The sequence below is a fragment of the Coffea arabica genome, chromosome 1e (genome assembly GCF_036785885.1).
Source record: "Coffea arabica cultivar ET-39 chromosome 1e, Coffea Arabica ET-39 HiFi, whole genome shotgun sequence".
Taxonomy (NCBI): Eukaryota; Viridiplantae; Streptophyta; class Magnoliopsida; order Gentianales; family Rubiaceae; genus Coffea; species Coffea arabica.
The window spans coordinates 41,896,961-41,959,611 of record NC_092311.1 but is presented as its reverse complement, the minus strand read 5'-3'; the positions used below and the strand labels follow the sequence as shown (position 1 = coordinate 41,959,611).

General features: G+C 35.3%; 6 protein-coding genes across 12 annotated transcripts; 4 read left to right on the top strand and 2 right to left on the bottom strand.

The window, feature by feature from the left end:
• Nucleotides 1-4,132: 4,132 nt before the first annotated feature.
• LOC113704111 (serrate RNA effector molecule-like) lies at nucleotides 4,133-16,299 on the top strand. Its single transcript, XM_027225781.2, has 12 exons — nucleotides 4,133-4,872; nucleotides 7,727-7,836; nucleotides 10,365-10,422; nucleotides 10,752-10,826; nucleotides 10,962-11,036; nucleotides 11,117-11,164; nucleotides 11,289-11,357; nucleotides 11,463-12,257; nucleotides 12,358-12,406; nucleotides 13,554-13,828; nucleotides 13,937-14,116; nucleotides 15,750-16,299. The coding sequence occupies exons 1-12, from the start codon at nucleotides 4,409-4,411 to the stop codon at nucleotides 15,811-15,813; spliced, it is 2,262 nt and encodes a 753-aa protein (XP_027081582.2). The 5' UTR covers nucleotides 4,133-4,408; the 3' UTR covers nucleotides 15,814-16,299.
• A 770-nt stretch (nucleotides 16,300-17,069) lies between these two features.
• Nucleotides 17,070-24,447, bottom strand: LOC113704093 (protein FAR1-RELATED SEQUENCE 3). Of its 4 annotated transcripts, none has more exons than XM_027225754.2 (6): nucleotides 24,040-24,447; nucleotides 21,369-23,651; nucleotides 21,182-21,271; nucleotides 20,900-21,049; nucleotides 18,006-18,122; nucleotides 17,070-17,441 (listed from the first exon to the last, which is right to left on the bottom strand). In XM_027225754.2, the coding sequence occupies exons 2-6, from the start codon at nucleotides 23,565-23,567 to the stop codon at nucleotides 17,397-17,399; spliced, it is 2,601 nt and encodes an 866-aa protein (XP_027081555.1). In that variant the 5' UTR covers nucleotides 23,568-23,651; nucleotides 24,040-24,447; the 3' UTR covers nucleotides 17,070-17,396. The 4 variants fall into 4 exon arrangements, with proteins under 4 accessions (XP_027081555.1, XP_027081562.1, XP_027081571.1 ...); XM_027225761.2 differs by having other exon boundaries at nucleotides 21,369-23,605; XM_027225770.2 differs by having other exon boundaries at nucleotides 21,369-23,527.
• Nucleotides 24,448-26,327: 1,880 nt separating this feature from the next.
• On the top strand, nucleotides 26,328-29,826 carry LOC113704077 ((+)-neomenthol dehydrogenase-like). 3 transcript variants are annotated; one of them, XM_027225727.2, is made up of 6 exons: nucleotides 26,328-26,603; nucleotides 28,065-28,145; nucleotides 28,245-28,488; nucleotides 28,641-28,718; nucleotides 28,796-28,981; nucleotides 29,079-29,826. In XM_027225727.2, exons 1-6 carry the CDS (start codon nucleotides 26,419-26,421, stop codon nucleotides 29,454-29,456), a joined length of 1,152 nt encoding a protein of 383 aa, XP_027081528.1. In that variant the 5' UTR covers nucleotides 26,328-26,418; the 3' UTR covers nucleotides 29,457-29,826. The 3 variants fall into 3 exon arrangements, with proteins under 3 accessions (XP_027081528.1, XP_027081535.1, XP_027081542.1); XM_027225734.2 differs by having other exon boundaries at nucleotides 26,334-26,603; nucleotides 28,076-28,145; XM_027225741.2 differs by having other exon boundaries at nucleotides 26,495-26,603; nucleotides 27,908-28,145.
• Nucleotides 29,827-32,154: 2,328 nt separating this feature from the next.
• On the bottom strand, nucleotides 32,155-39,580 carry LOC113704070 (uncharacterized). The gene is made up of 12 exons (XM_027225712.2): nucleotides 39,346-39,580; nucleotides 39,090-39,240; nucleotides 38,898-38,975; nucleotides 38,018-38,133; nucleotides 37,753-37,806; nucleotides 36,701-36,788; nucleotides 36,483-36,575; nucleotides 35,694-35,734; nucleotides 34,529-34,582; nucleotides 34,286-34,449; nucleotides 33,272-33,341; nucleotides 32,155-32,540 (listed from the first exon to the last, which is right to left on the bottom strand). The coding sequence occupies exons 1-12, from the start codon at nucleotides 39,439-39,441 to the stop codon at nucleotides 32,415-32,417; spliced, it is 1,131 nt and encodes a 376-aa protein (XP_027081513.1). The 5' UTR covers nucleotides 39,442-39,580; the 3' UTR covers nucleotides 32,155-32,414.
• Nucleotides 39,581-40,152: 572 nt separating this feature from the next.
• Nucleotides 40,153-48,308, top strand: LOC113704061 (uncharacterized). 2 transcript variants are annotated; one of them, XM_072056290.1, is made up of 12 exons: nucleotides 40,153-40,307; nucleotides 40,424-40,483; nucleotides 40,569-40,622; nucleotides 40,724-40,784; nucleotides 40,907-40,983; nucleotides 42,128-42,177; nucleotides 42,294-42,376; nucleotides 43,746-43,816; nucleotides 43,888-44,044; nucleotides 45,530-45,600; nucleotides 45,676-45,774; nucleotides 48,012-48,308. In XM_072056290.1, the coding sequence occupies exons 1-12, from the start codon at nucleotides 40,269-40,271 to the stop codon at nucleotides 48,081-48,083; spliced, it is 894 nt and encodes a 297-aa protein (XP_071912391.1). In that variant the 5' UTR covers nucleotides 40,153-40,268; the 3' UTR covers nucleotides 48,084-48,308. The 2 variants fall into 2 exon arrangements, with proteins under 2 accessions (XP_071912391.1, XP_027081503.1); XM_027225702.2 differs by having other exon boundaries at nucleotides 45,464-45,600.
• A 6,320-nt stretch (nucleotides 48,309-54,628) lies between these two features.
• LOC113704053 (non-specific lipid transfer protein GPI-anchored 4-like) lies at nucleotides 54,629-56,784 on the top strand. Its single transcript, XM_027225692.2, has 3 exons — nucleotides 54,629-55,148; nucleotides 55,339-55,416; nucleotides 56,448-56,784. The coding sequence occupies exons 1-3, from the start codon at nucleotides 54,731-54,733 to the stop codon at nucleotides 56,573-56,575; spliced, it is 624 nt and encodes a 207-aa protein (XP_027081493.1). The 5' UTR covers nucleotides 54,629-54,730; the 3' UTR covers nucleotides 56,576-56,784.
• Nucleotides 56,785-62,651: the final 5,867 nt, after the last annotated feature.

Here is a 62,651-nt window from a genome sequence, read left to right as displayed (position 1 = left end):
TATTACTCACTACTATTAATTAAATACTAATTTAATAGTTCTTCTGTACTATTAATCAAATAATTATTACTGATTGCTTTTAATTACTATTTACTATTTACTTGTAATCACTAATATTAGTATACTTACTATTATTTATTATTCACTAATCATAATTACTATTTAACTTTTGATTATTAATTACTATTGAATATTTGCATTAGTTGCTAAGTAGTATTATTGCTACTAGTATTAGTTACTATTACTTTTAATTACCAATTACTAGTACTATTAATTACTAATTACTAACTCAGTTTACATTTTACTATTGCTATTTACTATTACTATTTATTATTTACTATTATTATTACTAGTTAATTTTTACTATTTACTATTACTATTAATTACTAATTATCAACTCAATTTACATTTTACTATTGCTATTCGCCATTTACTATTACTATTTATTATTTACTATTATTATTACTATTTGATTTTTACTATTTACTATTACTATTGATTATTTACTATTGCTATTACTATTTATTATTACTATTGCTATTTACTATTACCATTTAATATTAGTATCACTACTACTATTTACTATTATTATTACTATTTACTATTTGTTAATAACGACACAATAATTCACATAAAAAGCAATTAATGATTGCATACAATCCATTATATAAAATAATTACTAATACTAATTACTGACGGAAAGTAACTTAATTGGATGACAAAGGTTGGCCTTCCCAAGATGCGCACTTCTTTAAAACTTCAAATCATTGACAAGAGAATTGCAACCCATTGCTTTAAAGTTTGGAAGACCTGTGAGATGAAACCACTGCTTTGACTACTTGAAAGAGACTGGCGAGAATAGACCACTGCTTTAGTTTGCCTCTACTTTGGAAAATAGTGCTGGCAACGTTACTTTGGCAAAACACTGGAGGAGAAAGACTTTAGGAATAAACTGTTTCTGCCTTTGCTTTATGAAAGACACTTGCGGAACCACTCTTAGAAGACATTGAATGAGAAAGGGGGGTTTGGGATTGAGAAACAGAGAAAATTGGTGTTCGAGACATTGATGAAATTGGGATATCTTTTATAGCAAAAATTCCTTGTTTGTATCGATGCTAAAATTACATCGTGTGTATTGAAAAAATCAAATCGATGATCTGAAGGCTAAAATTCATCATGCAGCTATCCAAAAATTGAAAAAAAAAAATCAGCCAAATTTAAAATCCGATCATTGATCGCACTTGATTAATGGCCAATCTTGTCTGTCGTATCCATTTTTGGATGTGGCAATTTCTGACACTATTTAAAATTTTTTTCTGTACGCTGATTTTCTAATTTGCTGCTACATAATTAAAAAAAAACAAAAATTCCATAAACTTAAAACCCGATTGTTGATCACATTTGATCAACGATCAATCATATTTCACCACATCCATTTTTGGATGTGGCAATGTTTGACAGGGGAGTTGGGAAAAAAAATTTTTAGGTTGATTTTGATATTTGCGATGAAAGAACTCGAAATTTTTTTTCCGCAACTATAAAACTCGACTGTTAATTACATTTGATCAATGGTCACTTATGTTTCGTCGCATTGACTTTTGGATGCGGCAATCTCTGACATGAAGAATTTTTTTTGTACGTCGTATTTTTAATTTGTGGCAACACAATTCAAAAAAGAAAAAAAATTCCACGACTTTAAACCACGTGATCAATGGTTACTTAGGTTTTGCTGCATCCATTTTTGAATGCGGTGCTCTGACACATCCAATCACTGGATGCATTTAAAAACATTTTTTCCTATACTGCGTCTAGTATTAAAAAAACAAAAAACAAAATGGATTTTTTGAACGCCAATTCTCTCAATTGCGGTGACTTATTTTAGAACCCACTTCTACAAAACACCACTTTTCTTATGTTTTGGTATATTAATAATATATCAAAAAATTCGCCATTAGAATGTGACAATATTTCAGGGTTTGAGAGGAGAAATTGATTGGATAAATAGTCTGTCCCTATTTGGAAAAGAGAAGATGGAAAAAATAGGTCCTTTATATTTGGGTCAACGCAATAATTAATTTGTCAAATATATTTGGGTCAACGCACGTGGTGAATCTTTAGCACATTCATGTTAAATTTTACCAGAAAAGGCATTGGAAGACAAAAAATATCAAAATTTTTATGTCAAAAACTAAAATTGCTCATTTTCATTCTAAGGAACTAGTGATGGATGAATTGTGCACGTTTTCCCACCCTTTTTTTTTGCCATTTAGCGAGAATGGGAACTAACATGTAAATGTGATTAGGTTTCGATCGAAATTCAGAAATACTACTATGATAGTATCATTAAAATTAGGCATATTTAACATATTTCGAATTTTGTTCGATGAATATGCATGATAAGTGACTAATTTACGGGCATGTTTGGAACCCGAGTTTTTGGTCAAATTTTTTAGCTACTAGTTTTTTTAACAACTTTAGTTACAGGAACCCAAAAAAACTTATCAAATTTTTTAATCTACACACTTCAAAATATCTAATATATAAAAAATTTCCTCTTTTCTTCTTCTTTCTCCCCCACTCCGATCCATCACACCTTCATCGCCGGCCACCATCTCTGCCGCTGCCTCCTGCGCTGGTCACCTATTCTGGCGCCGGCCTCCCTTTTTTTTTTTCCCTTTCCCTCTCCCCCTCTCCTAACCTCCCTTTCCCCCTTTGACCGATCTGCAACCCCTCTTTTGGTTATTTTTCTTTTTTTTCCTCTCCCTCCCCGGCCACCCTCCCATTTCCCCTAGCTGCGATCTGGTCACGCGATCACATTGGGCAAAGGGGTAGGGGGAAGGGAAGGAAAGTAGGAAAAGGGAGAAGGGGGGGGGAGAGTAGAGCTGTTAAATGAACCGAACTGTTCGGTAGCTCGGTTCGTTTCGACACGTTCGTGTTCGTGAAAGGCTCGTTCGAAATCTTAAACAAACCGAGTTCGAACGAATTTTTTTGTTCGACTAATAATCGAGCGACCACGAGCATGTTCCCGAGTTTTAACGAACGTTCGCGAACATGGACATAATTATCATTTGACAAATTTTAGGGTTAATTTTATGACTAGACTTTGATATTTGGAGGGTTTTATTTGTTATTTTTATGTCAATGTTAGTTATATAGTTAATGAATAATAAAATTTAGTCACTTAGTGCTTTAATTATTTTTTAGAATGATTAATGATTTGTATGGCATATTTAAGGCTTAAAATAATTTGGATTCGAGCATTTCGAGCATGTTCGCGAACGGCTTGTTTATGTTAAACGAGTCGAATACGAACTCGAATTCAAACATGAACTTTGCTTAATGAGCCGAATACGAATACAGGTTTGGAGTTCGAAAATTAACGAACGAACATGAACGTTGTTCGAATCACTTAACGAACAGAGCTCAAACATGAGTTACTCAACTTGATTCGATTCGTTTACAACTTTAGGGGAGAGGGAGATGGAGACGAGGGGGAGAGAAAAAGCAAAAAAAAAAAAAGAAAAGAAAAAACCATGGCTGCTGGTTCTCTGGCTTCAGGAGGAAGAGGGGGAGGGTGAAGGGGAGTAGAGGAGGAGAGGGGAGCAGTGAGAGAGAGGGAGAGGGAGAAGAGGGGAAGAGAAAAAGAAAAAAAAATTGGCTTGACCATGACTGCTAGTTCTTCAAAGCTGGAGGCAGAGGTGGCGGGGGGGAAGGGGAGGGGGAAGGAGAAGAAGAATAAGAGAGGAAAGAAAAGAAAAAGGAAAGAAAGAAAAAGAAAAAGAAAGAAAATAAGAAAGAAAAAAAAAAGGAAAAAAAAAATTTTTATCTTAAAATTTTTTTTCAAAACTCCTACAACGCATTATGGTAAAGTTTTAGATAAACTTTCAAAAAAACTCAGATTTCAAACGGGGCCTACATTTTATCCTTCACTGAGTCTATTCTATGCAAAGAAATAGTAAACAAATATCATTTGGGCCATAGAAAACTCACTAAAATCTAAAGCATAGAAAGAAATTGCATTCCACTCCAAACAATTGAGAAAATACATTCCCAATAAAATCCCAAAAATAGAGAGATTATTTTCTTTTGCACTCGCATCATTTATGGACTCTTTTCTTTCTCTTTGTTAGTACTATTTAATCTCTCCCTCGATCTTGAAAAACGAAAATTCCCCTCCCCCGCGCGGAAGGCTAAAAAGACCAAAAAAAATTTTTAAAAAAAAGAAGAGAAACTGGAAAACCCCAAAATCTCGATTGACTCACTGGCCCTGATACCCAATATCCCCTTCACCTTCACACCTCATCCCTCGCTCTCTCTCTTTCTCTCTCACACACTCACACACCTAACTTAGGGTTTCCAATCTCCACCACCACCACCGCCGCGGCAATCCATTCCACCGCCACTTCCCATGGCGGAAGTAATGAATGCTCCCGTCGACAACCTCGACCGCCGTCGTGACCGCAATAACAACAAAGAAGCAGCAAACACGAGCAAATCCCCCGAAGAGGGTGGCTCTTCGCCGCCTCCGCCTCCTCCTCCTCCGCCGCCGCAGGCGAGGAGGGGGAGAGATAGGGAGAGAGACTCGAGAGAGCGGCGAGATGACCGGGAATTTGATCGTCGTGGTAGGGATTATTATGATCGGAACCGTTCTTCTCCTCCTCCTCCTCCACCTAGAGAGAGGGATTACAACAAGCGAGGTCGACCTAGCCCTAGTCCTCCTCCTCCGCCGTATCGTGACCGGCGAGGAGGAGGGGGTCATTCGCCGCCTCCTCGAAGGTCTCCTCCATTTCCACCGTATAAGAGGTCCAGGAGAGATGATTATGATGGCAGACGTGGTAGCCCCAGAGGTGGTTTTGGACCTGGGGATCGAAGGTCAGTGCTGCAGTTTCTCCTTCTCCAAAAAATGCATTAAAAATGCTTTAATAACTGTGTAGTAGTAATGGTTAGCTGTTTGGGTTTTGTTGATGATGATTCGGAGTGGAGTGTTGGTGGCTGTGTCTCTCCCTGCATGTATTTGGGTGAAGTGTCTAGGCTGTTTTGGGTAAATTTCTGCAAAAACTAGGGGCGTTTTTGCTGCAAGGGCTTATAATTGAGATTATTATTTCATCATGGATTAAAAGGCTCCCTTTTAGTTTATCTATCATATTGCGAGTTGATATATATTTGTTCCTTACATTTTATTTGAATTTGCAACTGCAAGTTTCCGCCCTTGGTTCAGTAGTTTGATAGACAATGAGGTTTTGAACTAGTAAGTAGTGATACAGGATTCAATAATTAATGCCAAGGGCTGAGAGCATAGTATGATATTGCCTATAGTTAATGGGTCTCCTGCTATGTTACACGGACTCGCTGTTCACCCCAGATGCACTACGACATGGGTACGGGTACGGGTACAGGTACGGAATCTGTACTGATATGGTAACAAACTTTTGGATGCGTTGACTATTGTGAGATGTGCAAGATGTGATGTTGATGGCGGAGGAGGAGAGATGGACAAGAAGTCACATGAGATGGGAAGAGTGGAAGAGGAAGAAGGGTGGCTCTGCGGGGGAGAAAGAAAGAAGGAGAAAGCTGCTAGAGATTTGAATAAAAAATACTCACGACACCTGCTGTATTTTCATTGATGGTAAGAGCGTGGAAGAGGAAGAAGGGTGGCTCTATGGGCTGTTAATTCTCTTTCATTGGCGGATATGGGATTGTAGCCACGATGGCATCTAAGAGTAAGAGTGGCTTTGTTTTTGGAGAAGAGGTGCTCTGTTTTGATTCGTTTTTGATTCGTTTTAAATGCTCTATAAATGAGGTGAGGGCACTGCTGCATGAGGGATGAGGAATATAGGGTTTGACAATGATATTTATTTTGCAACTAAATCCCTATATTTTGACTTTAGTTATCATTTTCAACAAGTAACTTAATCTCTTGACAATTTTGCACTTTTTAATATAATTTCAGCCCCTCATACTTGAAAAATTTACCTTTCTAACCAAGGTTATGCTTCTTTTCAACCTAATTGCACATTTAATTGAAATTTTCTATTAAAATACACTTTATACATCATTGTGCATAAATTTTAGAATAATTTATTTCTAAAAATCTTATCCATCTATGAGTTTAAGGAGTGCACCACTGCACTCGTACCCGAAATTGGACACATATCTCCGGATCCTACAATTTTCAAATATGCGAATCTAACACTTAGACATGCACCCATATCCGGCCCCCGCACCCGAGTCCATGTAACATAGGTCTCCTGTACTGATAATGTTTTTCCACATTGTTTTGCCTTTGAGCTCTCAATATCCTGCTCTGAGAAGTAGAAGAAAATCTGAGTTTGATTAGTTTGGAGGAACTAGCAAGATGATAGGTGACGAATATGCATGTGGTGCTATGTGAGAGTCCAGTCTTCATCTTCAGTTCCTCCATGTGTTTTAGAATATGTGATAGCTGGAGAGACCGTTACTTTATCTTAGATAAAGGCTGAGAACAAGAATTATCTGAACATATTAAAGGGATATGGTTCTAAGGATGTTTAACTACTTGAGTTGTATAATAGTTGCGTGGGACAGCAGTCTCATCTGTAGGCTAGGTTTTTCCAATTTGTACCATATTGGTACTAAATCTGGTTTGAAACGTATAATTTGCTGATCAGGATCTTTGTAAATGTAAAATAGCTAAAACATGAATAAATTTTTTAAATCCTAAAATCAGGACCTGCGTGCTCCACTTCTTCAGTTAGACTGATTGAAAAAAGACCATTATTTATTTACCTGTAGTGCTAAATATCTACTCGATTTCTGAATGTTCTCTTTGGTTTAGTGTTTGTATAGATAAAGAAAAATGAAAATTTTAATGCTGGAGAACTAAGATAGGTCCTTTATGGTTTTGAGTAAATGAAATGATATTAAAGGGGTAATTGAATGATACTGTGTAAACAGCATCAGTTGGAGCAACAGCTATTGCTTAGAGATGGAGTGATGAGGTTCAACGAACTGAATTTGGGGTTTTGCTCAACAGTATCTTTTTGAGATTCAAATGTTTTAGAACTGGTGATCACTGCTGTACTGATGGATGGTTTGTGTGTTGTCTGTTTCAAATGCTCTTAAAGGCTCTTCCGTACTGTTTATTACATCCCATTACCCTTCTTAATGCTTTGTTCTATGTTTTCAGCATACTTCTTTTAGTTTTGTTAGTTGTAAGCTCCCTCCATTTGTTGAAGTGTGCACGTTCCTCTTCTAAGCTATATTAAGTTATTCACAAGAATTTTTTATTAATCTTAACTGATATTCTATATTCTATTAAACTACCTTTACTTTGTTTTGGTGTTCTTCCTTTATATTACACCTCCTAAAAACGATTGGCATCCCTGACTTATTGAAACTTTTTAGATAGCTTCATCTGAGAATTTACTGATGTGTGTCTTCCTTGCTACAAATCTTGTTGTCCTGGGAAAGCAGTTGGTTTCACAGTTTTAGAATTACAATTTTCTGTGTGGTGCCATTCTTCAGGATATGGACAATATTTGTTTAGTTCTTGTAATTAGCATTCTTGTTTGCATTCTGTTACTTTTTTAGGACATCTGGGGCAAGTTGTTTTTTGTATATTCTGTTTGAAAGAACTAATTTATGTTTTACTTCTTTTTCGCCTTAAGGGAACTCAATTTTTTGTGTTAGTTTAGTTGTGGTCTTTATATTATGTGGTGTTGTACTTATGTTGCTTCTGTTGATTCAGGTTTTATGATTACCAAGGTGGATACAACCGTGAAATGGGGGGCAGGCCTAACTATCCTGATGAAAGGCCTCATGGTCGATTCTTTGGCCGCTCAGCTGGTGGCAACCAAGGTGGTCCATCTGAAACACTGATTTTTATTTTCAGAAGGGCATCTTTCCAGTATGGCATTTTTTTCTTGCAACCTTAGACTTTGTTACTCTTTCGTCTACGAAGATCTTGTCTAAGTTATGTCTTTTGCTTTCGGTTCTATGGAAGGGCAATTTGGATTAACATTTTGAAACACTCCTGTTGGGCTTTTTAGTCATTTCATGTTCAAAAGTTGAAAATTTAGTGAATGGGCGATACCAGGGATGGATTATCGTTCTCCTTTGTCATTGTCCTTTATTGGGATTCAAATTTTGGAACACTACTTTTGGGCTCTTTAATCATTTCATGTTCAAAAAGCTCAGAATTGAGTGAATTAGGCAAGAACATGGGTGGATTGCCATTCTCTTTTATTTGTGATGTTGCTTTTAGTTGTGATGTTGATGAGAAAACTCATATGTCGAGATACAGAATTGTACGAATTTCCTTTCTTATGGAGAGTTTTGAAGCTGTTTGATGGACAGTAGACATCTGAAATTAATTGTTCTTTTTTTGGTATAACAACCATTTTACCTGCTTTATTTCTACATTTTCCATGTGCTGGTTTAGAGCCTGAATTATGCCATGGATGTGATATCACTTGCTAAGTTATGTCATTCTACATAGTAGAATAGCAGAGACATTAAGGGCCATTTCCCTGAGAAGTTAGAAGAATATGGGGTGGACATCTCTCAAAAGAGGTTGCAACAATTTAGAAAGCTGACTTGGTGATTCATTATCACAGCTCGCATGATTTGTACTGCATTAAAACATGTATCACTAGATTAGCATAGTGACCTCTAAGAGTCTTGTAAGTCTGAACTAGATCAGTTTGCTGGTAAGTAAATCACAAAATGGACGATTGGATACTCTCTAACTCTTGGGTCCAGGATTCTCATAAGAGGGAAAGAACCCCGAACAAGATCTCTTCTAGTAAGTTCCTTTTGTGTTAAATTTTGAAATGTTGCTAATATTCATATATGGTAATTGAACATGTATTATGACAATTAACCACCTGTTTGGTGTGCACTCTGGAATGACATGGGCAATGAGTATGAAAAGGTCCTCAATGGTAATAGGTTTTAGCATTTCTTTTTCATTTGTTTGGTAAATGTACTGCAATGGGTATCTACTGAATATTTTTATTTTTTTTTAATGTCTACTATTATTTTCCTTCTTTCTTCCTCAATTGTTCTTTCTTGCTTCCTAACGGGCTTGGATACCTCTTGCAACGCAAACTCACCATCACCACCAGTCTGTAGCTGCCTTATAACATCATGAACCCATACATCCCTAACTTCAAAGATTATTCTCAAGTTCTTGAAATTTTCTCCATCAGTTTTGGGAAAACAAAAATATCAATTGAAATTGAACAAATTATTTGTTTCAAATTTGTGCAAGTATGAAAACTCACCACCATTAGCACCGACTCCTACTCACAGAAATCAGTCCACAATGATTACACAACATCCCACCAACACTTACTCACTTTTAATTCAAGTTTCTAAAACCCTATATGAATTCTGTTAACAATAACCCAACTGAACAAGGAAAGAAGAAGAAGAAGAAGAAACCTCAACTGTCTCTCTAGCTTGCCTGTGGCTGATCCATTTTGGAGGGAGAACCAATGAATAGAGGAGGGGCAAGCCAAGTGGTAGAAATAAGTGGGGTAGTTGGTGCCTGGTGGTGATGACGAAGTCTGAGAGAGAGAGAGAGAGAGAATGAGAGAATGAGAGAATGGAGACAAAATTGGAGAATATCTTTTCCTATTTTTTTGGTCTTACAGTTAATAAGAGGCAAAAGTGCCCAAATTACTCAGGAATGATGATTGAAGGATTGTGGGTCTTCCATTATCATAGATTCATTTTCATGGTAGACTACCAAGCACTATCAATGACCATCATTTAATGGTGATAACCATTGCCTACCCCCAAAACCCTCCAACCAAATCTGTGTTAAATTATGATACTGGCCATGTTCTGCTTTTAGTGATACACTGTTGAAATTTAGACAAATTTTCTTTACTGGTTTGATTGAAAATGTTTTACTTCAAGTACAATCTGATAATACCCTCCCAAACTTGCTTAAGTTCGATTAAAGTGTTGAAATATCTATTTTTGAGAATTAGGAATTCTGTCTAGTCTATTGCTATTTCAAAATTGGATATCTTTTTTAAGAAATAACTTGAGGATTTATGTTGTTCAATACATTGCTGCTGTACGGATTAGGTAAAATGTGCAATTCCTATCTCAAACTCTAGTCTTCGGATAAACAGAAGTTAAAATCTGGTGGGGAACATTTTGTTACTTGTGCTGTATGCATTTCTCTGTTTGTATATTTGGTGATTATTTTGCCTTTCATCATCTTTTAGTCAGGATTTGTCTATCTTACACGGTGGGAAATTGGTCTTTTGAGTCGTGGGAGTGCAGAGTAAATTAGGAATTGAGATTTTCTTGATTTTGCACCTTTGATCTAGCATGTAAATGGTTTAATATTTGTCTGTCTATGTCTGCAGATTGGGATTCTGGCCACAGTGGTTTAGTCGATGGTTTTGGTGCAGGGAGCAATCAGAGGTACTCATTGAGTCATACTTCATATAGATGTTGAAATATGGTTTGAAAGAGATCCAATGCTACAATTTGTTTTATAATTTATAAGAGACACCGATTCCTTGTCTTTGTCTGTAGTGTTAGAAGAACAAGATTTGGTTGTTGAACATCCAGTATAATATGCTTCTACTATTTTGAACAAATTTTGGTGTCTATAATGTCTAAACTCAGTTCAAAATGTGTCATGGTGTTATTTATGTGAGAAAAAGAATTGAATTCTTTGTTGTAGTGCTAGTTATCATTTAATGAAAAGTTGGTTCAAATAGATTGTCACAAAAAGTTTTTTATTGCAGGGAAGGATTGATGTCTTATAAGCAGTTCATTCAGGAGCTGGAAGATGATATCTTACCGTCTGAAGCTGAGCGCAGGTTAGAGATGTTTCAATTCAGTTGGACCTTTGTTAGATAAATGTTTTTCTTTTCTCATCTGTGCTTCGCACCTAGCCTACCTATTTCTCATTTGTGCATTTAAAAGTCAATGGATGGCATGATTTCTTCATGTAGGTATCAAGAATACAAGTCAGAATATATATCGACCCAGAAGAGAACTTACTTTGATGCACATAAAGATGAGGAATGGTACATCCAGGCTTTTTGCTTGTTTTTTGCTGTTTGTGCTCTGCCACCTCTTGTTTCTGATGAGCCATTTTCCAATGTAGGTTAAAAGACAAGTATCATCCGACAAATTTGCTTTCTGTTATTGAAAGGTGTGTTCTTCTTTTATTGTTTGGGCATTGCTCATAAGGCTTTCAAATTTGAAAATATTTTCTGTGTTCAACCTTTTTGCCTCTATGGGAAATATTTACTATGTTCTTTGTTGTATTATTTTAGGAGGAATGAGGCTGCTCGAAAGCTGGCAAAAGACTTTTTGCTTGATTTGCAGAGTGGGACAGTGGATTTGTAAGATTTTCAATTCATTATATGGCCTATGTAATTTCAGATTATGCTTTTTGGTTTTTGTTAATTATAGAACATATGGACTTATTTTTTCTGTGCATGAATCAGAGGTCCTGCAGTTAATGCTTCATCCAGCAAACAGTCTAGTGACCCTAATTCTGAGGATGAAACAGATGCTGGCGGGAAAAGAAGACGGCCTGGAAGGGGGCCAGCTAAAGAGACTGATCTTCTTTCAGCTGCTCCGAAGGCTCACCCTGTTAGTTCTGAGCCCAGGAGGATGCAGATTGACATTGAACAAGCACAGGGACTTGTACGGAAACTTGATTCAGAAAAAGGTATCGAAGACAATTTATTATGTCGAGCTGATAATGAGAGGATGAACAGAGACAAGTCTCACGGTGGTTCGACTGGACCTGTCATTATCATACGGGGTTTAACTTCAGTCAAGGGCTTGGAGGGAATTGAGTTGCTAGATACACTTCTTACTTATCTATGGCGCATTCATGGAGTGGATTACTATGGAATGTCGGAAACCAATGAGGCTAAGGGTCTACGACATGTAAGAGTGGATGGAAAAAATCCTGATGTAACTAGCAATGGGGCTGAATGGGAAAAGAAATTGGACTTGCATTGGCAGGAGAGGCTGAAGGGACAGGATCCACTTGAAGTGATGACAGCAAAGGAGAAGATTGATGCAGCTGCTGTCGAAGCCCTAGACCCGTATGTCCGCAAAATTAGGGATGAGAAGTATGGGTGGAAGTATGGCTGTGGAGCCAAGGGTTGTACGAAGCTCTTCCATGCTGCTGAATTTGTCCATAAACATTTGAAATTGAAACATCCTGAACTTGTGATGGAGCTGACTTCTAAAGTCCGTGAAGATCTATACTTCCAGAATTACATGAAGTAAATAACTTTATGTTTTTTTGTCTCATTTTATTTTTCTTGACTATTATCAGTTGCTTTTGTGGTTTTTTCTTCTGATATGGACTTCCATGCATTGCAGTGATGAAAATGCTCCAGGCGGAACACCAATCATGCAGCCATCTATGCAGGTATGTTATGTAGAATAATTAACATAAATTCTTAGCCTGACAGTTTTTCTGTTATGCAGGCACGTGTATATAAGTAGGCATGTATCCGTAAGGGTATATAAGCATTAGTTTTTACCATCAAACATTATTTTCAGTTGAGTTTAGTTTTTTTTTTTTTTGGTGGGTGTAGTTTCTTGCTTTCTGTGTGTTTAAACCATTCAGGGAAAATTGTTTTTGTTTGATCACTCTGAGGATCCTAAGTAGTTAATCTAATTGTTAGATTTACTACATAAAGCCATTTGTTGGATTTAGTCCATTCTTCAAACCCCAAACCAAAATGAAAGGTGTAAACATAAGCTTCCTTTCTGACAAAGTGTTGAATTGAATTATCTCTGGTACTTGTAAGAAATGTGAGTTGCCAAGCATCTTGATGATAAGAGGATAAATAGGGAAAATCTTGGAATGGTTAGTCTACATGCTTGTCCTCTTCACCTCTTCACCAAGATTTTAGGATTGCTGGACTTAGTTTAGCAGGACTGATGGATATTACCAGTGGTTGTCACTTCAGTTCTTGTTAAAATTAATGGGAGCCAGCAAACTTTCAGCATGTATCCTACTCTGCCCAAAGTATGAAAAGAACTTGGTTTTGTCCACATTGGAGAAGAATTATTGGATTGGCTAGAAAATAGTTTGTAAAGGGATTGAATACCTATGTGTTTGGTTTTGGCGCTGACAATTAGAATATGAAAACTTCTATAATCTAAATTAAATTTTGGTTGCATATTTAGTATCCTTTGCATTTTCATCTTGACTTGGGAATTTGTATTTGGTTGTAATATGTTGTGCTAGGTGAAACACGAGTGTCATAGGTTTCTTTCCGTAGGGTTTACTGGGATCCTGTCATTGCTCTGGCTCTCCCCAAGTTTAACAATAATAGTAGAGTTTACCTTACAACTATATGAGACTTGGTTTTGTAACGTATCTTGTCCCATGATTTAGCATTCTTCATACCTTGTATCTTATTGCTGCTATCATTTGACTGTTGAACTCTGTCATTTCCTTTCATTTACCCAAATAAATCAGTTAATTTGGTACATCCACATTTTATGTTCATTGGGTGATAAGTACATGGTTCTTTATATTCAATCTTTAAATCTTTCTTTTGCAGAAGGAGAAGCCTCTACGGCGTAGGCCTGGACTGGATAATCGACTAAAAGATGAAAGAGGTGGCCGTAGAGAGCGTGAAAATCGAGCTAATGGTGAGCGATTTGACAGATCTGATAACCCTCAGCAAGTGGATTTCCAGTCTAATAATGATGGTGCAGCTGGTGGGAATCCTGATGAACCAATGTTTGATACTTTTGGTGGTCAAGGGATACCTGTTGCACCTTTTCCTTCAGATATACCACCTCCCCCTGTCCTGATGCCTGTCCCCGGTGCCGGGTAATTGAGCTTGTTGTGGATTTTGGTTTGATGAGAAACTGAGATGATAGTGGTTGTGGTTCTGATACCTTTTGTTCTCTTTTAACTTGTATGCTTGTGTGTTTGCAGTCCTTTAGGACCTTTTGTTCCTGCTCCTCCAGAAGTTGCAATGCGGATGTTGCGAGAGCAAGGAGGTCCTTCCCCTTTTGAAGGTGGTAGAAGTGGGAGGTCGGGGCCCCAGTTAGGTGGGCCAGCCCCGATAATTGCTATGCCTCCAGCATTTAGACAGGATCCTAGACGTCTACGAAGGCAAGTTTTCTTATGCAATTCCACTGATAATTACTGTTACATGGTTGCTAAAACTGTAAGCTTCATTCAGTTTCTACTCATGAATGAGTTAGGTGAGTTGATATAAGAATAAGAGACATATATATTGCTCATTTTATCCAGCATGTTCTGTAGAGTATGCATTTGAAATGGGATCTTTGTCTAATTCGTTATTCTTATATGTCCTGGCATATGCATGATTTCTTTGAATTTTTTTTTCTTTGAATGCTGATATTGCATTGAAAGGCTTTTTATTTTGTCAGCTAAGAGGATGTTCATAGTTCATTGTCGAGTATGTGGATCTTGTACCTTTTAAGAAACAGGGAGACACTTGTACACCAGAACACAAACACACTAACATATGCTTTCTCAAAGTGGAAAACTTTAGGTTTGGAACTAGGCTTAACAAAACTTCCTATTTCCCTGATGGACTTTAAAATTGGTGGCTTAAGAAAAAGGAAAGAATATGCTTATGATATAGGTGATCTTCATGTTATTGAAATGGTTCAACCTCTAACACATACTATTAAATGATGTACAAGTCTTTTAAATCTAAACTAGGAAATGTTGCTACGGTAATTGGAAAACTATTGGACATTCTAGTAGTACATTTCAGAGTACTGGAGAAGTTATTGAAGCTTGACTATAAATAACATTTCCGAGTACTGGAGAATTTATTGAAGCTTGACTATAAAGAACATGCCCAAGCTTGCCATCATTTTATCTGAATTTACAGCACAATAAGATGACCTTTTCCATTTCTGCAAACCCAAGTTTGTCCGGTACATTTTTGTCTTTAGTTGGCTTTCCTAGGACTCCTTACAGAAATTTTTGTATGTCTCAATTTTTGAAATGCTAAAAATAACAATATTAACACAGCATAAGAAAGTAATAGCTTGGTTGAATATAGCGAAAAAGGACATTGAATTTGGGAAGAAAAAGAGTAGGACCAAAGTATAGGTGTGCTGGCCTTACTGGAAAAAGTCCAATCAGAGGTTCCAGAAAATCTAATGTGCATTATAAAAAATCTCTCTAAAGCTTTCAATGTTATAGAACACTATTAGGTGGGAACTTAGAATTGTGGAGACTTTGCTTAATCCATGACTGGCTGGTCCCAGTATGTAATTCTGAAAGGGGCTATATTTGGTCTGCTATGTGCGACTCTGGAAACGTCACATTCTGTATTAAGGGATTCCTTTTTACCAAGCGTCCATAAATGTTCTACTGTAGTACTATACTGCTCTATTCTCTATTATCATACTTTCATCTTGCTGATGATGTTGGATGGTGACTGTAACTTTATGTTCACAATACAGTAAAGTTAATTTGGGGGATTTTTATCTGTGACTAGTATGAGCTCATATAAGGCCTGTCCTGGGTTGTCTTGTCTCTTTGATTTTTGTGACAAGAGAGATATTGAAGCTCTGGAATTTTCTTATCATCTCAATTTCTGTCAAAGATTTCTTTTTCTCATAAAATGTTGTTGACATACATCTTTATGCGCAAGTTTTGCCGGTTGCAAAACAATAGGAATTTTCACCAAACTAGCATTTTATATATTCCCTACCTGCTGAAGTGCCATGGCTGTACTGACCAAACTTGTACATTTGTGCAGCTACCAAGACCTTGATGCACCTGAAGATGAAGTGACTGTGATCGATTACCGGAGTTTGGCCTAAACCAGATGGCATAAAGACACATCGTTATTGCAGCTATTTAACGTGGCATTTTACTGTTAAACTCAAACTATCAGAAGCTGGGAATGTATTTGCTTGTTTAAACTGAAGGAAGGTTCCACCAGCGCTGGTGCTGCTCAGAGTTCACTTTGGTTCAGCTTATAATTGTGTCGTTTCTCAGTTTTCAGGGTCCATGAAGTTTGTCGTAGTGTAGAATTTTTTTCAGCTAATTGCGTGGAAATTTAAGCCGAATTGCTTTGTACGAATACAGTTTTAGTACTAAAGTAGTCTAGTTGGCAAATCTTAGGGCTGTATAATTTTTGGGACGCTGCGTTTGTGTACCTTTTTTATCTTCCTCTAGATTCCTTGTAGAGTTGGAAAAGTTCTATGTTTACTGAAAACTTCAATTATGATGTCATACAATCATACAATACAATTCATGATTTTTATTACTTCTGCAATAAACATCCAATTTTACTTGTTGAAGAATTGTGCCCTCAGGTTGGTGGTTTGCGCTTCGTTGCTCTTTCAGTTTTGTGCTACATTTCTTGTTCCTTTTCAGTTTATGCCTTTGCTGTTAGTCTGCTGTTTAGTTCTGTGCCAACAATTCTTGGAGGTTGTAAGTAAAATCCCAAATAATTGGGGCTTAATGAATAGACATCCTAAATTTGCGAGATGGTGCAATCCAAAAGACCAAAATATATACCTCGTGTGGTAAAGTAGTTTAATAATTGACAAAACAAATGCATTACAAGTTTAAACTATCTTTATTTTTTTTTGAACTTTGGAGTGTAGAGAATCTAGACATCCATCTTGCTCATGAGCAAATGCACATGAGTTTAATATTAATTAAGATCGATGCATTTCCACATTTAAGGTCATCACAAGTGGCTGTATGACATCGACAATTCACCTCTTATGACCAAATCAGGAAGAATATCCCAACATTACTTGATTCCAAAACAACTAGAGGAGCCCTAAAGCTATTCCTAGACCTAAATGGCAGTAATTCAGTAACAGTATCATTTCATAAATTTTTGGCTTCTATTGTTCATAGATTTTGACCATCTAATGTAACCCGCGATTAAATTTGACCATAAGAATAAAAAGGGTCAGAGAGAACACGCTACAGAATAGTCTAACTAAACAGCCAACATGGAGATAACATCACGGCAACAGAACAATCTTACATATGTTTATGCCTTTGTGAGCCATTATTCTGTCGACATTATGACTCAGATAAAAAGAGTAGAAGCATGTCAAACCTAAATGCAAAGCGCTAGCTATTTGATTATGTGCAAGAAAACAGGCCACAGCCCACTCATTTTCCTATAAAAATATCTAGCAGCATACACACTATTGTCAGCTGTACCATCGTTGAATTTATGCCATGTAATGCCTGAGAAAAGAATTCAGTCCTTGAACCTTGCTGTACAAATGTATAGAAGAAAATTCTTCTAGGGAAAGGCACGAAAGGCGAACTTACTTCATCTAGTGAAACAGACTCAATTGGGGGTTAACATTTAGTCAACACTTCTAATCTACAAAGGTGATATAATCACAAAGCTGGGTGGAACATGGAAAATTTATCTCCGCTGCTTTTTTGATGGAATTTGCTGTTGTGGCTCCACCTGTTGCAACCAAATTATTTGTGATCAGAATCAAAGTTTCCTTGTTCATTCGGCAAAGTACAATAAAGTGCAAAGTTATAGTCGTTCTTAAAGCCTACCAACATAACTTAAGAGGGAATTACAGATATGGTCACAAAGGATTATAGTTTTCTCAGTTTGATTCTTTGGTGTCTAACTTCAACACATAAAACCAAAATATTAGCAATCTGAGATTCCGGTTAGTTAGATTTCACTTCAAATGATTAACATTTCATTTCAACTTCACAAACATCTCACAGCAATTTGGACTAAAATAGACGGTTAATATTGGGCCTAAAGATTCACTTAACAAATCCTACTGATAAGACCCGAAAAGATACTGGGACAATCACCATCTGTTTCTCCATCTCATCCATGCTTCAAGTATACATCATATATATGTTTGTATGTGTGTATACATGTAAGTATGCATTTATGTACCATGGGGGAAAAAAATTACTAGATAACTTCAAAGCAAAACAGCATTCCAAAAGGTAAATAAATAAAAGAGATGAGCTTTCATTCAAACAGGTCAAAAAAGCTTACCGCACTCGAAAGCTGCTCACGGATATAGGCCATTGATCTCAACATAGCACCTAAAGTATCCCTCGACACTTGGAATTTCACCTCTGACTCTCCTGATGTTGTTTCGGTGTCTTGAAGCTGGAACAAAAATGTGAGAAAGATGTCTTCAGCAACAGAATAATCAGAAAGAAACAGAGAGTATAGAAGCTGCCACCAATTTCAAGGCTAAAGACTAAGATCACTTCATTTGTGGATGACCTTTCAGAAGAACCTTTTTTCTAGGAAGAAATTTCCTTAGAATTCAGTCTTTCTAAATTTACTATTCAAGCTAAAGGCCAAGTTCTCAAATATGGTCAAGCTTTATTAACTTCAGGAATTTCAGTGATTTAGAATTTCAAGCTCAGAGTAAAATTTATCTACATCTAAGTCAAGTCAATTATAACATTTATGACCATGATTCACCATTGTGGGTGATATGCAAAGTATAGCACATAAGAGTATCCAAAATTTGTGAAAAAATTACTAAAAATAGAAAATACCATAACAAGCACAATTATCAAATTAGATTTGGTGAATATCTACATTATCATATATATATATATATATATACTCACTAATATAGAAATAAAGTGACCCTGGTGTAACCATGGACCTATAGTATTAAAAGTAAGTAATTCTAGTAGCAAGAGCACCTTGTATTCCTACTGTCATTAACAAAGTAGCATTAAATAAAACACGAAATTTAGAGGTTAAGATGAATCTAGTCAGTAAGGATAAAATTGAAAGTAGGGAAAAGTGATAAAATTTAGAGGTTAAGATGAATCTAGTCAGTAAGGATAAAATAGAAACTAGGGAAAAGTGATTATGAAAAAATACCTACTTTACACTATAGTTTAAGGAACTTCTGGGGCAGGTTCATAATTTCAAAAAAATTGAGGGGAAACTTATAACTTTCTTTTCTTTTCTTCTTCCTCAACGTCACTTCTCATGCTATTACTATTGCTTCTTCTATTTGTTTTCTCCATAACCACCGCCAACCACCACAAAGGCCAGTTTTACTCTCTCTCTCTCTCTCTCACACACACACATACACCCACATTAACTCTTACACTAGAACTAATCTTCTCTCCTTTCTTCATCTCCTTGTTTCTCTCTTATATACATATGATTTTTTCCTTCTCATTTTCCTATGTTCATACTTCAAACTCTACCACAAATTAGGGAATCATTACTGTGCTTTATTTGATTTGTTGCTGAAAGAGACCCCGATTTTGATTTTTATGCAGTTAATGGTAGGCAGCTCCCAATCTGGTCCCATGTTAGCTGCAGCTTTTGCCCCTCTACAGCCATAAATTTTTTTTCTCCATTTTCGATGCAACTCAGTCCAACTCGCCGATTTCTCAATAATAAGCACTGCAACCACTACAACTTGTCCTATATAGCTGAGTCATCGTGAGTCGCCTCGGATATAGATAAATCTGCGAATCAGGGATCGGTATCATATCGATCCCCACTGTCCTGGTTATGTCTTGGCTGAGTCATTGCGGACTTGGCCGAGACGGCGAACCATATTTATGACCCAAGAACATAGTCCAATAACAATTTGAAATATTATCCAGTTTTAACTTCAGGTTAGCTTGAACTAATTTTGGCCTCCAAACCTTGTCTTATTTTTATATGCATGTGTCCTATACTCACACTCTCAAATAAATTCAACCTTAAACAATATATTCTTTCGCCTCAAACCTTATTGTTCATTCAAAATCTCAGTTTGCTCTTGATATACCTCATGTGCAATTACCATTTTCAATCAGTGAAATTTAGACCTCTTAGAAAATAAAATCCAAACAGAATCTCTTTGCAATCTAAGTTTAACTTAATACAAGAACTAGCCGGCTTATTCCTGCATTATACTGCATCTTTTCCTGTGGAATTCTTCCATCCAAGTCATGGGAGAAAAATAAATGAAATGTTTAACAAGATTTATGTGCCAGCAGACAAATGAAAATAAGTGCAACATACATCACACCAAAGGAAAAAATGTCCAACAAACGAGAACAATCAACTTGATGCAGGGCCATACAAAAGGACATACTCATAGAAAAGTAAAGGTAACATCTAACTTCGGATGAATTAAGTGGGGAAAAGGACTTCAATGGCTCCCAAGAATGCAGAGCTTCTAGATGTACCGTGATCAAATTGGTATATGCTAAAAAGTTGGCCATCTTCTTTTGGAAATAACTGAAATGACGAGAGTTCAAAGGAAGAAAACAAACAATGCATCCTTCTTGTTAAACAAAGATAGATTAAGGAGGAATTTTTTACTCCATTCTCCCACGCACAAGCCAATTGTCAGCAATTTGAGGCCTATCAACTATGCTGATTATAGACCAACCATCCAACAGTCTTGTCCTCCGGGGGGTGGGCAGGGTGTGCAAGAGAAAAAAGTTAAATTCAGATTTTTAATCCTAACAAACCCATACTCGGCCTGCTCACACGGCAAATTTGGTCCAGTAGTTAAAAAGCCCAAACTTTACCTGTCCACATCCAGGACGATCTGCTCATTGCCAAATCGCACATGTCAAATATGGGTTCAATTCCATAAAATAAACAGGAATAGCATCTATACTGGGTCTATGTATGTAACCATGGTGAATAAGGTGCTTAACATGAATTAAGCACAATTTATTTTCCTCTATTTTCTCCTAATCACGGTCTCAACTCTATTTCCACATGATGCAGTTTTAATTCTTCAGAAGAAAGGATGAGTAGGGAATAAAGACGGAAAGGGAGAAAAAACTGTAATGAATTAATGCAAATAGCATCAGAACGAAATAATAAAGTGAACTCTCTTATTGAAAAAGAATATACTAGACCACATTCAAAATCGGGTGGAAGGATAAACTGAAACACACCTTTAGGTTGATAACAGCAACCTTATTAGCAGGGGTATTAAGTTGCTCACTGATGTAGGCCATAGACCTCAACATCGGCTCTAGAGTGATCCGTGAGAGGTGAAACTTTACCTCTGATTCTCCGGATGGACTCCTGCTATAATCTTGTAACTGGCAACAAAGTTCAATTACCATTGAGAGCCTTTAGACTGATTCAGTAAATAAAGTCACCAGCAAAAACTTTAATAGCAAAAAACAGTTTATCAAATGTGAAACTATACAGAAAGATCTAAAAAAAAATACCTTCAAGTTTATTACAGCTACTCTATTTGCAGGTATTGAATTTTTATTCTCCATCACCCAAGTCATCGACTTAAGACAGGGAAGAACCATCTAAGTATAACACAAAATGTTAATATGTTATGCTTCTTGAACTTCACAAAACCAATGTCTTTGTACAATAGAAGTTTGATGGAAAGAGCTGAAGTACCGTATTTTCAGCAGGATTGTCCGCACGATGAAGAGAAACAGGTGCCATACGAGGAAGATTCACCTCAGCAGATTGGGTGCTAGCATCATTAAGGTTAAAACGTTGTATCATTTCATCTTGTCTTGGCCACAGCAAAGGGGTATCTGATGCTGATGTAGATGTTCCATGATCATCATAACCCACTCCAGTTACCTGTGAGCTGGGAGGTGCAACCTTGGCCACATTTTTCTTCAGAACACCAACTTTCTTCCCTACTTCTTTAAGAGCACTAAGCACAAAGTTATATGTCTCTGGAACTATAGCCCCATCCTCTGCGTATCTGATTGCTTCTTTACACAGATTGTTGTAACGGGATGTCAGTGACTCATGGCCATTTAACTCCCCACGATCATCAGATCCACTTCCAATTTTTGCATTTCTAGTCCAACGCTTCAAGATATAATGGGATGGCAACGTAAGTACATTTGTCACTGTAAAAACAGTCAAAACATGTCTACAAAGAATACCACAGTACTCGAACATCTGGCAACTGCAATTTGCTTTCATTTCTGGAACATTTAATGAGACAATATAGGCTTTATGGTCATCCTCAAATTTTGCAACTCTGTATGTGCTAATAGCCCCATCACCGTCAATCCTATTTGCAGTGTAGACAAATGTCTCAACTAATTCTTCTTGAAATTTTGTGAAAATTCTCCTGGTATAAAGATTTGCTGCTTGTTTCTCCATGGGTGATGGTGTCCTCAGAACTGGAGAGGTGCATATTGTATCGAAATCAGCTTCTACTTCCTTTTCAAATGAACTTTCTAAAGCTCTTTCATATTGCCTAAAGAACATAGGTAAGGTGGTCTGCTGGTTAACATAACCATCAAAAAATGAACTCTCAAATCCCTGATTGGGAGATATGACTGCAAAAAAAGAATCTCGAAAGTAAACTGGCACCCAGTGTCTGCGGATGTTATACAACAATTGAAGCCAATCATTTCCTTTTAGGTCATATTTATCAAGGATAGAATCCCAAGCTGATTCAAATTCCTCAATTGTCTGTGTCAAATTAATGCAATTATACAGTTCCATCTGAAAGTTGGGATGCATATGACATACAGGAGCCATCTTTTCTTGGCCTTCTCTTAAAACATCCCATTTATTAATACAATGTCGGGATTCTGGAAAGACATGAGCCACTGCTGCCTTCATAGCTTTATCCTGATCAGTAACTAGAGAAGCAGGGGCACGGTCATTCATGGCAGCAAGAAAGGTCTTAAACAGCCAAAGAAATGTAGCCTCGGATTCATCTAGAAGCAGCGCACAAGCAAATAGAATTGTCTGACCATGATGGTTCACTCCTGTAAATGGAGCAAATGGTACTTTACACTGGTTCACTCTGTAAGTTGTGTCCAGTCTGACAGCATCGCCAAAATGACTATATGCTGTTCTTGACCTTGCATCTGCCCAGAATACATTGGCCATGCGATTATCCTCATCGAGTTGTATTGCATAATAGAATCCAGGATTCTCAGCTTGCATTTTCTTAAAATAATCAAGCAGATTTTGAGCATCCCTTCCCAGTGTCCTTTTCTGATTAGGATATCTAGAGGTAGAAATCAAAGGTCCTGTATTCTTAATTGACTGATTTAGTTCCAGAGGAGCATATTTTCCATGGTTAACTTCAGCAGGAATACGGTTTGCGTCGACTGATACATACATGACACCTCTAGGAACACTTCCAAGTCCAGGGTAAGTTTCAACATTATGCTTCAGAGCACCTGCAAAATACCTGCGAGGCCTAATGTAATGCATCTTGCCGGAACTTGTGTTCGAGTGATTATGCTCCTTCACAAATTTGGTCACTACCCATTTGCCATGACCCTTTACTTCTACCCTAAGCATTGCTTCACAGCTATCACCACCTCTTCTTTTTAACCCATCTTTAGCACAAAGATACTCCCGGGCAACGATCCCATCAGACCTTGGGCGACCATACTGGTTAACGCGCATACTAAAACCCACCCGCCTAGCATAGGCATCATAGAATGCCCTAGCAGCCTCCTCTGAATCATATTCCAGACCCACATACGGCTCCACATCCCCATCCTCATTCAACTCTGCACTTTCATGGGGATCATCATCTCCATCATCTGTAACACTATCGTGCTGCCCTACAATTGCATCTTCTGCATCAATAACTTCAATATCCATACTAAAGCCACTTCAACAAACTTATGCTACATCCATCTCTACCACCATAACAACAAGCAAAGAATCATTAACATCATCTCGAATCTGCACAACATTTTCCTCACTTAAACAGTACTCATAGCAATAGAAACAACCTTGATTACATCTATCTTTCTCCTAAAATTGATCCCACTAATCAAAAGCACCAACAACACTATATTTTGTAAAATTACACAAAAATACTGAATAAAACGTGCAATTAGGAACTGATATTAATGACAACATCATTTCCACTTATTCACTAGATAATCATTAATCATAGCATTTCCTAAATTATAACCACCATAAGTCCAATTATTCAAGCCAAAAACTAAGGAACCAAGCATACAAGCAAACACGCTTAACAAGAATTAACGAAGCTGAAACTTTTACATCCACAGATGAATGAGAATGTTACAATTTAACCAAAATTTAATCAATAACAGAAGGAAACCTGCAATGATTCCAGAAGAGGAGGGAAAATGGATCCTTTGAGGGCAGGAAATTGGAATTTTGGGGAAACAAAGGGGGTGAGAATTGCGAAAAGTTTGTCAATTAGGGTTTATTTCACGAGCAAACGACGACGTTTGAATGGGGAGAAACATAATCGGCGACGTAACAAAGGTAAAAGGAGAGGAAGACTGAAGAGAAGGAGAGAGTGGGTGGGTGTCGCATGGATTCCCAAAGACCTAAAACGAACGGGAATTCTGAGCCGTTGGATTATGATCGCACGGTGCATATTGGGTGAGAACTAACCCCACTCGCGACGTGTACCGTTTATCAAGGTTCTGTGGAATGGGGATCGAATGTGGGCCCCACATCAAGCGAAGCATTTTGGTGCATCCCTTTCGCTGTTTTGCAGTTGCAGTTACATCATTTGTAATGGATGTGGTTTTTTTCAAATTCAGTAGACATAAATTTACAATTTTACCCTTTTCAATTTTATTAGTTCGGCATTGTCAATTGTCCAAGACTCCAAGTCCAACTATATATATAATTGTTCTCGACAAACCCAACACGAATTTGGGGCTTTTATATTTCGGAATTAAAATCACCAGTTATGATGGGGGGTTTGAGCATAAATCCGGCTTGTTTATTAAAAATTTTCGAAAAGATAACTCTGACGCCTCATTTTAAATGAAAGTGATCAAATGTATTACGAGGTGTTCAATCAGGTGTATAATTTTATCGTGTTTACAAGATATTTTGGTTAAAACTTCCAACAAAAAAATGAATTTGGATTATCACCTTGCATAAGCAAGCAGTATAATTAGAAGCACACACAGATGATTTTGGAACCATAAGTTTTTTTTTTTTTTTTTTACGATTTTTGATCTACCAAATAGTGTTCCAAATTTCGTTTACAGCTTCTGGATTACTATTATTTACAACATATTGAGTGCAATGCAAACTGGACAAAAAAGGGCAAAAAAAAAAAACTTTCCCCTTATGATTGTTATTCCAAACAAGATTGATTGGGATGGAAAGCATGGGCTTCTGGGCAAGCATTGCTCAAGTTTTGAACGGATCGATCATTGATCCCTTCCAAATGGAAATGGTTATTACTAATACTAATTCTGATGATGATTTTGTCAAAATAGGCTCAACAAATCTAGTCCAAACCTGCATTTGATTGCAGGTTTTTTACAAAACTAATATCTTAGGGCTTATGGATTCATCCGTGGTAGACTCTTTTGCTGCAAAAGTTGCAGACGTAACTTCTTCATCAATTAAATCTGCTACATGTTCTTCTTGAAAGAGACCTTCGAAGCATTGCCAAGATGTAATTTAAAACGCATATGAAATTCAAACACATTCCAATATAACAAAAAGTCTCAATTTATATGTAATTTTTTTAATGCCCACGACTTTATTTTTTCATAGGACGAGATTAATTTTCAAGGAAATGCAAAAGTTAGTTGAGTGTGGGCAAAAAATTTCAACATCTATTAAACTATTTTCTTCATCAACTTTTAACCATCACACTATTTTTAATCTCAAACAAACTACTCAACTAATTAATTGGTATAGCCGTAGTGTTTTGTCAGATTTTGTTCTTAATCTGTAACGTAAATTGAATATGCACAATTCACATGTCAAAATTTACGAGTGAATATGTCCATTCACTTTTTTCGACTCGAACCCGCTTGTTTCTTTCCCCTAACCCTATACCCAAATACATGCCTAATCTATGAAGATAATCGCGTTTATCTTGCAATTTAGTGTTTAGAAATACATTGCAATTCATCATTCCTTCTTTCTAAGCCAACCCAAAAAAAAAAAAAAAAAACTTAGCAGATGATAAAAATTCTGTATCACGTAGACTCAACAAGACAGACATGCATGGAAAAGTACGGTCTTACACTACATGATGATGTGAACATTAAAACCTCCTTAAAAATTTACAAATGTATACATTCTTTGGTGCTAGTTAGTAGTAACAAATTGAATATCATTGCAAATAAATTAAAAAAAAAAACTCAATTAGTTTTGGTGGTAGTTGGCACTTTAAAATTTGATTTACGAATAAACAAGAGTGTACAAATCCGATAAGCAAAAAATAATTATCATTCAACTATTATATTCACAAATCTCACAAAACGTCACATTTAACGTAGTAGTATTTTATTAAATTCCACATTAAAAAATTCTTATATTGACCACTACCTATGGTGTCAGTTTCCTCCATGAACAAGCGTATACTACTAGCTTAGATCTGTAGATTAAACTAGTTTTTGGCAATATTTTGTCCAATCCATCAACAATTAACACACTGATTGAGATTTGAAAAGTCGCATCAGTTCATTACATTTCTTTTTCTTTGTTCACATAAATGGCACAAAATCTTGGGCAAATTTCTAATGTTTGTTTCTCAAAGCAGCTGTCACTTCGTCCAACTACAACCGCTAAGACAGGAGAATCATCATCAGCTCCTATTTTTATCCAGCCGCCGCCCCATTCAAGCAGCACTAATATCTCTTCATTGCTTTCATTGCCATACTCCTCAATATCTCTCAGGTAAATCAATCTTCTTTCTTTTACGTTTATTTTTCGTTTAAAGATTCTTGAACTTGTGGGTTCCATTCGTTTTGCTTTTCTTGCTTCGTATCTTGATTCTTTTTAGGATTATATTGAGCTAAAGAAACTCAACTAGAAGCAGTCGTGAGCTCATGCATGAATATGATTCTTTTCTGGTCGAATCCTTGGGTACTGATACTGCTAGGTGGCTGCTATTTTTATGGGCATGGCTAGTAATATAGATGCAGCTCAACACAGAAAAGATTCAGAAGAAGAATTACTACTTATCTACTTGTAAAATTTCAATGCAAATATTGGTATCCACTCCATCTGATCTTCTACAAGAAAACAGGGAAAACAAAAAGAAGAAAAGAAGTAGAAGAGAGACAATTAATCCTGGTATTTCTAGCTATAGTTTATGAAGCATATATTAATGTTTAATTTACAAAATAATCTTTTTTCTAGTTCTGTGGAAACAAAGGCATTTTAAAAATAATGCCTTTAGGTACTACTCTACAATGCCTTTCTACAAAGGCATTTCTAGTTCTGGGGGAAATTCTACAATGCCTTTAGGTACTATACCATTAATTCAGGACTGGGGTAGGCGTGCTTGTGTTTTGTCTGGTTCCATTGCTTGTTGGAGTGCAATATTTGGTGTATAATCACATTATATTGTTGTACTTGGGTTCTGTGGAGTATATTGTTCATGTACACCCATTTTTTTTCCACTGATACAACAATAGAATGTAATTTACAGCAAATAATGAAGTACAACAATTGTAAGTACTTGCCCCAAGTCCATGGTTCAGTACATCTAAACCTTTTGTTTGGTACATGTATCTGACAGTTTGTAGCTAACATTATGATACCCTAAGGCATATCTACCACTAAATTCCTAAAAATCTTTCAGTAATGTAAAAACTTGCATGGAGTCACATAGGGAAGTTCTCTGGTTTTTCTATAATATAAAGTTAGGGTAAGAAAGGAACTGCAATAGTAAGCCAGAAATTCAATTGTATTCTTGCAGTTGTAAGGGAAATGCTTTGATTGAAATAATGTTTAAGAAGGTTTGTTGATCTTTTAGCTTTCTTATAACTAGCTTTTGGAAGGGTCTTCCATTCCTAGTATTAAAAAGAGAAGGTTAGTCTATAAGCGTCCTTTGTCTGTTATCCTTCATTAAGTTCAAATTCAAGTATGATAGAACAGTATGGAAAAGATAAATATTAGATGACATATGGTGAAACAGGAAAAGAAATACTACATTATACTTAAAAATAACTACTAGTATTCAAAAACCTTGACAGCAACAATGGAGGCGTTGATATCACAGACAACACAAGATCCGCCAATGATAGCAGCTTTATATGCTTGTATCCTGAGACATTTCCAAAGTTGCTTTTCGGATTGCCTTGTGCCGGTTATACCTTCCTGCTGACTATGAAGTGTTTTTCTTGTTACAAGTGGTAAAATAGAAACAGAGAAGCTCACCAGGATTCAAAGGGTTGGTGCAATGGCAGTTGATGATGTCGGTTCTCCTGTCAGGTAATTTCCTTTCATGAACAATTACAGTTCAGACACATGAACATATTGTTGAGAATTGTGGTTAACTGAGTTTTGTGTAATCTGCTGGAGATATTATAGGTATGCAGTTGTAACTGGAGCCAATAAGGGGATCGGCCTGGAGACTGTCCGGCAGCTTGCAACTGCAGGTGTAACTGTCATTTTAACAGCTAGGAATGAGAACAGGGGGAAGGAAGCCACTTCGAAGCTACACCAATCAGGTTTATCAAATGTAGTCTTCCATCAGCTTGATGTTCTGGAGACAGAGAGCATAAAATCATTGGCCAAATTCATAGAAACAGAATTTGGAAGACTTGACATTTTGGTAAGAATAATATTTTGCAGAATAATATAAAATAATGTGCTACCATTGATTGGACAACCTGAGTAGGATCTAGATTACAAGGAAATACGGATACAAAAACTTGTCAGTTTTGGGCTGTGTAGATTGACCAATTGGTCATTTGACATCCGCAGGTAAATAATGCAGGAGCTTCAGGAGTTGTAGTTGATGAAGATGGCCTACGGGCCTTAAACGTAGATCCTGCAAACTGGGTATGAATAGATTCCATCATGGGAGCTTTATTTTGGGCACCATCCACTGGACACTGTTTTAATAATTGTTAATGCAGCTAGCAGGGAAGGCTGTTAACGTTGTACAAGACGTTATCAAAACTACCTATGAGGCGGCAAAATTATGTCTGGATACTAACTACTATGGTGTTAAGAATGTAACTGAAGCTCTGCTTCCACTGGTACAACGTTCGACTTCAGGAGCAAGGATAGTTAATATTTCTTCCCTAAGGAGCGAACTGAAGGTAAGCAGATTACTACTACTTTAAATCTCAAAAGTAGATCTCCATGATAAATCTTTCACTAATGGTTTTCTACTTGTGAATCTTATTGTGAATGCAGAGGATTCCAGATGATCAAAGGAGAAAAGAACTTGGGGATATTGACACTCTAACAGAAGAGAAAATTAATGCAATTCTGCAACAATTTTTACACGACTTGAAGCATGATGCTCTTGAAGCCAATGGATGGCAAAAGATGCTACCAGCTTACAGCATATCAAAGGCCACACTTAACGCCTATACTAGAGTTCTAGCAAAGAAGTACCCTGATATGTGCATCAACTGTGTCCATCCTGGATTTGTAAAGACAGATATTAACTGGAACACGGGAATAATGACAGTGGAAGAAGGAGCTGCAGGCCCTGTAATGCTGGCTCTTCTACCTCAAGGAGGTCCTACTGGTAGTTACTTTGATACAACAAAGTTGGCAGAGTTTTGACTTAGCCCTTCATGATATGAATTCTAAGAACCACCCTATATGAGGCAAATTGTACCGAGTTTTAACCGGTTTTCAGTCACGCTGAAAACCATTCTATAATGAATTCTAAGAACCACCCTATATGAGGCGGATTTTGACCATGTTTGCAAAAGCCGAGAGCGTGAGAGTTTTGGTTTCTAACAGGCTAATATCCTTTCTTCAAAAGATAGGTTCTTTTGTTTTGGTTTGTGAGAGTTTTGTAATATGTGTTTTGTACCCTGAGTTTTTACTGGTTTTCAGTAACACTCAGCTTGAATTGTTACTGTTGGCCTCTTCATTCTGCGGCGTGTATTCATCTAGTCAATGCAATTATATTCAATGTCACAATAAACTTTGATTGTGGGACAAAAAAGACTACAGCAATTGTCATTTGAACTGTTAATTATTTACTTTGTTTCTAGCTCCAGTGATATAGTTCCATTACTCGGATATTTTCATGTTATCTGTATTACATCAAGGTGGAGAAATTATGTAGACAAAGCAAATTTTGGTCACTGGGCTACCTTATGAAGTCCCTTATCATTCTCATTTGTTTATCACGATTAGAGACGGTTTCAGTTGATGTTTAACAGGAACTGTAGGTGAACAAGACTGCAAAACTAAAGTTCGTCTGCGTGTCAAGACAGAATTCTAGTGGGAAAGTACTAACGAACCGTACCATGAGAGAGGGTTACAATGAAAGCCAAGGATCCGAACCTTGAAATCAAGAAAATCATTATTTGTCTCCTGGAGATTACCTTTTTCAAATTTAACTAGGGTCAGGACTGGGGTTGCAAACGAATAGGGTTGCAAACGAATCGAATCGCTCGCAAAGCTCAACTCGAACTCGAGCTGGTCAAATCGATCTCGAGTTCGAACTCGAGCTCAAAATATTAAACTCGGCTTGCGAGCTCGAATATATATATATATATATATATATATATATATATATATATATATATATATATATATTTTATTTTAATAGTAAAATTACATATATATCTAATATTTTTTTATTTATTAAGAAAAAATAATTACTTATTGTTTTTATTAGATTAATTTCCAGAAACTCAAGCTAACAAACTTCTCACGAGTCAGAAATTCGAGCTGCTCGCGAGCCAAAAATCGAGCTAAAGTTTGCGAGCCTTGTCAACTCGAGTTCGAGCCTAGCTTTTCCTTGATCAAGTTTAAGCTCGAGCTCAATTTTCTTGGCACGTCAAGCTCGAGCTCGAACTCGAGCCTACCTGTTATTAAGTCGAGCTCGATTCAGTAAGTCCAAATCTCGACTCGACTCGATTCGTTTGTAGTCCTGGTCTGAAATTCTTTAGTACAACTTCCCCCTATGTTAGTTGAATTCTGTTATGAAATGAATGTAGTCTCTGTTGTAGTTTTCTCTGTTAAAGAACTTAACTACTCTTATGAATCATAACAGAATTATGTTATGAATCATAACAGAATAAGTTATGATCTTGCTTTCACTATGTTAAACAAGTTCCCCAGTCCCCCAAGCAGAAAAGTTAATCAACCCTAGAATAATCCAATTGAATTTATAGGAATGTTCTGGTCTCCCTGGGAGTTTTTTCTACCAAATAACTCCCATCCTCCTCCTAACTGGGAAGAAAAATAAAGTAAGGAGAGTAACTACTGAAGGATACTAGCTCAGCCTTCAAAGAAATCAGAATGTTTCGACTGAGGGTTAAAGATCGGTTGGCATTCCGTTTGAGTTTAAGGAAGTAGCAAATTTGCATACAGACATAAACTTGATATGCTTATAATATTGCATGGATGACAGTCTAGAATAGAGATTTAAACGAATCAAACCACTCGTAGAGGTGTAAACGAATCAAACCGCTCATGAGCAGCTCAAATACGAGTTCGAGTCGAACTCAATCAATATCGAGCTCGAGTTCGACTCGAACTAGTCGAACTTGAGTTCAAAAATACTAAGGTTGATTATATATATATTTTTATTTTTTATTTTAATAGTAGAATTACATATATATTTCTAATATTTTATTATTTGTTAAAAAATTATTATTTTATTCATTTTAAAAAATAAAATAATTATTTTTTATTTTTAAAAAATAAAATATTTATTATTCATTATTTTTTAAGCTTGAGCTTGAGCTTCAAGTTTTGAACTCATCGATTTTGAGTTTGTGTTCGAGTTTTGTAAAATAGACTTGAGATTCGGCTCGATTAGGTCAAAATTCGACTTGATTCAGCTCGTTTGCACCCTTAATCTACAGTAACAAATTAAAAGTCAAGAACCAATTCATTATGTTTTACAATTCTATAACAGTACTGTACCATTGTTAACACCCGAGAAGGTTACTTAACTATGTATTCCTGTAATGCTACAAAAGTTAACTACATACAGCAGCAGAGATTTTATGCTCCATTTAATGGTGTGACACGTAACCTGAATAACTAGGAAGATTAGAGAAGGCTAAGAAATTAAAAGTTAATTAGTGAGGTGATCTGCATTATCCTTGCTTAATTAGAGTAGTAAATGACTTTATGCTCACATGTAAAAGCAGCTTAAAGAACTCACAAACAAAAGACATGAGGACCCAATGTGGTTGCTTACTGATGCAAAAGCTTTTATAGTTGATCCTTCCTATAAATTTCTGTACTTTGGCCACAATAAGGTAAAAGAACCAAAACCAAAAGATCTATATAGGCACCAAAGAAAGCACATGAAGTAGTTGAATAGTTTCATCATAATTGTGTAGCTGCACAAAAGTTCACCAAATTATGTGAACATCATATCAGCAGGAAGTTGAAGTGTAGTCAATGGAAATGGTGCTCAAAGTTCAGGCTGCTATATATCTGCACTGGAAGCTAAAGAGTTTCATCTCCAAATGGAAGTTCTAACTATCTGAAAATATATAGCAACGATACCTTGACCTTTAGCACATAAGACAACAAAATTTCCTATCAAGAAAATAGATCTTGAATATCAAGAATATCAGCAAGCACTCCTGCTGCAGTGGTGTCATTTCCTGCTCCAGCACCTTGAATAACCAATGGCTGTTCCCTGTAACAGCGACTATATATCTCCAACTGCAATTATAGGTTAATGGAAACTATCAAACTTTCCGTGAATTCTGAGAACAAAATGAAAAAGGAAAAAGCACCCTGGGGGGGGTGGGGAAGGGAGAGGTTTTATGAAAGAGAAGCTGTCTACAATGAAGAAGATGAAAATTGTGAAGAAAATGAGAATTAACGGGAGGAAGAGGAAAGGGACTAAAAATGCATGAGTAATTCTGATGGCAACCCTAATTTCACAATCAAGGATTCCTGCTTGTCAACCCAAGGATTTACCGTACAATCTATGAAACCAATATCCATTGACAAATTTAAACTAGATTCAGTAGTTATAAGAACCAAAAAGGGAGAGTAAGATTTGACGAAGAAGAGTCTATGGAGCATTTTGCACATAAGTGCACAAAATATGCACGTTTTAACTATGTCATGGATTTGTATTTATCACTATTGAACAAAGCAGTACCTTTTCCTTTTCCTACAGATGGAGGCTGAGATATACTTTCTTCTATGGAACAAAAATGGCATATCACAAAGAAAGTTTTCAGAAAGCTAAGTGATGAAAAGTTGAAACCAGTTTCTAGGGTAGGACTGCTACAGTCTAAAGTAGAGTGTCCATTTTACAGGAAACAAATCTATTTTCAAGCATAACTTCTGTAGATTTTGTCAAATGGAACTAAAGTAATTTTGAAATTAAGACAGAACAGAGTCAGTTAAGATCAACTGTCAAACTCGAAAAAATTGCTCACCAAATTGTCACTTCCTCTCAGTCTTCCTAATGGAGAATCTTTTTCAAGTTCTTGAATACCAACTTCACACCTACAGAAAATGGAATCCATTAATTGAACAGGAAATATAGACATGTACCTCTGGTAAGGATATCAAAAGTTTTACTCAAGCAGCTGTGCTCATGTATCTCTAACACCAGAAGATTGGTACTTGTAGAAACACATTCACAGATGCACACACCCTTAAAAAAAAGGGAAGTAAGGAAACAGATATGCAGGAAAGGGGCAGCAGAAAGACAGATTTGTAAAGAATCCATAAACATGGCTAAGATGGATGCGCCTTCATATGGGACAAACCGTTGATTCAGTGCTAGCAAAGAAAGGATGACGAATGCATTTCCTTTTTTTTGGGGGGTTGGAATAGGTTGGAAGTCATGTAGTTAGTGGTTCAATATCCTAAAAAGAAACTGATACTGTACCTCCTCCACTTTTACGAACACTGTAGGAAACTCATGTTCATATCTTATTGTCCAGCTAAAGGTGAGACGAACAGGATATAAAGAGGGTTAGAGTTTGAATATTAAGAACCATTCATTTGTTTACTTCTTTTAGCAAGGAACTAAGTAAAGAATAAATGGATGGAACTGAAAGTTATCTGCCTGAATTCAGGTATGCCAGAACTTAAATACCAGACAAACAAATGCCAACATACATTTGTCTATAAGTGGCAATGAAAAGAACTTGGAACAGCGTAAGAGGTTATTACTACACTTCAGGCCATCAGCCAACTAAAAAAATACAAACACCAGATCCTCTCCTCTAACAATGAACCAATTTAGTTAAGCGCTGTAATTATCACCAAAAAGAAAGATTGCATTTACTCTAAAATAAATCTTATTAAAAATATTCACCAAATTCTTTAGGAACTCTTACAGCCTTCAGAAAGGTGAAAATGTTTATGCTTATCAGCATGGCACAATATTTTCACAGTCTGTCAAGCTTCCAAATGCAAAACACAATTGGATAGAAGGGCACCTGTTGTTCTCTATCAAACAAACATAACGGAGAACCTTCCCCTTAGAAGAAGCTTTTGTGATCCTATCTTGAATGTCCTTGTCGAGCAAAGGAAGGCCATTCACCAAAAAGTCCTCCACAGGCAGCACATTAGGTGCCATTTCTAAGGGGAACAAGCTTTCAATCTGCAAAACTTTTCATTACAGTCAACATATACTGACTTCGTGAAATAAAATTAAAGAAATGTTTCTGCGATAAATTAACCTTGATGTTTTCCAAGCTAAGCCGATGACCAAGAAGTCGAGCAAGGATTAAACCCTGTTTCAGAGGTACAGAAAGATAATCAGTAAGTGCCATATTTCTTCAGGCTTGCTGAAATTTTCTAATTTGCCAACATATCCACCCAATGATTATCTTTAAAGCAATAATATTTCCACGATAAAAGTAGCCTTATCAGAAACAAACATGATAATACACTAACCCAGTTACAGACTCATTAGTTAAAGTAAGTCGCCTAATTGCAGAAACAACCAAGCTATTAGTTTAAGCTACTATTGTTTCAGACATAATTATGGAACAACATATCTTCCTGATGTTCCTGTATGTCAGCTTATTTTACAAAAAGATACGTGACATATTCTTTGCTTACCTTAGCTAATTAAACCAGAGTCAGATTACTAAAAGTACCTATAAATATGAATGTCGACTTATTTTGTCCCAAAATTCATGATTCGTGAATTTTTGGGGAAAATCTTATCTGTATCAAAAGTACAAACAAAATACTGAAACATCTTATTTGAATCAAGATCACCACACAGAATAACACAGCAGAGAAAGTTTCAAATCAGTAACCTGGAAAAGGAACTTTCTCAATCTAGTTGCAGTTGTATATCAGTATCCCGGCTGTAATTTTGGATATAATAACAAGCTTTTGCTGTTAATTTTTTTAAAACAAAAGAGACAACAAGAAGTTTTAAATACGATGTGCTCCTTGCTTCTACAATGTGTCCGAGGAGGAGCATTAGACAAAAGCATATGTTTCTAAAAAACTAAACAACTTGCACAAGAAGATTTCTTATGTTTTAACTTATCCTGTATAAACCAAATGTTGTAAATCCAAATCTAGCAAAGACCAAAGCTATCATCGAAATAGAACTTATATTAGACTTATCTCATTAAATAGAGGATTTATCAATAACAAAATCATAACGTGCTTATAAGGGCAGTTTGGAAAAACTGCTTCTTTTCTCACTGTCACTCAATATACAGCAATAAATGGCCAAACCCTTCTGTCTTTGTTCCACAAAGATACTCGAGGGAAAATATTCTATGCAATCCAAGAAATATCTTTTTGATGTGGAAGTTGTAAACTTCAGAGTATTTTCAATTTTGCAAGTAAACTACAACTAAATATTTTTTCTTTTTATACCTTCCTTGCAACATCCATTCCACTGAGATCATCTCGAGGATCTGCAAACAAATATAAAATCTAAAATGAAAATTGCTTCAAACTGACAAATTATATAAATGCTGACTAAAGGGACGACTATTCATTTTACTCTTTATGCTTTCAAAACAATTTAATAGCAGCACCAAAACCTCAAAGTGCGCATAATAACATCATTAACATGACTTTCTTTTCTTTTTTCCTTTTAAAATTTTGGATCAAGGGAGTAACCTGTGACTTCCCATGTATTTATTGTAGTTAATCCATTGGAGAAACAAAATCATATATTAAAATTAAACAAAAAATTGCACACAATCCTTTTAAGAGAAGGCAGTACTGAAACTGTTCTCCCAAATATCTGTCACAGATAACCTAAACGAAGAAAAAAGCAACCATAAAGGATGATGCTAGACAACTAAACAGAGTTGCAGCTATACAGCAGGCTTTTATATTGCTTAGAGAAAATCCCTTCCTTGACCACATAAAGCTGTGGAAATCAATAATGCACAATATTTTCAGAATTACTTCCAGAGGGCTGCCTTTGTTATCAAATGATCAGATCAAATGTATTCAGGAGTTATAGCATTATAGCCCACACCCAGGCTACTGAGCAAATACAATGCAACACAAGTTACAGATTCTCATGCTATAATACAATAACGGAGAATTCAGACTGCCCAACTGTTCAGTGTGATTATATCTGCAATTGCACTAGCATCAAGGATATTTGAGGTGAATTATAAAATTGACCTGATGAAGCTGTTTTATTACCTGGTTCAGTGTAGCCAAGGCTTTTTGCAGCATTTACAACCTTGCTAAATGGCTTTCCATTCTCAAGTTCAGACATTACATATCCAAGTGTACCTAGTCCATTGAAGAACATAGAATATTAAACCCAAATTCTGCATATTAAGAAGTTCTATAACTTGAATTTCATGCAAAATATGGGAAACAAAGAAACACATGAAGAGGAGGAAAAAGAATAGTACCACTCAAACTGCCAATAATGCAATGGATGGGATCTCCACAAGAAATCATACGATTTAATGATGCTATAACAGGAAGGCCAGCACCAACCTATTACGCAACAAGGACAATCATGTTTATTTCACCTCAGGAAATTCTAGACTATGGATAAGATTATTAACAATTTGTTGCTACAAAGAGCATATTCAGAATTCCTAAAGAAAACAAATTGATCATCAAAAGAAATATTTCACCGGGAAATCTCCATTTCTTTTTTCATTACATTCTTTTGCTGGGAAAGGGGGGAGGGGTTAGAAAAAATAGATTTCAGACCCCTTCTATAGTTCTATTCAATAGCAATGGCCTTTTCCTACTGACGGTCAATATCTTACTGTCACCGTTGGTGTTGCAAAGAATGAGGGTCAGAAATCTGAAATTTATTAGTGTTGCTTGTCTAGCTTATAAGGTTCAAGCTCATCTCTCCCATATCAAGTGTCAAAAGCTCTGCTATTGGTGATAACTAGAGGACTCAACAGTGAAAAAGTCTAAAGCTCACATCTTTTGTTTGCAATGCCTACATAACAATGAGGAACAATAATTGAAGTACATGACATTCAAATAACAAAGGAATGTAAAGTTGATAGGAACCAAAGAATGTTATTGCCACGCTGTTTCAAATTATCTACACCATATATGTTGATACTAACAAACATATAGATCCACTTCAAAAACTGATATTTGAACATCAAATATTGGAAGAATATACATTCCCATGAGGGAAAGCTCATAGACATGTCAAATTCGAACTTCAACCTTTTCAGGAAAATTCAACTGCTATCTTCTTGACTGGATCTAACTGATTTAATTAGCTGTTGAATTCCCCATGAGGGAAAGCTCATAGACATGTCAAATTCGAACTTCAATCTTTTCACCAGATAAAAAAAAAAGAAAAAGAAAATTCAACTGCTATTTTCTTGACTAGATCTGACAGATTTAAATAGCTGTTGAAACTTGTACCAAGATGTCCACTCTATGAAATAGACTCAATTGACATTAAGAATTAAGTTATACTTACAGTTGACTCGTGCCTGATGCGACGAGGGTGTGACACCAGCTTGTCATAGGCTTCCTGCAAACAGAGAGTTGATAAAGTTCAAACATACAATAGAGTTTGATGACTGAACAATTGGGCAAACTTTTACCATTCGCCAGTGTAATGGTGAAATACTATAAGATAACAATCTAAAAGCAATTACAGTATTAAAGCTCCAACAAATAGCAAACTCCACTTGTTTTGTTTTTCATATTCATTTATCTGAGGACATGAAATGGATACATACCAAAGAAGCAGTAAGTGGCTTCTTGTTGGCAAGCACCACACAACAACCCAAATCTGCCACCTGGTTTAGCACTTCAACAGTCTTGGAACTGGCAGAGCAATCAACAAATGCCAAACCTATCACCATCAGAAATTTTTTAGCTAGTTTCATGTATTGAGTGCTATAGACCAGGGAGGAAGAAGAATCTGTAAGCATTGATGCAATTCATCACTAAATTAAACTATTAGTGTGCTTCCATAACAGCAAGGCTAAAATGGACATAACAGCAGTTGTTGGTACGATCTCTAGAGTCAATTTGTAGAGGTATAGTATTCTGATTTTCATTAACATCAGGACTAAGCAACTAACAGTGAAACAACATGAATATACACCGCATCCAAATGGAAAGATGCAAAATTCTGAAAGTCAGAAAAGTGTTGCTTTTGTTGTATATCCGATCAGCATTAAACATGCCAATTAAAATAATGTTGGAAGACAGTATGTTCTGAATAAGAGCCCAAATTACCCAATAGATTTACCCAATGGGACAGTTTCCTTTTCAGACTTGATGATCTCAGTTTTAAACAACTCTGACATGTTTCTCAAGTACTAAAGAAGCTACCAAACACTAGAATACATTCCTTTTCTCATGTGCCCTGCTTGTAAGCATTTTAATTAATATACTGAATAACACTGGAAACATCCAACTCAAAAGGAATCTCATGAGAGTTAACTAAAAGGGCCAACCTACACCATTTTTAAAATACAGGGTTCATGTTACAGTTTCTTCTTTAACACAAATTTATTTGTCAAACTCACGAGGCATACAAAGCAGATAAATTATTAAACATAGTATCTCACATTCTGCACAAAGTACAATTATTAACAGCAAGAAACAAACCTGTTGATTTACCAAATCGATCAGCAATGTCAATGGCTTTTTTTACAACTTCCTGACCAGAAAACACTTGGCAATCACCTAAACAAAAATTTAAAGAAAGAAAAGCAACAGAATTCACCTTCTCATCATGTATACTTACCAAACTATCTATGATCAAAAACAATAAAGTAAAAAAGCCCACAACTTTATTACCAAAATTACTGAGTGAATGCAAAGATGATCCACTGGACTTAATCCTGCAAACTTCCATTAAAGATGCATCATCCAATTCTTTTGTGGAAACATCTGATGCTAAAACCAAAGAATTGCTGTCACAAACTCCCACTACTCTCAACCTTATGCCCTGCAAGTTTCAGCATTAGTCCACTTAAATATACTAAAAAAGATTCCATTTTATTTTTAACATTCGATTTTCATGCAGATATTTGCAATGGGATTGTTGATTGACCTGTTTGGAGTGAAGGAGCCGACAGGAAACAATGTGGTGGAGGAGTTGGCGGCCAACACCACCACAGCCCATCAGAAGCAATGGTATTTTCTTCATTTTCTGTGTGATTTCCTCTTCTTTTCCACTTTTTTTGATTGACACTGTCTTTCTTTGGGAACTTATTTATGGGTGTTGGCCTTTTGGGTTTTAGGCTGAGGTTAGACTATTGAGTTGCGCATACTCAGAAAAAAGAAGTGGGGGAAAGGTGAAGAGAAAGATAAAATGAAATGAGAGAAAGAATCAAAAAATGGTGGCGTGTAAGTGCAATTTGAGACTAGAAGCAGTATAGATATTTAATTATTTATATAAAAAGTTGTGTAAAAAGAATAAAAAAATGTTAAAAAGGGCATTTTCTTGGGAATTTTTCGCTCAAATAGAGACATATCATAAAATTCATCAATATAAAAAATGTTCTACTTTTCTTTTGTACACAAATAGGTTCTAAAAACATATACAGTCCTCTTAAATTAATTATTATCGATAAATTATTAAAAAAGATAAAAATAGATTTTATTTAAAGTGATTTAAAAAGTTACAAGTCTCTTTAAGTAATGAATGTTGTATTTATAATTTTTTTACTTAAAATAAGTTAAAAAATAATTTATTGATGCTATTTTTCAATTTCAAATCAACATAATGAACAATTATAAAGTAAGCAGTCTAGGTTATATATAATTTAATAAGTTTCAAAATATTTTTTTGAAAGAAAAATAAGTCCCACTTATATAAAAAAAAAGTCCAAAAATTTAATATAATGAGAAGTACAAGGGTTCATATACAATTAGAAACTTTACAGCGCCAACCTTTCTCAGCAGCAGACGGCCATAACTCAACTCCAGTGCCCCTCTTTCGATTCTTGCAGACGATCCTTGAGAAAATTGCAAATGGGTTACTCCAAAGACCAGCTGATAGCTCGTTTAAAGGTATCTTTTTACCAAAATTGTCTAATCTGCTTTATCTTTTTGTCTATTTTTCCTTAGTTTTTTTAGCTTAATCTAAAGTGCAAAGATTTTTCTTCGATTTTTTTTTTCTATTTTAGGAGCTTCAAATTGATTTTTACCAATATGAGCATCCAGTTGTATTGACAGTTGAAGAGCAGGTAAGTTTAAAATTCATAAAGAATCCCATTAATTTTCTTGCACTTTTAACATAAATTAAAGTGTTTTTTTTTTTGGTGGGCTTAGGCAAAATATGTAGGGCACTTGGATGGTGCACTGAGTAAAAATCTATTCTTGAAGGTATGATTTCAGAATCCCATTGTTAGTTTTGTTTGATATTTGGATTTATCTGGTCTACTTGTTAATTTTTAATTTCTTTTTGCATAATTTCCTAAGTGCAGGACAAGAAATCCAGGTTTTATATTGTTTCTGCACTGTCAAATACCAAAGTGGACATGAAAAGTATGGATTTGAAGTCATTCTTTTTATTTACTTTTAAATGTAGTAAGTTGTAGCATTATGTTTGTGTCGTTAACTTTTTTTAGCATTAATGGAAGTTGTTCATGTATGTTGGGACTGAGCAGTTTTATCACAGAGGCTTGGTCTAGGAAAAGGAGGGTTGAGGATGGCTCCTGAAGAAGCACTTGGAGAGATACTTCAGGTGGCAATGCCCTTTTAAGCTTTAGTTTGAAGTCATCCTCTTTGTTTTACTTGTGGTAGAAAATATTTCAATAATTGTTGAGAAGATTTGTGGTTGTAATGGATAGAAGTTTAAGATGAATTTAATTGTTCTTAGTAGTCATTTAGCGACATACATTTGTGTAAATGTGTAATTACTGATTGTTGTGTGTTCAGTGTATCATTATTTGTTTGGCATTCGCTGATACATGCATTGTTAAAGTTAAGCAAGACTTTTCATGAAGACAGTCTAGCATGGACTTGAGTATGATGGATATTCCTGATTTGGTTTTATTGAAGCTCTTGGAGAATTGCATGAGTGTGATTAAATGTTGTGTTGACAACATTCATACAGCTGTTCACAATGTGAGATAAGATAAAACAAACATGTAGGCTATTCTATATGTTTTTACTGTAGATGCCATGCATGTTTATCAAATCAACCAGCTGGGATCTATTACTGGTCTTAGACATTTGTAAAAGAAAGCAAATCAACAGCCTAGACTTGACCATATCTGTCAAATGTTTCTTGTTGTTACTGCTCGTGTTCAAGTATAAGGTTGATTGCACTTAAACATCTCCGTATTTATCTTGTTATAAATGGAACTATCCTGTGTTTATGCATTATCTGGTTTTCCTCGGTACCGGCTACACAATAAAGAGCAAATTCAGGATTATTGCACAATGATGTAGTTGTAAACTACAGATTGCTAAATCTCGTATACTGTTGCAGTTTTCGTCAACCTTTGGGTTATTCTACTCTTTCAGTCATCTTTCTCTTCTCCTTCTCCCTCATTTCTGTTTGCTTGCTTTTTGATTTTATTTATAATGGTAATATATCATATTTGACGTGGCCCTTTTTCCTGTATCTTGTGGATACTTCCATACAATTGTCAATAGATTCTGCATACTTGTTCTAATGTACTTTCTACAGTAAATAATTGGTGAATTGTGTGTGATATCTTTTCATCGTTTAAATCAACTCTTGAGCACCCATTTTGATATGTGAGGATTGATGTTTGTTAAACTTAAGCGGCTGGTTTAGAAAATATTTTTCCCCTTTCAACTTGTTTAAGTATTCTTTTAGCCAGTCCCTTATGGTATTTCTTGCTTTGTCTGCTTTTAAGGTACCTCGGGGTTGTGTTACTCCATTTGCACTTGTAAATGAATCGGCTAGGTACGTTTATTACTTTGCAGTTTGGTACCTACCCTCATTGGTTTAGTTACGGTATTCTCATTTTATGTGTGAAACTATGTTGTTCTAAGTTCTAACAGTGCTGTTTCATTGTGAAGGAGCGTTTCTCTATTGTTAGACCAAGGATTGAAAACCCAAGGGCACTGTTTCTTCCATCCACTATCTAATGATGTGACAATATGTAAGTGAACGGATTTTTTTACTGAAGCTTTACTTATCTTTTGCTTTTGTATCTGATTATAGATATCTACATATTATAAACCTCATGCTATAATCTAATCATGTAGTTCATGCTGTGGTATAAATTCTACTTTATGCAATTCTATAATCTCCTTGTGATTCTAAATCTTTAAAGATAACCTGCCTTCTACTCAATCCCCTTTTATCTTTCAGAACATAAGATATTCATCTAATGTCACCTCCCAGCTTTGGGGTAGTGGATAAACTTGCTTCATAAATTGATGGAGGAACAAATAAACATTGCTGACATAAGATGTTTGCTTTCAATGGCATTATCAATTGATCTATTATGAAAAGCTGAACTTAAAAATTTCATTAAATACTTGAAAATGATAGTACGCTTAAAGAATAAACACTTCAGTCTTATTGAAGATCACCTATATAATACGCTGAATTATTATCCTGAAAGTATTGCATAACCACCTGATATGTCCTTGAGAAACACATTTGGAACTTTTGTACAAGGGTATCTGGAGTACATTTGTTATCTGTTAAGTTATTGCGTAATCTGTTAAATAAGCGGCTCAATTAAAGATCTCATATTACATGAAGAATATCATATGGTCTTTGCGCTAGAAGAATATCATATGGTCTTTTGTTTTAATCTATGCATATGCTGTACTCTGAGTTGCATATGGACTTTTGTTTACGCGATCCTTATGTTGGCTCAAATTGTGTAGTATCTAATAATGATGGCAATTATATTGACCTCGAATAGAGTTTTAGTTTAGTTTTAGAAACTGTTCCTGTCCTTTTGAGGTTGCAGTATACTTTCATTGTATAAGTCGATAAGACCTACCTTGCCCACAACTGTCAAAGTGTGTCTAAGGTACCCTTAAAAATCAATTGATATTCTTAAGCACCAACCAGGAGAAAGAGTTGAAATCATTTACCTCTAGTGACATCTATTATAAATATCTTTCAAACTGGTTTGCTGTGTTTTTCTCAAAAGGAGTGTGGAGCATCCCGTGACTTTTTTAAAGTAGTGCTGGGAATTCCTTTTTTTTTTTTTTTTAATTTCCTCTGTGATTGGTAAAGTAATACTACTAGTTGGCTTTAGCCACATGCTTGGTTTTTCACAATCAGTTTAATAGTTGTTTAAGGTGTCCAGAAAAGTTCTCATTGGCTAGATGGAGCAATTGAAACTTAGCCCCTAGTGGCAATAGCTTAATTTGATTGAGTAATGTGTTTCCTGTGATATTAACCACTAGCATGAAAATTCTTCTGTGCCGTATCTGCTTTCTTGTATGCTATTTTTTTTGGGTTTAATAATGTTTTTTTATGTTATGTTGCTGCCTTGCTTCCTACAGCTCTTAATGCCCGAGATCTTGATAAGTTTCTGAATTCCATTGGAAAGCCGCCTGCCTATGTTGATCTGGAGGTAGTATTACACCAGTTCTTTGAGTGCATAATATTGCGAACTAGTTTGATTGAAATGGCTGTCCTTTGTAGGCTAATCCTCCTGTAGGAAAGGATCAACCTCCTGATCTAGCTGCTTTTGTTCCATCTGATGCAACTATCCTGCCAGATAATCTGGAGAAAACAGCTTCCTCTGTAGCTCCTGAAAAGAATCATATTAGTGTGGATGTCAAATCAAAAGTAGTTACAGGTACTATATTGGCAAGCCTTGCCATCTTATACTTGTGGTTAAAGCATTAAAACATTTTAAAGTATGCCCATGGTTTGGGCATCATGCTACATGCAAGGTTTCCTTGGGGCTTTTCTAAGACGAGTTTTGGACTCAATTTCCATATCTTATTACCATGCCACAATTCTTCTCATTTGGAATGAGCATCTTGTCAGATAGCCTTTAACTCCAATTGATAATATGTATATGACACTTGTGCTTGCTATGCCTAATAATAATATGGTGGGCTCAGGATGGATTGATCAACTGAGTTGCTGATTTTCCAGAGAACAGATTTCAATTTTCCATGTAGAATGCTAGTAAATTTGGTGTAGACTGTTTTCCGATTGTAGCTTTTATTGATTAAGGACCTGAACTTTGAATAACAGAGAGTGTCAACTTTCAAGAATAGTGGTTGTGTTGACTAGCGATAATTTGGCTTGGATATGCAAATACTGGTAAGAACAATGCAATGCAACCACATATATGACAGAAAACAACCTGATAAATATCTCAGTTAGGAGAAAATCTTGTGGTATACAGAGGAAGGGGGAAGATTCTTCACCCTAGTGGATTGCAACTCATTTACTTTTTTTTTTTTTTCAGTTAAGGTTGGTGGGGTAGAAGGGAGGGAAGTAGGAATATGTTATTGAGGTAGTAGAAACCATCTGACTTTTTTTTTTTTTTTTTTTGAAAAATTTTTGTGATCCTTTGTTTCTGATATTATCTTTGCACTTAATTTCCACACGAGGTCAACCAAACTTGGTGTGCTTAATCTTTCTCTCTTCAAAGGGAGGGAAACATGTTCTGATGGTTTACATGCCTCTAGCTTCTGTTCCATAATCCTGGTCATTATCAAATTTATGACATTGAGTGACTTGCACCTCTTTGTTTCTCGTCCTTGCTTCCCAATACCTTAAGCAGACCAAAAAGTCTGATAGAATGGCCCATTTTACTAAATACTTGAAAAACCTTGACCTATAGACTGCTGGGTCACAATAAAGGGCTGATCTAGAGCTTAATGATTAAATCATCTCATAATGTTATACTTAAAACTGCTAGAATTGTTACTAAGTAAGAGGACCATCTAGATCGCTGATGGATCATGGATGTCTCACTCAGAACCTAATGATTATATTTTTTTTAATACAAATTTTAATTTAGTGATCCAACATTTTTTCCCCCTCTATTGTGGCTCTGTTAAAAGTTGACTAGAAATTTGAAATGCCTCTCATCCTTCATTTCAAATGCGTGTCATTATGATATGCACATCATATTTTTATCTGTAATTACTGTTATTCTTCTGTTACTCTGGTCTGCATCGAAGTGCATATATTAAAAAATAAAGTTGCTGGACAAAAAGATGATTTAGTCATGATGTATTTCCCTATTGTATTATAGATAAACCAAATAAGCCACCAAATGGTCCAAAAAACGAGAAATCCACTAATGCCCCTGCTGTGTCAGCCTCCTTCAGTGATCCTGAAAAATTTGTGGAAGAAATTCTAGAGAAGACATCTCGCGTGGTTCTTTCAGAGGTAAAAGTATGTTTCATCTTCTAATAAATATCTGAAAAATGTATGTATCTCAAGCTGTTTAAATTATAAGCACAGATTAAGGGTGAGGCTATCAAGCAACATGGAGATCAACTTGGCTCTGTAGTATCGAACAGTATCAGGAGGCAGCTTACGGCGGAATTGAAGAACATTGCTGTGAGTACTTGTTTTCATATGATTCTCATTTACATAGCTTAAGCATTGTCTAGACTTCCTATGTCATCAACTCAATGAATTACAGCTTTTACATTATGACTGCACTGTCCATGTGTAAGCTTTGAATCTCACACCTCTTAGAACTAGTGATACAGAATAGTGAGGCCTTATTTAAGTTTCCCCTTGTCCTAAGCTCTTCAATCTGAAGACCTGTTCTTCCATTATGGCCCAATCCTAGAAGTAGTTGAGTTTCACTGCTGAATTTAAATTAATTTAGTTGCTTGTGTGGCCAGGGCTCTTCTGGTCAAATGCTAAATAGTGAAGCTATTTCTGTTAAGTTATTATAGTAAAATCAATAACCAGCCGGTAAAAAGTTTACCTCTGCCAAAAATGGACAATGGACAGGGAGTTCATTCAAGGAGGATGTTTAACTGAAATAATGTTCAGTTGCAGATTTGTTATGAAACCATCTCCTTTGAATAGTAATTGCTCACTTTGTTAAGAAATGAACTAAAGAAGCATTGCTGCATCAGCTAGTATTGCATGTGGTGTAATATTTTTGATTGCTGGCTCTGTACTTCAGTTTATCTTAGCGTATGAGTTACTGTAGCTTCCAATACATATGCATAGCATGCGTAAAACAGTTGTAAGAAATACTGGTTCATTTCAATCTAGGAGCAACTGAAGTGTAAATGAGACTATGACACATCTAGTGGCATAAGCTAATAGTGTCCATTTTTATAGTGGTAAAAGCGTAATATGAGTATCAATACCCCATTCAATTTAAACAAGTAGACATCATCATAAAAGCAAAGGTGCAAGTGGACTGCCAAAAAATAGAAAAATGACTATCTCTATAATGATCCACTCCTTAGGGGAGGGAGCTGGGGATTTAGCTGATGGGAAAATCAGCCTATGTATGGAGGCAGTATGTGTGGATCCCTATCTGCTCACTTTTGGGATTATAGTTTATGGGAACAATTGCAGCTCTAGTGGTGGCAAATATGCTGGCTAAAAGAGGCACTTTTTAGATGAGGTGATAGTGCAAATGGAAAAGAAAAATGGACAGAAAAAGGAAATAGAGGGTAGTGATTCTTGGGTGCTTCTTCTAATCTGGGGAAGATAGGGGTTCTTAAGATATTTCCTCTAGGGTAGTGATCCTTGCTGTTGCTCCTGCTCTAACCACTGAGACATGGTAGTGCACAAACAACCTGACAATGTGCAGCTGCTTGACCAATAAAAGCAGCCCAATTAGTTCCTATACTGACTAAGTGTTCACTCAATAAAGACATCTAGTCAGTTCTGATGTCCCTTTTTTATATCGTCTTATTTTAGATCTGCAACTCAACCCCTTAGGTTGGTTCATGGCAACCTCATGGTTATTGTAACCAAAAAAACTTGGAATGCAATCATATCTGGATGGGTTTCCAACTGCAGCTAGGTCTGGACATTGTGAATCAGCAGTCGTTAAGGAGTGCCTTCGAAACCAGAGAGGATAGACGGTTAAAGAAATTAGGCCGGTGATTACTTGCTATCTTTCTTTCTACTTAATAGAAGAATTGAGGCCTATAGGAAGTGATAAGATTGTTTTTGCAGATTTTAGATAGTAAATGAATGTTTCCATGATATATGGACGATGGTCTCAAGAGAGACTTTAATGCTTGGTTATCTTACAGAAGCAAATAACTGAAAAGAATGGTACCACAAGTTAGCAAATGATGTGTCAAAAGTTTTCCAATGTAATAAGGCTTTAAACTGCAGTACTTGCTTTGACAGCATTATGCTGCAGTTTCCTGGTATGCATGCATGTCATGTGATATCCATTGAAAGATTAATATCACTAGAAATGAAGTCAGAATATGATAAGAAGGTACCAGAAAAAATACAACTTTCATATGGGGCAAAGTTTATGAAATTGAAGTGTTAAAAAGAAAGCCAGAAGGACCTAAAAAAACATTAAAAAGCAAGTGGGTCACTGTTGCCCTTGGCTCATGTAGTTTTGTCAGTGTGTCATGTACTTGGGTATCACTAGATACTTAGCGCAACTGCTACCAGGTTCCTTTACTGTTCATTTGGTTGTTGATTAAACAATGATACTAAACTAATTCCATGATATTTCGGCAACAATTATAATGAATGTGGTTATACTTAACATGAAATCTGTTTGTTCTTTCTTGATTTTGTCAAATCTATTTGTCACTTTTCACTAATCGCTAGAGTGGCTTTATCTCTTGCAGACAATTTTCAAGAACACTGCTTACACAGAAGGTTTTCATGCTAGTAATCACCAGCAGCCGAAGCGATCATGAAACTTTCACATTCAACCAGGCATATATCAGAAAAGAGTATTTTAGATGAGAAAGTTAGACAAAACAGATCGCTAGTTAGCATTCTTCTCCTCTCATTGTTTTATGGACGCCAAATCATTGGAATAATTCTATTAAACAATGTAAATGGTGATCCTTTTCTGGAAACCCTTAACTTTCATACCGTTCCTATAATTGTGCTTCAATTCATTTTCTGACTTTCTACAACATTGCACAAAGAAAAAAAAAATGAAAATCTGCAGTCTAACTGATACACACGATTGTTCCTCTTTTGAGATGTTTCGTGCAGATTGCTTAACATTGCTAGTTGCCTAGAATGTGCATTTGCCTACTCTGCTTGCTGCATAACTATAGAAAGGTTGGTGATTTCCCTTCTGCATTGGTTGTTGATAATTTCCCTTGTGAATAATATAGAAGGTTCAAGGCAATCTTTTTCTTTCTTCTCACCATTACAAGCCAGCAAAAGTTGAAATTTGGCCTACACCCTGACTCCTAGGTTCATTTTACCATCAGTTGCTAAACCATTAAAACTCTTTTTTTGTTACACTGACTAATCATGAGATGGAATTCACATGGACACAGTTTCCCTTGGCATTGCAGAGCTCAGCTGGTGATGTGACATAAGTCTTTCCAACTTTACATGTAACTGAATTTAGGCAAGTCCCTATTTGCCGAAATGAATGACCATCTGGAACTAGATTCCTCTGTCATCCGTGAGAACCATGAATGCAACTTTCTGCCCACCTATTTTTGAACGTTCATTAGGCATTACATGTGACACACATCAGAATTTATTGTTCCTTTGACATGTGGACCAAAGGGCTTATCGTTTTCCTAATTTGAATTCAGCTTAATTCCAGCTTGCAACTTGGGCTTCACATATTGAAGCTACGTAACAAATAGTACGCCAATACAAGTTGGTTCAGTTGGCAACGATAGACCACTAATTAGATCTAATTTTTTGCTGACCAAATGACAACAGTGCTTGTCATAAAGGCTTGAAATGAGTAATCAACAAAAATATGATGTTTCATACAACTCTAAACGAGATTTCTGCCCAAGTTCAATTTGAACTTTGGTAACTGCTTTTTTATCAGTAATATACAAGTATAGAAGTATGCATACACTTGTGTTTGCAGTAAATGGACGTTTAGGCTTTGAATCAGATTACATATAAATGTTCTTATACGGTCGGAGAGATTGTAACTAAGAAGTCCTGGTTCAAAGCCTCAAAAAAAAAAAAAAAGGACCTCCCACCATACGGTATTTTTTCTTAAAAATGGAAAAGGACTAAACGAGTTGTGTACTTTCAATAAAAATCAGAAGGTCAGTTTGATGATCATCCAACACTCGGTTTAATTTTCAAGCAATTTGCAATTTGCAAATTTGCTCTAGCAAAGACACAAGATTCATTAGTAAGGATAGAAAGAACTTCTATGTTCAAATTGGTCATTAATCAGAAAGAAAAAGAAGGTGGTTGATAAAGACTAGCGAAATAGTACAGTGGATTTTGATGGAGCTAGCAAAGGTGGACTCAAAACCAATAAAAACAAAAAAAATTTCAAGCCTGAGTTTTGGCCAACTGGAAATAGTGGAAAAAGAACACAATGATTTTCAGTAATTTGTTTAGCAAAGTCAAACTACCTTTCATAACTTAATAAAATTCGCTATGCATTATTTAATGATTTCAGATTCAAACAAGATACGAAGAATTCCATTTTGTTAAGCCAGCTAATGATCTATAGTATACTTGAAGCTGAATATACCCCTGAGATCCAAATGAGTAGATTTGGCCCTCATGATTCATAAATCTCAAGTTATAAGTTGATTGCGTTTAAATTATTCTCCTCTTTAAGTAAACAAACGCAAACTTTTTTTTTTTTTTTTTTGAGATAGTGCTGAATAGTCTTTCATATAGGCGAGAATAGAAGTACAGAATACTAGTATAAAATTCACATATAAGGAGATAAATATTAAAAATATTTCTTTATGCAAGGTATGAAACTTCATTCAAACAAGTAACACCCACATGAGAAATCTTGTGAACAAACCTAAAGAACATAAGTTTCAAAAATATTAAAATTCATGAAAGTTGTGGACAAGCCCTCATGTGGACATGTTACATTTCCATCTCTAGAATGACAGCATTCCATTCTTCCATACCTGTAATATTAAATGCTATCCCAACAATCTTTAATGGAATCTATCAATCTCCAACTCATATCACCAATAAGAAAACTTTGTACAAACTTGTGGACAAATCCCTTGTGGACCACATTAATTGCCACATGGGTAAGCAGAGTAATCTTGTAGGCTAAAATTTGTGGTTTCTTCTCAGTTACAGACAAGTTGAAATCATGAAAGGATGAAATTGATGCATGATGTATACTTTTCAATGAAAGTGAATAAAGGGTTTTGCCAAATTCAATGAAAATGATGATGTATCTTCTAACCACTATAAAGCCTTTCTATCACGGGGGTGTAGAGTTAAATGTTCTGCGACTTGTTAAGCATCACGGGTGAATTTTACTGGAGAATTGGGCATTTTTTGAAATTTGAACTGCATTTTTGGGTGTTGATAGCCATGCAGGCGAAGCATTAATCTATCCTCGCAAATACATTAAAATGTGCATATATGCATACTTCTACTGGACAGTGTGTCACTTTGTAGTTTTGAGTACATAGGGAACGTATAAAAAGACATATACCACTAAATTATAACTTTCATGATCATCATGGGATGATTTTAAAGTTAGATCAGTTAAAATTTTAAGTTTATATATATATATGTATATAGAAAATTAAAAAAAATGGCAGTTATAAATCTCTTTTAAGGGTATGCGATTTTACAATTTTTGGACAAATTATCATTCTACATTTGATTGATTAACCTGAAATTTAAGAAATAAGTACATATAAGATGCCCGAGAATTAGAGGCCTCGGGTTCAAATTCTCTTGTCTCTATCCCGCTTCTTAAATCTCACCCTTTCCCTATTTAACAAAAGAAAATATTTGGTTTTTAAAAAAGATATCTAACTATATGACATCCAAAATTTCAACACATATGGAAACTATAAAGGGGTATAAGTATGGCATACTCATTTTTAGTAAATTTTTTATCACTTTGCCATTTGTCTATAAATATTTGTGTACGTCGATCCAATTCTTCCGTTTGAAAGGAAGTGTTGTCAAATTCTATAAAATGGTAAGCTCTTGAGGGAGGTAAGCCAGCAAAAGGGATTACAGAACATGATTAAAAATAAACTAGTTAAACCTTCATTCTTTACCTTACTAATTAGGTTGCTTGAGTATACATACAAGTAAAGGTGACTAAAGCGTTGGAGTAATTAACTAAAGTTAGAATTTTATTAGTACAGTTTGCGGCCGGGGTTTCTTAGTGCACATATGTGATACATCAATTATAGAGTCCTACTGCATGTTGGGAAAATCTTGTCTACTAATATAGGGATAACATTATTGTGTATACTAATTGAAGAGCATTTGACCCTACGCAGGACAAGCAATTATGTCTTATTAGGGGTTTAAACATGCAAGTTTAGAATGTGATTTGCATATCATTCTGGGATTTCTCCATAGTTATTCAATCGGAGGATGTTAAGTATGTGCTATTAATGACAAAGGTTCAAAAACCTATATGGCTATGAAACCCTTTCAAGTCCATTTCATTCCAAGCTATACAAGCTTTGCAATTTAGTAGTACCTATGGTTTTTTTTTTTTAATGTTCTTGAACTACGTTTCCTTGGGTATCCGAATCACATGGCCGAACAAAACAATAGCGTGTTTTTAGCCTCCTTTTAGTGGATTTAGTGTTTTAAAATGTGATGATATACATATAATTCTGTGATTTGCATATCAAGAAATATTATTCAATATAGTTAGAATGTTAAGCAATCAGGGACGGAGCCAGAAATTTATTTTTGGGGGGGCTGAAGTGTATTAAAAATTTTTTTTTGTGACGAAATAAATATATTTAATAAGTAAAATTTAGAATCAATAATTATAAAAATAATAAAAACATATAATTATACATACCCAAAAATTTGTTCTGAATTTTTGGGTATGTAACTTACCCAAATCTACAAATCTACAAAAGAAACAACGAAAACAGAAGGCCTATCAAGATATGTATAGTATTCGGAGGCATAAACCGCTCACAAAAATAGTTTAAGAATTGCCCATCGCATACTAAAATAGTTTAAAAATTGCCCCTTTCATATGAATTTGATAAGTTCTTGGAAATCTCAAAATGCTCCAAAAAAATACTCTAAACTATCAATAATCTATCACTCACCCTGCTTATTGATTTCATGATCAGAATTCGAAATAAAATAAAAAACTAAGGCGGTCAAAAAGCGAAATAGCAGGAAAACTTTGATAGTAATTGCAAATTTAATTCTTCTTGAAGTGCAAGGGATGTCATAAGCGTTAAATCAAGAACTTTTCTAAATTCCAGGAAATACATTTACAGCATTCTTTGTTCCAGAACATACATTTAAAACAGCACCAACAACTATTGTTGGCAAGCTTCTTGATCAACAAAAGAAAGCCCACTCCACCATATAGTTCATGACAGCGATGCACAAAAAATACTTTGCCAACAACCAAACATCTGAAATAAAAAAAAAGGCTATGTTTCCCAGGCTCTATGTTTCCGAGTCTCACAGGCTCTAACAAAGTCCAGAATATATGATGAATAACTACAGAGTTCAGACCTGCTCAAAACATTTTAGGAAAATCCAAGTTATTACATCACCAGTAGGTGAAAACATAAATAACTATTGAAAATTTCAGACAATAATACCAGTATCCTAAGAGACACATAGGAAGAGAAAGGTAGTACCTACCTACCTACCTAGTTACCTACTGCATTTTAGAAGCAAGCATTTGGAATCCCCTATATATAGGGGGTTTTCCGGCGGCTTGGGGGGGGGGCTTAAGCCCCCACCAGCCCCCCCTTAAATCCGTGCCTGTAAGCAATGATGTCAAGCAATCAATGCATGGGCAACTAAGCACCGTGTTAGTTCAAAGAGTAATGTAACCCTTAACCAACTTAGAAAGAGGGTAAATCACTTCTTTTTTTGGTTTTCTCCTTTTAGACAATTGTATATAAGGAGTTTGAAGTCAAAATTGCACATGTTAGACTACAAAATGAGGTGCTAATTGACTCATAAATCACATACGGGTTAAACTTGAATTGTGAAATTTTGCTCTCTCGACATATAAATGAGATTAAGCTGCTGATGTCCTCATCTACAGGACATCTATAGCTTAAACAGACTATGTCTGTGAAATGCTCATTTGTTTTGGCTAGCAATGAGAATAGTGATAGAATTAGTCATATAAGCAATTATGCTCTAAGTATATCTTTTGACGAGAAATGGTTTCACACACAATGCTTGAATGCACTTGTATAGCTCTCTTTGAACATTTGCTCGTCAAGTGTGTAGTTCATACATACCATCAATGAGAATATTTAACGTTTTCAAAAAAAAAAATGTATAAATCAGATTAACTTTTGCAGTTAAATATCATTTTCGAACATGTCATTTCAAAGAAACATACAAAAGACACATATGTGGACTTTTTTTCACTTGATTTTTGTATCTTCAACAAAACAATATGGTTTTGGCATTTAACCAAAGAAAGATAATTGGCCTTCTACTTTCGTTGCCTTGGTCATCTACTTACATATTTATGATTTTGCTCTACCCTATCACTTAAATGGTAGTAGTAGCACTTTTCCAATTTTTGTTTGCTTGTTTCAATGTGCATGAGCTAAAGAATTCATTTCAAATGAGTATATTTTTCTAATCAAAATAATTCCTTCAAAGCTACCAAAGAGTCCGAATCAAGCGACTTTTCATACTTTGTCAATTGCGTGCTGTCTCTATATGAGCGCTTTCACAGTGTGAAAGACGGAAAATTTATGAGACTTCATCAAATTAGACATGTATATAGCCTGCTGGTAGTTGACTGGTTGGTGAAGGCAAAATTAATATTTAGGCTGGCAAAAGTTGTATAATAAGTACTACCTTTCCCATTCTTATAATTGCTTTGTTCCATTTTGATAATTCTAGTTATTTTTTTTCACACAGTTTAAGAAAAAAGTAGTTAACTTTATTGGAAAAACAAATTTAGATTTCTATTTTCCTAAATACCCTTACATTAAATAAAATTGGCTTTTCATATATCAATATGTTTTGGAAAATTTAAATGCATTAAATGAGTTAGGTTATATTTAATACTAACAATCTATATTAAATAAAAAAGTTTATAGTAATAACAACTTACATTAAATAAGGGTATTTTAGAGAAATTAAAAGATAACTATATTATTCAATTGGAAAGTGGACTAAATTTGAGACAAATAAAAAATAAAAATAGGACCATCGAAATGGGACGAAAGGAGTACAATTTTGTCTTATATACATTCTTTCTTTATCATGGCCACAACTTGTTAACCTTCTAACTCCCAACTATATAATACATCCCATACCACTGACTATAGAGTCTATTGCACTATTCCCTCTTCTCATCGTCAAAATCATCAGCATCAAAAACACTATTACACATTTACACTTAGACAAGAAAAGGGACATCACGGAAATGGCCAAAACCACCAAAACTCCTTCCATTTCAGCCGCATTTATACTTGCTGCAGCCATAGTTTTGGTAGCATTTCCTATAAAGACAAGTGCTCTGTCACCAGCTGCAGCACCGGGGTCATCAGGAGGAGTTGCAGCTGCTCCGGGGCCGTTTTCTGGCGCACCGGGTCCGGCATTGGACTGCGTTTCATACTTAAGCAACTTGACAGATTGCTTGAGCTACGTGGGGGCTGGAAGCAATCAGAATAAGCCTGATAAAGCATGCTGCCCTGAGCTTGCAAATTTGGTAGCAACACAGCCCGTTTGTTTATGTGAACTTCTTGCTCATCCTGAGAGATCTCCTTTGCCTATTGATCTCCCCAAAGCCATGGGACTTCCTGCTATTTGTAAAGTGGATGCGTCTCCCAGTTCGTGTTCAGGTAGCCTTGTTTTTTTTCCTTCTTCCTATGTGCTTATTTCTTTTGTTTTTGGTAGATTTTCTTGGACCAAATTTTAAACCCAAATTTTCTTGTTTGGATGGACATATACATTTGCCTAAAGCATGTACAATTTCTTGACAATCTTAGGTGAGGATTGGCTTCTAAATTCTCTCCCTTTATGATTTTGCAGGTCTTGGTGTCCCAGTTGGTGCTCCTGCTCCTGCTCCTGCTTCAGCTTCTGCGGGTGGTCCTTTAGGTTCATCCCCTGGTATGCCTCCTTATGTCTTTGAAACCTTGCTTCTTTCTATAACATTTTCTTGATTCACTTACTATGGCCATAATCTTTGTTAACTTATTTTTATGATTTTTGAAATGGATGCCCTTATAAATTGTCATATATACACACACCAATTTGTTTTATGAGTGTCCACTAGGCACTGATTAATAAGGGTCTTTTAATTCATTAATTGGAGATGGTTGGCAATTCCAATTCTATTCTTTCTCAAGACTGAAAAATAAGAAATGGTTGTATACTCGTCTTAAAATCGGACAAATTATTTGATCCCAGGTGTTAGTAATTTGGAAAAGTGCCTTGATAAAATGGGTAACAAGTGTAAGTGTATCCGCTATAATTAAAAAGATTTTGATTTAATGATTAAGGTTGAGATCTCGTGTTTAAAAGTCCTGGTTCTGATTTCCGTCCTCCCTATTCGTTTCTTAAATTCCATACTACTCCTATTAGTTAAAAAAAAAAAAAAAGAGTAAGAAATAACTAATTATGTATTGAAACGTCCGGAATTAGAAGTCTTAAATTTAAGTCCCTTTTTCCCTTCCCGTTTCTTTGAAATAATTTACATCGAGCAAGACACCAAAAAAAAAAAAAAAGAAGAAGAAGAAGCCCTCCATCCTTAGGGACCAAAAAAGAACTAGAGAAGTAATGAAATTCCATAAATTTTAAAAGCCTAGTCGACAGGTCTAAGTTGAGTAGATTCCACAAAATATAAGTTTTACCAGCATTTTCCCCATATATAACATGTGTAACGTTGATGTTATAGTCCCATTGGCAGCTATGAGTTATTTTGAACCTGGAATCCAGTTTATATAGTAGGTACACCCTAGCTTTCTGGTGTAATTATTGTTGGGTATAAAATCAATGAAAAATAAAATTTCCTGCAAAGAGAAAAAAAGGAGAATAAGGGAAAATAGAGAAAAAGTAAAATAAATACTGCTAAAATATTTCCTTACTGTAATCTGTGCATTCTTACCTTGTCATTCTTTCTCTATCTCATTTCAATACAGAAACTTCATCCCCAGAAGGGTCAGCTTCAAGTCCTACATCTCCAAAAAATGGTGGACAAAGCACTACAGCCACGCAAAGACACTCACTTGTTGGCTTAGCAATTGCTCTTTTTATTAGTTTCTTCTGATTTGACACATACGTACCCCAAATTGAAGATTATTTTTTTTTCAGTTGTCTTATTTTGTAATTTGTTCCATCTTGATTCTTGAGTTACACTAATAATTTAACTGCCATTCTTAGGATTTACTGTATTTTAGAGCATTTAGATGATGATTATTCGATCTTGTAAGTCCATGTTTGTTTCCTTATTATGAACATATGATATTTTTCGAGTGATTTCACTGTGTTTTGTTTGAAAAGCGGCCTTAAATAACCTACCCACTACCTAATATGCATTATTAAGAATGCCCTTAGAAAAAACTTAATTTTATTCAATCTACTCGAGTTCGTCTAGCTATACAAGCTGCTCAAATTCAAATAAGGTATTTTTGATCAAGTGAATTTGTAGAACGGCTCGATTAAACTTGATTCATTTGTAACTCTACCTTGTGCGCGAGTTCGTACATAACTCTACCTTGTGCGCGAGTTCGTACATAGAAATACCATGACGCGTACTACACTAGCAGTATATAAGGTATTAATTTATTATCATTACTTTGTGCTAAATAATAGAAACTAATGTAGCATCTAATGTATTACGCAGTGCACAAGTAATAATCAATATCTTCACACTGTCATGTGGCTCACACTACCTCAATGTTCACTCTTTTTTTTCCCTTCTTAATTATGTGATACCTCAATATGGTAGAAATGAAGTTGATTGTTTTGTACATGGCCTGCCCTTAATTGTTTATCAATTTGTAAAAGCTCATCGAATTGATTCTTGAAAATTAGATCTCCATAATAACTCATGTGTTATGATTTGCTATTAAAAAAAAACTATTTAAGTGAATGCATGCTTGTTTAAAAAAAAAAAAAAAAGGTTGCAAAAGCTTATTTTTTTAAACTAATTTATGACCATATTGCCCTTGCATGCCACATAAAAATGTACTACACTAAAATTTTGAAGATATTTTTTATTTGCACAAGGAAGTAGTCTGCGATCAAAATCCAAAAGTAGTATAAGACTTTGCTTCTGATTTTCATGTTTTTAGGACGCAAAAAAAATCTAAAATAAGAATACAAAAACAATAGTTGAAAACACAATAAAATAATTTTTTTTCAAAACCAAATGTTAATATTAGGTTTCTAAAATTAGTTGAGAACGAGGCTATAAGATCTTGGGTTATAGGTTTTTTTTTTTTATTATAAGTAGGAGGATTCGAATCCGAGATATCTTACTTATACTTCCTCCCCTCGTACAATCCACCCATCCCTCCCCCGGATTATCGCTTATTAAACTGTGGTTAAACATTTTGGGCTGATTGTTTGATTGTTTAGACCCAAAGTTGGGTTGCCAGTGTTTGTCATCTATCACCACTAGAAGTATTGCAAATTATATCAGGTCCAACTAATAGTATGAAAATATTGGGTTTTGTTCTACCCATTGACCAATTGGGAGTTAGGCTTGTCAATTTGGGCCTATAGGCCAGTCATTTGCTCGAGTCCAAGCTTAGCCCAAATAGGAGAGACCTCTAATATTTCAACGATGATACATTGTAAGTTGTAAATGAGATGTTTAAGTACCTCATAGGAATATATCTTAGTTAAGATCCAAACCTTTGTGATTAAGGGTCCGTTTGTTTCGGGTGAAAATGTTTTTCAGGAAAATATTTTCCTAATTTCCTGTGTTTGGTTGCACAAAAGTTACTGAAAACATTTTCCTATGTAAAATATTTTCACTCATCTTATGGAAAACAACTTCCCTTCCAAACTTACTGAAGTTGTTTTCCGAAATGCATGCATCCCGCCTGTAGTATGTTCCAAACTTATTGAAAACATCTTGTAGTATGTTCTTTTTTTTTTTTTTTCAGTGTAAACAGGAGGACTCGAACCCAAGACCTCTTTCTTACATTCCCTCCCCCATACCACCCAACCCAGCCCTCCCCCTAGTATATTCAAAATAAAAAAAAAATCTCATCCTGCTCATCCTATGCTAGTAATTAATTATGTATAATAGGGACATTCTTTTCTAGAGAAACTTTCAACATGAGAGTGCAAGATATATGTCACAATAAGCATTGCATGTGATTGATATTTGACACTAAATGGCCAGCAATTTGTTTATTGCTTAAGGAGATATTTTTTATTCATATATACATTTCTCCAAGATTTTTTTAAAGTTAAACAATGAGATAAATTTTCTTATTTTGCATGGGAAGAAGTATGTAGTTATAATGTGTAAAAAAGTAAAGATAGAGATAAAAGTGAAAATATTTCAAAAGTTAAACAAACACCAGAAAAATGAAGTAAGAAAATATTTTCAATAAGCTAACCAAACACCTGAAAATGATGAAAGGGAAATGATTTTCATGGAAAATTACTTCCACGGAAAATATTTTCCCAAGGAAAACATTTTACTTCCAACCAAACAGACCCTAAATGCAATTACATCTAAAAAACCACTCACAAATGTATAAAATCAATTGGAAAATTTTTTTAAATAGGCATAATGGATTGTGTCTTAGTTGGGCCAAGTTTATATTAACCCAAACTTGGCCTATTCTTAAATCGGGGTTAATTCTTTCCTATTCCCATTCCCATCCAAATTCAGGTAAAGCACTGTCCCATTTTTGAAAGGCCTAATAATCAAGTTAGCGTGGGTCCCATTTACAGTCTTTATCTTGTGACCGTAATATTGTCTGGTCTAGAGTTACAAAAGAATCGAGCTGCTTGCGATTAGTTTAGGGCTGTAAATGAATCGAACAGATCACAAGTAGCTCGAGTCGAGTTTAAGCAGATTAAGTCGAGTTCGAATTTAAAGATATTCAGTTTGTTAGTTCGCAACCTGACTCGATTATATATATATATATATATTCCTAATATTTTATTATTTGTTAAGAAAAATATTATTTTATTTATTTTTTAAGCTCGAGTTCGAGCTCGAGTTTTATATTTTGAACTTGTTAAGCTCGAACTCGAGTTCGAGTTTATAAAATTAAGTTGAAACTCAACTTGATTAGGTCAAAACTCGATTCGACTCAACTCTTTTGCACCTCTAGTTTGGTCACAACTGACGAGACGTTAAAATTGCATATAGAAGTGCACAGATCGGTGAAAGTCATCCAACATAATTGCTCTAATGATAGGTTAAATATGTATCAAATATTATAGATCTGCAATTTAACAAATATAATGATCTGAAAAATTATCAGCATATCTAAAAAGTTCAAGAAATTTCACAATCGTCTTTTAACATATTACAAAAGTATGTAATGTTGATTAGGCAGGCAATCCAAAACTTTCAATATTGTCTAAACTTTAAGATGTTTAAATTGATTTTTTCTAGATTACCCAAAATGGAGTCTTTGTTTTGCCGGAGGGTTACCACTTAAGTGCAGGATAGCTCCTCCGCTCGTATAGGAGGAAACTAAGAAAAATTTATTCCTTTTTCACTCTCAAAATTCAGAAGAGGCAGGTTGGTTTCCAAAGCTAAAACAGAAAAGGTTCGAAGATTACGTTGATCTTAGGCGAAGAGGCACGGTTGAAAGGCAAAGAAGTGCACATGTTTGCTGAAGGCATTACAAAAAAGTCAATATAAGTTGGTTCAATTCGTAAGAACAAATCACTTTCTCAAAAAAAAATCGCGTGTTCGAATCTCATTGTCGATATGAGAATTGTGTTGATGAGTGATCTGTAAGAATTTCTATAAGCTCCTATGATCCCGGAGGTATGTCATGACATGTGGTGCTAATCAGAGTCGAACCCATCCAAACTTTTTCCTACCAAAAAGTTCAAAAAACAAAAAAAAAAAAAAGTATTTGATCACATGTTAAAGTAAATGAGAACAAGCCCCACATACAAAAATGTCCAATTTGAACAAAATTCAACTTTACATCTTGATATGAGCACTAGACTAACATTCACTAAGGCATCATGGCATCAAAAGTTTTCTTTAACCAGTGAAAGACTAAATCAAGGAGGGCTTAACAAGGACACGAGATATTATTAATATGAAAGAAGTTCCTTAACGATCATACTCTTGAAAAACTGCAAAATACTAGTACTATTCTTTAATCTTACGGAGCCGAATGCATAATTATTTGTACAATTGGTATTAATTGTGGAACATAATTGTATTAAAAATTGTAGGAGGTGCTTATCTACATCAATCGTGCTCGCCCACAAAATAATTCATTATGCTATTGTAAGCTTGACCGTGAGTAAATATTTGATTTTGTGATTATTAATGTTCAACTAAGTTTTTGTTGCACTTTATCCAGAGAAAAAACAAAAATGTTTTTAAAAATAAATATGGTTGGCGGAGTCACCTTTAATCCCTTGGTGGTTTACGTTTAACCGCATAAAGTCCTATATGGTTGTCAAATTTACTGTCCCCATTTGGTGAGTAAGACGTGACCAATATATAAATAAACAAGAGAGTAAGGCATACATGTACGTAATCTCCATGCTGTAGAGCCGAAAATCCACCCAATAACAAGAGCATAATTTAGCCCAAAAAAAAAAAGAAAAAACAAGGGCATAATTTCGTTAATCCTATAGAAAAGTTTGAAGACTCACTACACCCTATAGAAAGTTCCATACTTGGCAATAATCACAAATTATTTTAGTCTATATTGATGGAGAGAATCTAAAGTACATTTTTGGGGTTATATGATGTTGGATGGTGAAATAATTATTTTTGAACCTTAGATTTAATAATTTTAAAATTTAAATTGCTATCATCATTGAGAGATACATATTGAGTGAATGGTGCCCTGAATAGACTAAACAAGTTTTCATATCAATAAACCAAAGGCAACGCAAACAAAACATAGCTCCGTGATGAAACTCAGAAAAGGATAATCTATGCAGGTTGATGGTTGCGCGAAAAATAAAATCAAACAATTGAATTGGAAAGAAGTTGACAAATAATTAATATGCTTAAAATTGAGGGAAAACAAAGTTCAGCCACCAATTACGTCAAAGGTAAAATATAAAGGACTAAGCTATAATGATTAGAAAATATAAAGTTGAAAATATGTCGGAAGTAAATGGACAGGGAAAAAAATATTGGTGTTCTTATTGGACCAAAAAGTGAAGTGGGGTTTTGAATTTTCGGCTTATATCTAAACAGAGGCAAATTTCTCAAAAGAATTATGAAAAAAAATACAAAATTAGGAGTTTTTAGATCCCTTTCTAAAGCTAGGGTCACCGCACATGCAATATGCAATGATCGGAGAAACTTATATATATTTTTAAAACAATGTCTTTGCACATGATGAAAAAAATACAAAATTAGGAGTTTTTAGATCCCTTTCTAAAGCTAGGGTTGCTGCACATGCAATATGCAATGATTGGAGAAACTTATATATTTTTTTAAAACAATGTCTTCGCACATGATGAAAAAAATACAAAATTAGGAGTTTTTAGATCCCTTTCTAAATCTAGGGCCGCTGCACATGCAATATGCAGTGATTGGAGAAACTTATATATTTTTTTTAAAAAATGTCGTCGCACATGCATTTTTTGCATTCCAGTCTTTGGGGACTGGAATATAAAATGCAAACATTTTTTTTTTTAAAAGTGATAGTATGTGCAGCTACACTTTGAATATATATATATATATATATATATATATATTTTTTTTTTGACTGTGACTATTAGCCAAACTACTTGTTTTACAAAATGTAATGTTTTTTAAGAAAAGATATTAATATAACTGCATATGTGATGTGCGCCTACACTTTGGGTTTTTTTTTTTTTAAGTTTGGTTTACATCTAATAAATACATTATTTGTATATATTTATCTTCTGATTTACTTAACTTTTATTATAGATTTGTCAAATTATAAGTATATTTTCTATGATTTGCAAAACGGTTTGTCTAACGAATGCCTATAGGGCACTTATTAAAATATATTTCAGGTGTTATATTTTTGAAAATATAAGATTAATTAGAAAAAGTAATAAATACAAGGGAGGATAGGTAAGATTAAATAGGAAAAGTATATAAATGCATGGGAGGATAATAATTATTAGTATATCTATATATATGGTAGGTTAGGTGAATACTAGTTGTATTAATGGGGCATCCGTTAGAA

Bases quoted from the DNA above. Each gene is read 5' to 3' on its own strand.
- LOC113704111 (XM_027225781.2), top strand. From the start codon at position 4,409: ATGGCGGAAGTAATGAATGCTCCCGTCGACAACCTCGACCGCCGTCGT. The intron at 7,837-10,364 runs GTGGTCCATCTG...CTATGTCTGCAG, and splicing joins CTCAGCTGGTGGCAACCAAG to ATTGGGATTCTGGCCACAGT. The intron at 11,037-11,116 runs GTACATCCAGGC...TTTCCAATGTAG, and splicing joins GCACATAAAGATGAGGAATG to GTTAAAAGACAAGTATCATC.
- LOC113704093 (XM_027225754.2), bottom strand. From the start codon at position 23,567: ATGGATATTGAAGTTATTGATGCAGAAGATGCAATTGTAGGGCAGCAC. The intron at 18,123-20,899 runs GTGTGTTTCAGT...TTTTTGTTCCAG, and splicing joins TTGCTGTTATCAACCTAAAG to CTTCAAGACACCGAAACAAC. The intron at 17,442-18,005 runs GTAAGCTTTTTT...TGGTTGCAACAG, and splicing joins GTGAGCAGCTTTCGAGTGCG to GTGGAGCCACAACAGCAAAT.
- LOC113704077 (XM_027225727.2), top strand. From the start codon at position 26,419: ATGGCACAAAATCTTGGGCAAATTTCTAATGTTTGTTTCTCAAAGCAG. The intron at 26,604-28,064 runs GTAAATCAATCT...TCTTGTTACAAG, and splicing joins TACTCCTCAATATCTCTCAG to TGGTAAAATAGAAACAGAGA. The intron at 28,146-28,244 runs GTAATTTCCTTT...GAGATATTATAG, and splicing joins GATGTCGGTTCTCCTGTCAG to GTATGCAGTTGTAACTGGAG.
- LOC113704070 (XM_027225712.2), bottom strand. From the start codon at position 39,441: ATGAAGAAAATACCATTGCTTCTGATGGGCTGTGGTGGTGTTGGCCGC. The intron at 35,735-36,482 runs GTAATAAAACAG...ATTTGTTTGCAG, and splicing joins CCTTGGCTACACTGAACCAG to ATCCTCGAGATGATCTCAGT. The intron at 33,342-34,285 runs GTGCCCTTCTAT...CATTTTCTGTAG, and splicing joins TGTTTGATAGAGAACAACAG to GTGTGAAGTTGGTATTCAAG.
- LOC113704061 (XM_027225702.2), top strand. From the start codon at position 40,269: ATGGGTTACTCCAAAGACCAGCTGATAGCTCGTTTAAAG. The intron at 43,817-43,887 runs GTAGTATTACAC...TGTCCTTTGTAG, and splicing joins CTGCCTATGTTGATCTGGAG to GCTAATCCTCCTGTAGGAAA. The intron at 45,601-45,675 runs GTAAAAGTATGT...TTATAAGCACAG, and splicing joins CTCGCGTGGTTCTTTCAGAG to ATTAAGGGTGAGGCTATCAA.
- LOC113704053 (XM_027225692.2), top strand. From the start codon at position 54,731: ATGGCCAAAACCACCAAAACTCCTTCCATTTCAGCCGCATTTATACTT. The intron at 55,149-55,338 runs GTAGCCTTGTTT...ATGATTTTGCAG, and splicing joins GTCTCCCAGTTCGTGTTCAG to GTCTTGGTGTCCCAGTTGGT. The intron at 55,417-56,447 runs GTATGCCTCCTT...ATTTCAATACAG, and splicing joins TCCTTTAGGTTCATCCCCTG to AAACTTCATCCCCAGAAGGG.